We start from the raw sequence: 72,089 nt of genomic DNA, 5'->3' as shown, positions 1-72,089 counted from the left end.
GGTTTATAATGCTGGCTGGAGTCAGGAATGCTGCCTCTTACTGCCTGCAAGAACAGAGCTGGGAAGATCTCAAGGCTGGATGATTAGAAGGCCCACCTCCATTCACTGAGACAGCAGTCCGCTTCAGTTTGTGGTTTTTAATTACTTTAGTTCTCACCAGCCTCAACCACACCCACCCTTGATCCTACTTCGTGCCACATCCCTCATCTCCTTATATCCAGTACCTCTTCCATGCATCCTCATATCTCTGATACCCAGTCCATTTCCCCATTCATTCTCCATGTCCAGTATCCTCAAGGCACACAACTCATGAGCCTTTAAACACTGACAAGCCTTTAAAATACTCATGTTCAGCCAAACATTCGTAATGAGATCATTTGTCAACTGTATCAACGAAAGCAGGTTGAATAAATGGCCAAACATCTGTTTTGCCAGACGGGCTTATTGTGAATGTTGAGTAGAGTTCTAAGACTGACAGACAGACTTGAACCAATAGCAGGTTCTTCTCACAGTTTCAAATGAACTGCCAACTTAGTTTTATTGACAGTATTAAAGTCTTGTAAAAGTTTCACCTCTTCTGAATTTTTTTCAATTTCTCTGTTTATTGGCCAAGTTTTAGTGGTAGTCAGATTATTAAGGGCTTCATCTATGGGGCCTTTACTGGTAGTGTGATTGACAATTATATGGGATTGTTTTTCAAAGAAAATGTCTAACTGTTTTCTTTTACATTCATATGAATTTCAAAGACTTGTCAGTGTCGTTAAATGTCTCATTGGTTCTGTGTCTAATGGATATTTGAAGAATGCTTCAGAGGTTTAATTGCTATCCATACATTAATTCAATGTGTAAGTCAAGCCATTAAGTTCCCTACCGACATTCATATCTGAGTTTCCATGCTGTAGAATGCAATAGAGAAGCTTAGCCACTGAGGAAGGATTGTAATACATCTGAATCTTTGCAGTGTTGTTCAATTTTAATGGGGCTCTGAACTTGAGAGAGAAGAGGCTATGATCAATTGCTGCATTGAAAATGTACTTAAATCATCATAAACCATTTACATTATGACAGTTGAAGTTTACAACAGCGTTTATACTTACCTGTCAAATGGTTCCTCACGCCATTGCACGCTTTGTTCACCAACTGTGTTACCTGGCAAGGTTCCCCACAAACTTCAAGAACCCACCCATTTCCACAATAAGAGCAATGACTGGGAAAATTGAATTTACAGCAGGTTTAATAGGAGCCCAAAGTTAGGTCATCTTTCCTGACCTGTTAAAATGCCATTTGGTGACATTTGGAGGGGACAGTTAGCGTTGGCAAGTTCATTCCTTGGTCTTGATTCTCATCACAAATTTTACAGGACGCTGATTTGTATTGTTTAAAAATGTTATGTATATGAGGCTCGATTACCAATGCTAGACTAATAATGATTGGGGTTGTGCCAGAGACAGAATTGGAGGACTGTGGAGTTTTTCTGATGATTGTTGGACTAAATCTGATTGCATAGATAGAATGGGCAAAGTTATGTAAAGATTTGAAAACTCATGAGAATTTTCAAATCAAAGCATTTCAATATCTAAACTCTCTGAACAAATCCCCTGTCACAAACACTGGCCAAAATCTTAACTTTGAATTGCAGGTATCCAATGTGCAACGCATAAGTGACCAATGAAATTATTATACATTAAGATATTCTTTTGTTTTAACCTATAAACCTACATGAGGATTTGGTATGTTAGCATGCGATAACACTAAATATAGTAAGCAATTACTGCAAATGGAACAATGATTAGATTCTTACATGTGCAATTCTATGGGAACAAAATGTGGAAAAGAAAGTTACCAGATTTTGTGGCAAAAAGTTTGCATACTGTTATAGTTTTGAAAAGTGTAGAATGTTCATATAAAAACACAAAATTGTAACAGCTTGTATGTCATTTGTCAATCTTGCTGCAGAACTTGTGATAGAGAATAATTCAGGAATTTCTGTTTATAATGGCTCATGATTGACGGTATATTTTCAATCTCCTGTGAATACAGTGAAGGCAAGATTTTTAGAATATGTTCAAAGCAGTTTAATTATTTTATTTTGAGCTGTTGTCAAAAGATGTCACCCTCTTTACAATTTATCAATCTTACTTCTGATTTTCTTTAACTTGTGGTTGAAAGTATATCACAAGAGGAAAAGAAGGTTTCATATGTGGAATGACCATATAAACTCAAGGTTGCGGACAAGTGTACATTGCATGCATGCATGCATAAAGTGGATCATGTGGCTGGAATGTGCCAGGAGCAGAAATTAAATCACAATAAATAACTGTACAATAGGTTCAAGGCCCTCATATCAACTAATATCAAAGATTGTTCAACCAATGTGAGACTTCTTCCAATTTTGAGCCAAATCCACAAGTGTTGAAACAAATTATTTTAAATTGTTAGGTAACTCTGATGATAAATTTACATTGCAAAACAACTTCAGAAACACGCTTTTTTTTTCTGAAGAAGGATCCAGACCTGAAATGTCAGCTCTCCTGCTCCTCTGATGCTGCTTGGCCTGCTGTGTTCATCCAGCTCGACACCTTGTTATTTCAGAAACACGCTGATACTTGGGACTCAGCCAATTTTATATTAATGGGTGGATTCCAAATAGTAAGTCAATGGTACATGTGCAAACTTGCAAGTCATAGTTTCTGACTTCTTTTCTGAAAGTCGTGCCACTCCCTCAATGACTTTGTACAGACCAGCAGTGAGGAATTCAATTTTTCCTAGTCCAAGAGGCTAATCACTCAGCCCGCCAAAAGCCAAAAAAGTAGATTAATTTGCTGCTCCAGTGCAGTCTCAGGAGACTTCAAGAAAACTCATCTGATCAGCTGCATCTCAACAACTTGAGAGGCAGAAACACCACTTAATTTAACTTGCATTGCTGTTTTTAATTGCAACATTAAACCAGTAAAAGAGTGTAGGATGTGAATGACTCCTGTCAGTGCACTAAGTTAACCGGTTCTCTCTTTCATTCTCTCATATGTTTAGAACTGTAGCAGTTCTACTGAATGTATATTTTACCTAATTCCATATATATGTGTTTTCTCTTGTTAGATTATGTGGGTATTGCTTATTAATTGTTTCTGAACCAGCAGCACTGGAATACAGTTCCACCATACTTGTAGCAAAAAATAATTTAACTTTCTGAATATTCCTATGCTTCCGTGAACTTGTGGGGACAGGATTGGAGAAGTGGTAGCCTTGAAAAGAGATAACAAATCAGCTAGTTTGTCTGCAGATTCTGGGTTTGATTACTACTTTAAAAATATTGAGGTTGAATTCAACGTGTTTGCTATCAGTTAAAAAGAGAAGTAGCCATAAAGCTAACTAACAAACTTTCGCACCCTCTTTGCCACTCGATCCCCACCACTGAAACCCTCCCCAAAAAGAACAATCCTTTTAAGAAAACCTACCCACTGACTGAACCAAGAGATAACAAGGTGTAGAGCTGGATGAACACAGCAGGCCAAGCAGCATCATAGGAGCAGGAAGGCTGACGTTTCGGGCCTAGACCCTTCATCTGAAATGGGGGAGGGGAAGGGGGTTCTGAAATAAATAGGGAGAGAGAGGAAGGCGGATAGAAGATGGATAGATGAGAAGATAGATGGAGAGGAAACAGACAGGTCAAAGAGGCGGGGATGGAGCCAGTAAAGGTGAGTGTAGGTGGGGAGGTAGGGAGGAGATAGGTCAGTCCAGGAGGACGGACAGGTCAAGGGGGCGGGATGAGGTTAGTAGGTAGGAAATGGGGGTGCGGCTTGAGGTGGGAGGAGGGGATAGGTGGGAGGAAGAACAGGTTAGGGAGGCGGGGACGAGCTGGGCTGGTTTTGGGGTGCGGTAGGGGGAGGGGAGATTTTGAAGCTTGTGAAATCCACATTGATACCACTGGGCTGCAGGGTTCCCAAGCGGAATATGAGTTGCTGTTCCTGCAACCTTCGGGTGGCATCGTTGTGGCACTGCAGGAGGCCCAGGATGGACATGTCATCCGAGGAGTGGGAGGGGGAGTTGAAATGGTTCGCGACTGGGAGGTGCAGTTGTTTATTGCAAACCGAGCGTAGGTGTTCTGCAAAGCGATCCCCAAGCCTCCACTTGGTTTCCCTGATGTAGAGGAGGCCACATTGGGTACAGCGGATGCAGTATACCGCATTAGCAGGTGTGCAGGTGAACATCTGCTTGATGTGGAAAGTCTTCTTGGAGCCTGGGATGGGGTTGAGGGAGGAGGTGTGGGGGCAGGTGTAGCACTTCCTGCAGTTGCAGGGAAAAGTGCCGGGTGTGGTGGGGCTGGAGGGGAGTACTGACTGAACCAGTGTTTATGATTCAGGTTGGAAGATGTTTAGTGAATACTGAGAAACATCTTCCCTTTCACTGGGTGAAAAGACATGTTTTCTGCCCAGAAATCAGAATTTTGATTGAAATTAAATGACTTGAGGACTGACTTATTGCAAATGGTTCAAACCACTGCCTACATACCAGCCCTCAAGCAACAGTGAAAAGAGAATTTTTAAACAAGAAGCTGAAGGAGGGAGAAGTAAGAAGGGGGAGGCACAGGAAGGGGTGAAATGTGCCATGTTGTATTAACATTGTCCCTCACAGAAGTGCTCCAGAAGAGCAGCCGTTGAAGATTTACGCAATCAAACTCCACTGGACTGTACTGTCACAGCAAATAAAACATAGCACGCAATTACTATCACTTCTTGGGAATCAAGAAGTAAAAATGCAGAAATTGCTAGGGTTATAATGTCGCAGAAATTTGATTGCTGTTGTATTTATTTGGGCTGTGCAGCAGTGGAATTAGGTAAGATGTAAGTCCATAATGGAGAATACTACAAACATAGCAAGGAAGCAATTGGGTAATGAAAATAATTTAAAACTGGCATTGCATTTGAATTTCAAACCCCATGGTGTCGAGCAGCCATAAAACATATCCAGTAAGTGGCTACCACAGGTGGATACTTGATCATTATCCAGTGTGATCTAAAGCTACAAATGTATGCAAACAGTTAGAGAAACTTCACAAGCAACCTAAGGGACACATCGGCACTGCTGAGAGTGATCCTTCCCTTTCTCTGCAGTGTACTCCAATTTGCATGTCAATTATAGTGGTTGATCTAAAAAATAGTCGTCATGAATCTGCTAATCCACCTACTCTTTATAATAAAACAAAGAACTGCAGATGCTGAAGATCTGAACAAAAACAGAAATTGCTGGAGAAACTCAGCAGGTCAGGCAGCATCTGTGGAGAGAAAGCAGAGGTAACATTTTTGAGTTCAGTGACCCTTCTTCAATCTACCTACTTGTCATTTTTCTTAATAATGTAGGATTTCTGTCATATTTTAACCAGTAGCGTCGTGAGTGATTTAAGTACAAAAGTGACATAAAAGTAATTAGCAACTGCAGTGATATAACAGCTCTGTTGGTAGAAAATTCTACAAGAATGTTGAGAGCATTTAACTGTTGACTACAGAATGGTAGAGGAAGAAAGTGATGTTTTTATTTTACCAATATATCTACAACACTACAGTATTTAATTTGGGGAGCTAGCTCACACTGTATCTGTAGGAAAAGTGAATTTTGCATCACCTGAACTTACTGATCGAGATGTAACAAATATTTTAAATGATAGAGAAGCTCTAGTGTTTTCAAAGACTCATCTCTCATTCCTTCCACTCAATTCGAGTGATGAATAGTTATAAAGTTTTGTTTCGGTGCACTTCTCCACTGATTCATGAATTAAGTTTAAGTCTTGGAAGTTCAATTCCTTGTAAAAGAATTGTAGTTCTGAAATGCATGCTGCTTTCTGTATTTTCTTAAATTAGTTTTGTCTCAAAATTTATGAGTAATCCATTAGACTTCAGAACTTAGTTTCAATTACGAAATGTTTCTATTGCTTATTATTAGATAACATAAAATACATTTTTTAAAAATTACATTCACTGGTATAGTGCATGTCATTTTTCTCTTTTAGAGGATAGTGAGAGTGTAGCACACCAATGAATTACTCATGCATAATAGATTCATTATTGTCTAATGTATAGAGAGGTTTTGCTCTACAACAAAATTATTAATGGGGCATGTTGAGAGACAATAATGGGAAGCTGTGGTGCATGTGAGGAAACTTGTTTATGAATGAGACAACTTGCACTTCATTAGAATAGTGTACCACAAAAACAAATGGAATCGAAAAAATCTGCACCTAATTGTGACCTGCTCTTAAGCTTAATGACATAATATGCAGAGATTTGCCACATAACTCTGAAATAATCCCCACATCTACACTGCTTTCTTTCATTCAGATCTGCGACAGGACATGTTGGCTCTGCAGATTCTCCACTTGATGGACATGCTGTGGAAGGAGGCAGGCTTAGACCTCAGGTAGGCCTCCCACAGTTCACTTCCTTCGAATGCCTTTAAACCGGCTTAACTTTACAAACTAGACTGTGGCGGTGTGTGGATGAACGTTTCCAGTTATTCCATCTGAAAATTTGAAGCACATTTAAAGGAAAACACTGAGCGGAAAAAGGAGACAGATTAGGCCTTAAGGCACTATTAGCTCAGAGAGTGCATATGGGTTCATTATGTGAGAGCCTAGCCTTAACTTTGATGTGCTCACTAAGTTGGAGCATGCTTTTTCCTGAAGAAGATTTTAATGCAAGTATACTGTAATGCATATTTGAAGAATTTAATCCTTCCACACAACAAAGCAATCCTGAGTATTTTGTCAATCTGACTTGCTCTTTGGTGGTCAGATAGCCTAATGGTTGTTCTATTATTTTTTGATAGTTGGATGATTACCCATTGTATGAGACAGAGAGAGATTCAAGTTCACTTTTTTTTTGTAGCCAATATGCAATCAAAAGAATAGATTTTTTTTAAGACATGAAAAATTGTGCTTGTTTCATTCAAGAAACAAATTGTGATAAATGTCACAAATAGTATGTCTGGGCACAACATATCACTGCAAAGGGAAACATCAGTAAATCATTTTAAAATACAGTTAAAGGAAGGAAAAAGACATTTTATTGCCAAAAATTGCCTGTAGTTCTATCATTATTTTTACAAAAATTCAGCAGTCAGTTTGTTGATAAAAAAGACCAGGATGAGATGGACTGCACCCTGAGGACATGTCCTCAACTTGACTCCTGTCAAAATGCCTTTCTGACCAGGATGTTTTTTCCCTTTACATTGACCCTATTGACCTCTAAGGCTGAAAATCCTTTCATCACAGCTTGCTTTCAGAGGGGAAGTAGTTGGAGGTGTGCCCAGTGGAGCTGTAAGTAGGGTAGTTTGAAATGCCATGGAAAGATGCCAACTCGCCCTCTGAACTCCATGTGCACTTGGCGTGCGGTTGTCACACTGTGATAAGATGTGGAGTGATTCCCTGTTTCATCGTAGTGAACATTTTCATTTAATTGATCTGAAATGTTTTTTTTCTTTCCCCACCCCCTCATCCCTCTTCCCCTACAAAAATGTTCTTATTTCTAAATTAAGATGTGTTACAAGCTATTTATTCTTCTGATCAGTAACTTAAATCCCAGTAGAGAATCTCAAGAAAATGCATGACCTCTTCCTAAACTGGTAGGATGTGGAAGGCAAGAGACAAAGATAAAATCAATCTCCAGTTCTTTTTATTTCCCTTTTTCATCCGCAATGCAAGTTTTCCATTTGCATATTGTCCAATTTGAAGTAAATAATACAATCTTTCTACTAGGGTCTTAGAGGTATTGCTGCTAGATGTCCCGGGTAATGGGTTTGAATCCTGCCATAGCAGATGGTAGAATTTGAATTGAACAAATCTGTAATTAAGAGTCTAGTGATGACCATGAAACTATTGTCATAAAAACCCATCAGGTTCAGTCAGTTCCTGTAGGGAAGGAAACCTGCCATCCTTACATAGCCTGGCCTATATGTGACTCCACACCCACAGCAATGTGATGGACTCCTAACTACCCTGTGGGCAATAAGTGCTGGTCCAGCCAGCAACTCCCACATCCTGTGAATGAATAAACAACACCACTTTTCAGCAACATTTTAAAAGAATGGTGTGTAATATGAGACCTTTAACACAAATTATGGATGTGTTAATTAGTTTAAGTTTGACACCCTCTCTGATTCTAAAACATATTGCTGTTGGTCAGTCTTAGGTAGAGGCAGTAGTAATTGTTTCATTTCTTTGCCAAAGAACTAGCAGCTGAGGGTATATCAATTCTTAAGGTTTTAATTATTTGCCATATTTTGCTCTGAACTTTAGCAGCATTTTGTGGCTTCTCAATGTGCTAATATATCCAAGAAAATAAATTAGATAATCTTCTCCGAATCTGGAATTTGCAAACTTCCTTGGCACAATTACATTTTCTAAGACTCAGACTTGGCTGTTGTTTCGATTCTAGATGAGCATATGGACAGTATGCAGCGCCATCTGTTGTTGTTCTGAACTGATTGCAACTGTAGAAATGTGCCAGATTTCTGAATTTGGCAGGATTCCTGATAGGAAGAACTAGATTTCTTTTTCTCACTTGATGGATTTTCCATCAGAATTGTTGCCTCAGCAGTAAGCCATAAGTCAGGAAGCAAGCTAGGAGTAGAAAAGGACTCCGTAATACAAGGCGCGTGCTTTATACCATTAACACACACAGTACTGTTTCATCACATTGGTTGGCTTACAAAAATATCTCGGTTTCAACTGAATTGACATTTCCCAATGCACAGCTAAACCCAACTGCTGTATTTTTCCAGGGGGCATCTAACGATAATAATCAGTGAAAATATGTGGTTTCCAAGCTGTGCATCATCCTGACCTGGACACACATTATCACTGGGTCAGTAACCAGGAACACCATACCCAACAATCTCATAGGGGTACTTGCACCACATGGAGCAGTAGTTCAAGTAGACACATCACCATCACCTTACCACATTCTAAAGACAACTAACATGTTAGTCTGGCCTTACCAGCAAGGCCTGCATCCTTTCGCATATTTCATACAAATATACTGCATAAGCCAATCTGTCATGAATGAAGCTATTTAAGTGTTTTCCCTAATGAATGCCATGTTTTTCACTGGTAGTTGCAGACTAGGAAGGTCCCAGGTTTGTTCCAAGCAGGATTCAAGAAAGTTAGGGATAAACGGGAGTGGAAAAAAAAGAGGATAAATGTTCCTATAAATGTAGCAATTTTCTGTGTGGAAGCCTATAGGAACTGATCCTTTAAACAGTGGGGAAATAAAAGCAAGATTAGCCTACTTAAAATCTCAGATTATTAACAACAGCAGTTGCATTTTACATTGTATTGTTAATTTAGCAAATGATTATCAAACAAAATCTGACACCAACCATAAAGGAGATATTAAGAATAGGTGTCCAGAACCTTGGTCAAGAAGCTAAGTTTTGAGGATCATCTTAATGGAGAGGTTGAGGGAGGGGATTCCAGAGTTTGGGGCTGAGGCAATTGAAAGCGTGACCATGAAGGGAATTGAATTCAGAGATTTTCAGAGAGACAGCGCTCGAGGAGTTTGGAGATCTCTGAGGCATATAGGGCTCGAGGAGTTAGGAGATCGCTGAGGCATTTAGGGCTTGATAAGATTACTAAGATCGGGAGGCACAAACTCATGGACGATTGCCTCTCCACCTCCTGTTCTGTCTTCATAGCACTTCTTAAAAACTACATCTTTGGCAACACTTATGGTCCATCTGACCTAATTTCTCCTTAAGTGGCCAGGTGTCATGCTTTGGTTTATAGTGTCCCTGTGAAGCATTTTGGGATGTACCACTATGTCAGAGGCACTATATAAATATAAATTGTTATTGCTGCTTCACTGGGGATAAATGCAGCATAGAAAGCATGAGAATTAAGCAAGCAACTGCCCTATTTTTGTATGCAGCAGCAAAACTCCCTCCACCATTTCCACTGTCTGAATTTACCTGATTGGAAATAGTTAAACTACTGTAATACTTTAAAACTGAAGCAGTGCAAGTCAGGCATCACTCCAATATTTCGTGGCATGTTAACATTACTGTGCTGTGGAAACCACGTTATGGCTGCAATATATTCAAATTGCTTCCTCTTTAGTCTTGATGTAAAACTTTGTACTGTTTCTTTTACAGAATTGTGCCTTATGGCTGCCTTGCAACGGGAGATAAATCTGGTGTAATTCAGGTGGTGTCTGCTGCAGAAACTATAGCGAATATCCAGCTAACTAATAGTAATGTTGCTGCTACTGCTGCCTTCAACAAAGATGCTTTGCTAAACTGGCTCAAGGAAAAGAATTCTGCGTGAGTTTTTGTTTTCACTTGGTCTTCAGACATATTATAAGGAGCCATAAGAGAACCTTTTATGAAGTTGCATCTTTTTCTCTCTATTATGCTAAGTTATTTCCTGCTTTCCCTCTCTCGCCCCACTGGAATGTTTCATTCAGGTAATAGAACCAGGAATAGGCCATTTGGCCTCTTGAGCTACTCCACCATTCAGTAAGATAATGGCTAATCTATTGTGACCTTAACATTCATTCTCGATTGTCCCACATAACTTTTGACCCGCTTTGTCAATATAAAATCTGTTTAACTCAACGTTGAATATATACAGTGACCGCTTCTCTGGGGAAGAGAATTCTACAGATGAACTATTTTCTGGGAAATAAGATTACTCCTCTTCCCTGTACCAATTCTTTACAAGGATATGGTCTGACTGTTTCTGGCTGCCCCATGGAATTGATATTTCTGCCCCTCAATTGGAACTCCTGCCTCAGTGTTTGCAGTCTCTGTGCTAAGAGAACTCTCACTGTGGCATGCATCACCTTTGGGAGGGTAAGGAGTTAAGGATAGAGTGGGGTGTTGGTGGTTATGTGGCAAAGGCTGCTGATGAGAAAAGGTAGGTCTTCGCCCAGCGTGTGTGAAAGTGTCCCTAGTGCGGGGGAGAGTGAGCCCTCTTGGGGGAAGCCCAGCTTGGAGCGTCTGCAGGCCCACGGCTTGAAAGGACTGTAATGTTTGACTTTTCAATTTTATTTCCTTATTTTTCTAATTTTATACTCTGTAAACTGTAGTGCTCAACTTCTTAAACTTATTTCTTTGTTTTTCTACTTCGGTAACTAAAATTTTGTACCCAGGTAATTTGTATCTAAGATGGCGCTATGTGTAGTGACATTGTCCACTTTTCACTACACTCTTGTACCCTGTACACGAGTACACTTGACAATAAAACCTAAATCTAAGTCTATTTGCAAACACAGCAGTGCGTAGACCTGAACTGAGGTGGCAGAAGTTCAGGGAATCCTGCACAATGTTTTTCCTTTACAATATGTTGTTCCAAACTCTATCATTAAATAAATAATGGCAGGATTGTTCTGTTACTGTATTTTTTATTAGAAGCAAAACTGCATCTGGCTGTGTGGTAAATGCACGCAAAGCAACAAGGAAAAAAATGCTTGACATTGAGCCCTTCACAAAGGGATAGACAATATGAGCTCTTGTCCTGGGAAAGCTGTTGTAAAAAAAAAATACTTTTTGGATTATCTGAAGTTTGGGATGGCTTGGGTGCTTGGCCAGAGTTCTAAAGATTCCGTCTGTACATCTGAGAAAAATCACTGAATCATTGGAAGAATTTAGGATAGTGCGTGATGAGTCTGTTCATGCTTCATGTGGTGAATGGTGGCTTACAATTCAAATTTAAATAAAATAAAAGCCCGAAGAGATTGTTCAAGCAGGAGCACGCCCTCTCTAAAGGTGTGGGTTGTTTTTTTCTCCCCATTGCAGTGTCGTATCAAATCCACCATTGCCCAGACACATTTTCCCATGTGAACTTCCACTTTTCACCTCATTAACTATGTAGCCAAACTGTTGGGTGTGTTTCTCAGGGAATCCTATTGTGAGCAAGTTGAAAGTGCTGAGGGCCAGGCATTTCCTCTCAGACTGTGGGTACTCAACCTTAGAAAGGTCTTGGACAGAAGGCAAGCTGCCTCCATATTTCTAGGTGAGGGATTTGCAGGGGATGGTGGAGAACAGGGCTATCCCTTTCCCAGCGGAGACCACACCCACAAACTGGGCAAGCCTGGAGAGAAATTACTGCACTGGGTCAACTTGCCTCACATTCAAAGGCCAGCACTCGTCTTACTCTGCCACTGCACATGTATCTCACCAAGGGTGAAGGACAACACCCTTAGTGTTATATGCATCATGTTCACTCAAGGGCTTTCACCCACCGCATCCTTCTAAACTACTAACCCTTCCTGCCTTCTGTGCTTCCTACTGACTCAATGGGGAGACCTCACCACCTTTCCTACCCCTGTATTGCCACCAGCTGCTCTTGCACTTCCATCGCACTTTTTTTTTCTTGGCTTTCAGTCATTTGAGGAGCTCCCGCTCCCCCCACCCCACCACTGATCACCCGCCAGCACCTGAACAGCTTCAAACTGCTTGTACGTCACTTGCATTGACTCACTGTGGGCAAGCCTCTGGAGCACAATCAGATGAGCTCCTTGACTGCTGATAGCAACGTCCTCTGCCTGACTGTCAGTCCTCCTCATCCCATTATGCATTTGTTTCTCCTTTTTGATATTCACATTTACTTTGAAGCACATGCAACGTGTTCGGAGCTTAAGCTGCTGCCATGTACTGCAACTGTGACAATGATGTAGCATGGTGCCAACAGTGATCTGTCCACCTTCTGTCTGACTGAAAGATGTAGTCCTCGGTGCTCCCCATATAACAAGCTGATTGCTTTTCCTTCTGTGTGAAAAAGTGAGCAAAGCTGCACAAGCTGACAGTCTTGTAATCGGGTGCTCAAGACTTTGAGGGCCACGTTGCTTTATTCGCACAGAGGCTGGAACCCTGTAACTCAATATAAACATTAGTGAGCATTACGAAAGCAAGCTAAGAGCGTGAGTTAAAAGTGTCCTTGTTAATGCAAAAGCATCCTGTGTAGATACATTTGTGGCCATCCATGCGCACAATCCAACCTCTCAGAAGTATGCAAGTTGTAGGTGTCCCTGAGCTCTGGAGTACAGGGTGGAAGGCCTAAGTGATGTCTGAGTTAGTCTGAGAATAGACACGATATGATGAAGCTGGTGATTTACTGAAATGGACTTTTGTGGATGAAGTGTCAAGGAGAATGGTGGCTATTAGAGAACGCAGGGCCATTGTGATGAAGAAGCAAATGGAGGACGACCAGAACAGGTATTCCGCGAATTGTCACCATCAGGTACCCACATTGATCTGCTTGTCAGAATCTTCAAGATGAGGGGGCATCAGGGCAAACCAGTGTAAGGAGCAACCTGTGACTGCACTGGCACCAAAGCTAGCAGGGAGAGCTTCCTGCCTAGCCTAGAGTGCCAGACCCATGGCCTACTCCCAGAGGGTAACGTCAGGCACCTAAACTGGTGCCTGCTACCTGTAGAAAACTGGAGGCTGCCTGGAAAATACCAGTTGGTCTCCATAATTGGACTTAAATAACTCTTAATGAGATGTTGTCATCTACCTGCCACATTCAGGTGGATAACCAGGCAGCCCCTTCCCACTTCCCACTGCTATCCTGCCTCCAGAAAAATGATTCATAAACAGTTATGGAGCAAGTGATTCAGCAACTTTGACAGGAACAGATGATAAATTACAGATTTCTTGAATTCCATGGTGGGAATTGAATTTACAGTCTCCAAATTTGCAGTTCCATAACTCCATGTAATATCAGTAATTAGTTGGAAGCGCTGAAAACTTCAAAGGCTATGAGCCCTGACAACATTCTAGCAGTATTACTGAAGATTTGTCCTCCAGAACTTGCTGCTCCCCTAGACAAATTCATCCAGTACAGTTACAACACTGGCATCTACCCAACAATTTGGAAAATTGCCCTGGTATGTCCTGTACACAAATGCAAGACAAAACCATTACCACCCCATCAGTCTACTCTCGATCAGCTGTAATGTGATGGAAGGTGCTATCAAGCAGCACCTGCTCAGTGATACCCAGTTTGGGTTTCGCCAGGGGCACTCAGCTCCTGATCTCAGTACAGCATTAGATCAAAGGAAAAAGAAGCTGAATTCCAAAGGAGAGGTGAGAATGACGGCCCTTGCCATCACAGCTGCACCTGACTGACTGTGGCATCAATGAGCCTTAGCAAAACTGGAATCAATGGGTATCAGGAGGCAAACTCTCCATTGATTGGAGTCATACCTGGTACATAGGAAGATTTTTTAGATTTAGACTTTATTGTTACATACTCAGGTGCAAAAGTACAGGAGTACAGTGAAAAGTCTTCAATGTCACCACACATGGTGCCATCTTAGGTACAAGTACATAGGTACAAAAACTTAAGGTAGGAAAAAATAAAGATATAAAGTTAAACATTACCATCTTCCTTAGTGTTAGTCTTTCTTAAGTGCTTAGCCATGCTGGGACTGCACTGCCTACAAAGGTTCGATCTTCTCCACTTGGGCACACTTTCCCCGTGCTGGCTCGATTTCCCCTCTGCTCTCATGGTTGCTGCAGATGTCAGGGGAACCTCTCTCCCCGCTTTGGGATCAGTCATCCAGCTCCAGGACATCTCTACAGGAGTTCCTCAGGCTAGTGACCTAGGTCCAGCCATCTTCAGCTGCTTCATCAATGACCTTCCCTCCATCATAGGGGAAGAAGTGGGGAGGTTCGCTGATGATTGCGCAGTTTTCAGTATCATTCACGACTCCTCAGATACTGAAGCAGTCCATCTACAAAAGATCTGGACAGTACCTGGGCTGACATAGCAAGTAACATGCATGTCACACAAATGCCAGGCAATGACCATCTCCAATAAGAGACAATCTAACCACTACCTCTTCACATTCAGTGGTGTTACCACCATGAATCCCCCCACTATCAACATCTTTGGAGTAACCATTGATCACAAACTCAACTAGACTCACCACATAAACACAGTAGCTATAAGAGCAGGTCAGAGGCGAGGAATATGGTGGCACGTAACTCACCTTCTGACTCCCCAAAGTCTGTTCACCATCTACAAGTGATGGAAAGCTCCCCACTTGCCTGGATGAGTGCAGCTCCAACAACACTCAAGAAGCTTGACATCATCCAGGGCAAAGCAACCGGCTTGATTGGCACATCCACAAGTATTCACTCCCTCCATCATCGATGCTCAGTAGCAGCAGTGTGTACTATCTACAAGATGCACGGCAGAAATTCACCAAAGATCCTCAGACAGCACCTTCCAAATCCACAACGACTTCCATTTAGAAGGACAAAGGCAGCAGATACATGGGAACATCGCCACCTGGAAATTCCCCTCCAAGCCACTCACCATCCTGACTTGCAAATATAACACCGTTCGTTCGCTATCTCTTGGTCAAAATCTTGGAATTCCCTCCCTAATGGCATTGTGGGTCAACCTACAGCACATGGACTGCAACAGTTCAAGAAGGCAGCTCACCACCACCTTCTCAATGGTAACTGCAGACAGACAATAAATGCTACCCAGTCAATGACGTCCACGTCCCATGAATTAATTTTTTCAAAAATCACCCCCGTGAGCCAACAACATGTCTTCACTTGCACCAACCAACGCTGATCTCCTGTTAGTTCTTACATCCCATGTACTACCACTTGAGACTAATCCTTCAGTCACTGCACACCTGCCCTCTGATATTCTCTCCCAAAATCACTTTGCCTCACTTTTTAGTTTTAGAAAAACCACCTCACGAACATTGTCTTTAAAAATGTGTTTGACTGTAATCTCTTCACCTCGTTACAATTTTCAACCTCTCTTCTGTTTGGTATCTGACAATCTGTATGTACAGGTCACAGCATAAAGCAGAACCCCTTTACAAATCATTTACAATTTACTGTGTTCCTGTAATTTTATATATGGCAGATACAAAGACCTTATTTTAAGATCTCATTCTGAATCCAAGATACATAAACTGCTGTATGTTTGTTTTTATAAATGCAGATCCAATTGTTCTAATAAACCAATTGCTCCATTTAAAAACAAAAAAATCAATCTTCTGCTTGATCACAGAGATGCTCTTGAACGAGCAATTGAGGAATTTACCCTGTCATGTGCTGGATACTGTGTAGCAACCTATGTGCTGGGGATTGGCGATCGACATAGTGACAACATCATGGTCCGGGAATCTGGCCAGGTATGATCTGATAATTTAAGCAGTGGCTCCAGACTGGATTAGCAACACGTGATTTCCAACAAGTTTTGCAAGTGTTGTAGAATTCATTCCTGATTTCAGGTAACTTTTCAACACAAGTAAAGCCATAGCTAAGATGTAAATCTAGGGGCTGTCATTCTATTTGTCAAGTCAAAATTTTACAGCTGTCTTGTTAACTGAGAAACTGGAAGGAAGACAATCTTTGTTTCAACCTGATTGATCTTCCCTATTGCTGTTATTCTTCAGGTAGCATTCATACTTATTTGATGGTTGATGACCCTTAACATAAGCCGTGATCTTGCTATGAGGCAGGGCAAGAAAACTAGTCTCTAGTTTGCCTCGGCTGGAATGGGGAATGAACCCTGCAAAGGTACCATTGTTCTGAACCATGTGGTAACCATCTAGCCACTGGCCTCCACCTGCCTAATGATAGATTTGTTAATTTAAGCAAGGCTTTAAGAAAGAAAAAAAGTGTAGATATTTTAATGGAACTTAGGATGGATTCAAAAAAGTGCTACTTTTGTTAGTGTTTTGTGAAACCAATTTTGAAGTAAAATCTGAGAAGCAGGCAGATCTGTAAAACATACTGTGCATATGTTCAAAATCCCAGTAATCATAGCGCTTCACCTTGCGTTTCACGTTTGCTGTTGTGATGTTGAAGCTTTGAACATTAATAATTATCTCCCAGTATGTAGTTTCAAGTCTAATTTTGTAGTGATGCCTGTGACAGAGAGTGATAATATGTTTATAAGGCAATGTTACTGTGAAAAGAGTCCAAAATCACCCCTGGATGCAACAGTTTTATTATAAATGGATATCAGTAGCAGTGCTGACATGTTGGTTTCAACAGTAAACGAGCTCAGACTTGTTGAAGTGCTGGCCTTTATGGTCCTCTCAACATTGGATAAGGTTCAAAGTCAGTGAACTGCAGCCATGGGCACAACTTTTTTTTTACCATTTTATTCTTTTTTTTAAACCACTGTGTGTGTGGGTTGATTCCACAGTAACCATTTAAGTGACAGAACTGCTTCAAATCAGAACTGTATACAAATAGGGAAATGACAGTTTGATCAAGCAAATTGTGAATGCATTGAAGACTGAAGTATTTGCCAACTCTCTCTCTTTCCAGTAAAAAAAAACTTTCTTTCAACTTTTCAGTTCTCATCATTTTTGATGTTACTTCAGTTTCAAAGATTGCAGAGAACTTTTACAAGGGAATAATCCTATTGTTTTCTGTTTCAAGCTCTTCCATATTGATTTTGGACACATTCTTGGCAATTTCAAGTCTAAGTTTGGAATTAAGAGAGAGCGTGTGCCTTTTATTCTTACCTACGACTTCATTCACGTCATTCAACAAGGAAAAACAGGGAACACGGAAAAATTTAGCAGGTAATTGAATAGTCATGCCATAACTGTTCATAGCTGTCATAGTTCCATAACTATTTATCCCCTTTCTAATCAAGAATCTATCTATTTCTGTTTTAAAGACACTCAATGTGGCCTGCACATCATCCTATATAATAAGTTCCACAGATTCATCTCACTTTCACTAAAGAAATTCCTTCTCCTAGTTCTAAATGATCATCCCTTGACTCGGAAGCTGTGTCCTCAGGTCCTAGTCACTCCTAGTGGTAAAAACCTTCTCTCCACATTCTCTCTATCCAGGCCTCTCAGAATTCTGTAAGTTTCAATGAGATCCCCCTCATCCTCCTAAACTCCATTGAGTACAGACTCTGAGATCTCAACCACTCCTCATATGACAAGTCATTCATCACCTGTATCATTCTTATAAACTCTTCTGGACTCCCTCCAAAGCTAGCACATCCTCCCTTCGATGTGGGGCCCAAATGTCCTCTCAAAATTCCAAATGCGGTGTGATGAGAGCCTTATACAGTCTCAGCAGTACATCCCTGCTCTTTGTATTCTAGCCCTCTCAAAATGAATGCTAACATTGCATTTACCCACCTTCCTGCCAACTGAACCTGTATGTTACCCTTAAGAGAATCTTGAACTAGGACTCTCAAGTCCCTCTGCTTCAGATTTCCAAAGCCTAGCCCCATTAGAAAATAGTCCAAACCTCCTCTTCCTACCAAAGTGTATAACCTCTCACTTTTCCACATTATATTCCATCTGCTGATTCTCTGCCAATTCTCGGAGCCTGTTCAAGTCATTCTGCAGCCTCCCTGCTTCCTCAACAGTATCTATCTTTCTACCTATCTTTGTGTCATCTGAAAACTTAGCAACAGTGCCCTCAGTTCCTTTATCTGTAAAATAACAAGAATAGTTGTGGTCCCAACACTGACCTATGCAGAACTCCATTAGTCACCAGCTGCTATCCTGAGAAAGACCCTGTTATCCCCACTCTCTGCCTTCTGCCAGTCAGCTAATCCCCTACCCATTGCAATTCTTTGCTCCTGACGCCATGGGCTCTTATCATATTGAGCAGCCTCCCATGCAGCAGAAAGGCCTTCTGAAAATCAAAATAGATCGTAGTTACTGGCTTTCCTTTACCTAACTTGCTTGCTGCCTCCTCAAAGAATTCTAGCAGATTTATCAGGCATGACCTCCCTTTGACGAAGCAGTGCTGACTCTGTCCTCTTTCACCAATGCATTTCCAAGTACTGTGCAATCTATCCTTTATAATCGACTGTAAAATCTTATCAACAACAAAGGTCCGGCTAACCTGCCTATAATTTGCCATCTTCTGCCTCCCTCTCTTAAACAGGAGTGTTACATTTGAAACCAAAATGTTTGTCTTGAAGTTGTGCACGTTTCCCCTAAGCCAGAAGAAATCTCTGGACCCTTCTATCTGAAACTTAATCACAACTGTTTACTCTGTCTACTCATTAAAAACTCATCTAATGAAAGCAAAACTCTGTTAATCTCTCTTTCATATTACACTTGCAAATAAATCACCAAGGCTGTTGATATTCTTAAAGTTTATCATTAAATTCTTTCATAGACACAGACAAACCCGAATACCACGAGTACAAAATCCAAACTCTAGAATAAATGATGCATATAAAACGCACACCTTACATCAATCTTTTCATAAATTTTGTAAATGCTTTGCATTTTGTAGCAACGGATTCTTTAAGAACCAATATTTATAGTCAGCATTTTGAAATAAAATGCAAAATTCATTATAAATTGAAGTCTTCCTCCTTTCGAATTTCATTCTCCTTACAGGCTGTGTCAGCACGAGAAGGAGTCATGCCAAGCACCTCATTAGTGATTTAGGCAAGTTAATTCCCCTTTCTGCTAGGTGACAAAAGTTCGACCTGGCAGACCGGTGAATTAACCACCCAGAGTTTGATGAAACAAAATGTGTATCATAGCTGTCCTTTTATCTCCTTCTCACATCCAGAAGTTGTGCATTTTGTACTGTTATCTATTTTTGGAAGGTTCCGTCAATATTGTGAAGAAGCTTACCTAATTCTGCGCAAGAATGGAAACCTGTTCATTACTCTGTTTGCACTAATGTTGACAGCAGGACTACCTGAACTAAGCTCTATCAAAGACATCCAATACCTTAAGGTAAAACCATTTTATAACTGTCTGTATTCCGTTAGAATTATTTCAGAAATGCATTTTAAAGTGGTGCTAAAGCAAAACACTAAGGACCCTTGAAATTTGAAATATAAGCATGAATGCTGGATAGACTGAAAATGTCTGACATCATCTGTGGAGAAAGAAACAAAGAAATCTTTCATAAACTGAGGCCTTTTAAACTAGTTTGTTAAACATTAGGAACCAGTCTGTGCGTTTTAAAAGACAGACTTGAACACCTTTGCTCACAATGAATTCTGAATATTGCTTATTCAATAAAGTAACACAGGAAACAAAAAACTAAACACAAGCAATGAGGAAAGGAAATTGGATCACGTGATTGCTACTATCCAAACTCATTTCTCTGCGCTTCCAGTATTGGAGTAAGATGACGTCTTTCTCTTTGCTTTGACCAGCAGTAGTAAAATGATCCAGCACTTTATTTTTTTTCTGATCCTTCCCTCCTTCTGATCAACACTATCTAATCAATTGAAAAATTAAATTGCCAATGCTAAAGTACATGCCTATAACTCTCTATGACTCCATAAATGCAAGTAAGCACTTTAGAGATATACAGCATGGAAACAAACCCTTCATTCCAACCCATCCATGCTGACCAGATATCCTAAATTGATCTAGTTTTATTTGCCAGCATATCCCTCTAAACCCTTGCTATTCATACACCCGTCCAGATGCCTTCTAAGTGTTGTAATTGTACCAGTCTCCTCCACTTCCTCTGACAGCTCATTCCGTACACACACCATGCTATGTGTGAAAAAGTTGCTCCTTAGGTCCCTTTTAAGTCTTTCCCCTCTCACCTTAAACTTATGCTATCTCGTTTTGGACTCCCCTACCCTGGGGAAAAGATCTTGACTATTCACCCTATCCATGCCCCTCATGATTTAATAAACTTCTACAATGGCGCCCCTCAGCCTTTGATGCTCCAGGGAAAATAGCCCCAGCCTATTCAGCTCAAACCCTGCAAACTTGGCAACATCCTTGTAGATCTTTTGTGAACCCTTTCAAGTTTCACAACATCGTTCCTATAGGAGGGAGACCAGAATTGAACGCAGTATTCCAAAAATGGCCTAACCAAGATCGGGGCTTTATCGACATCTGAGATTGCTGTGTGTTTGTAATTGTTTTCTTTACCTTGCCAATATGAGGATATCTCCTCACTACAGGTATTTTAGGATGGTCAGCTGAGACTGAATACATGACATGGTACAGCATAGAAACAGACCCTTTGGTCCAACTCTGGTCAGCATGGACGAGTTGGACTGAAAAGGTCTGCTCCGTCCTGTACGTCTCTATGACTCTGTGAAGGGCTGCAATGCCGCCTGTCCCCTGCACCACTGGTGTCATCTCAATATTATTCCCACTGGTTGTGTAATATGAGAGATTTTAATAATGGGTGATTCAAATAACAGTTTCTTTTTGCTTTAATTGAATAATGCCAATGTTTGTGTTACTTAATGTCATCAAAGTTGGCTATGTACACCTAAATGTTGAGTACTTGTGTATAAAGTATTTGTTTGCAGTCAAGTTTTGTCTCAATTTCTTCACACTTTTTTTTCTGCATAAAGGGAATTAATGCGCAAATGGTATCTTTGAGGCAATATCACCCATAATTTTAGATTATTTTTCCAATTAGCCCTGATCAATTCATAAATGTGGACATGATCACTGTTTGTGATGTTCTATCATTTAAACAGTTCACACAAGTAACGTGAGCCATACAATGGGTTGAATTTTCTTGACTCTGTGGAAATGGGTTTTGAGGTGGTTGGGGTGGGGTAGGGCAAAAGAAAAATGGGAGGAATGAGTCAGAATGGCTATCCAGTGCATTCCTTCCTCTGGGAAAATTTCCAGATGCAGGCAGAGAACCGGTTTAGCTGCCTGCTCCATGAAAGGCAGCCAATTAGCACCTACTGAAGGGACATTTTTTGACAGGGCTGGTAGTTTTCCACCACTGAAATGCACCCCCCCCCCGCCAACTGCAGAGCATGACAGCTCATTGGTGACATACCAGAGGGCCATGGGAACCAGAGGCTCCATGCCGCATTGGGATGGAAGGCAACAGCTAAAAGTAATCAAAGAATTTCTCCTCCCAGTCCAATGGCCCTGCTGGATACAGGCCCATTTGGTTGTTGAGTTGTCTAGAGTCAATGGAGAACTCTTAATGTTGAGGCTTCCCCTCTGACTGGGCTTGCCGACCATTCAGATCTGTAGGCCTCCGACTGGGCCTGCGGCTTCACGAACCAAAAGGATAGCAAGCTAGGAAGTTTGCACCAGGCATGATGCCATGGGTGAGCTCAGGAACCCACATATGGGTTAAGTACAGGGACCCCCAAGGCTTTGTCAAAAGGCTTCAGTATTCAGAAGCATGGCATACTAGGGTAGGGGATAGGTTAGTAGAGATGCAGTGGCAGACATTTGGAGAGATATTTCAAAATACTCATAAGGATATTTCTACTTTAAATAAAACCACCATCCATGGGAAATTTAAAAAAAATTAGGAGAAGCATCAAATATATAAAAAACACATCATTGCAGGAAGATGACTGGTAGGTCAGTTGATTGGTCAGAAGAGAAAGAACAGCAGAGATTAACTGAAAGATAAATTGAGTTGAAAAAATTAGTGAGAGAGGAAGCTAGCTAGAAATGTAAAAATGTGATAGAATGAGTATTTAAAAAGGGAGACAGTGAGTAACATGAATGTTGGTCCTCCAGTGAGTGAGAATGTGGAGGAAATAGATGAAACAAACAAATATTTTGCTTTGTCTTTACTATAGAGAATGCAAAAAAGCATTTTGGTAATAGCCTCAGGCGGTTTTATGAAATTACAATCGGGAGAGAGTGGTATAAAGCAAACCAATGGGGCTGTGGGCTGACAAGTCTTTGTGACCAACTGGACTTCATCTAGGATCTTAAAAGAGGTTGCTATTGAGGAGTCAATGCTTTGATGTTAATTTTCCAAAATTCACTCATTTCGGGGAAACTTTCAAGCAATCTGGAAAATAGCAAATATAACTACTCCATTCAAGAAGGAAGGGAGGCAGGAATTTAATCTGGTTAGCTTGACATCTGTTGTGGAAAAGGTGTTCGAATCAATTGTTAAAAAGATTATAGATTTGTACTTTAAAAATCTCATGGTATTGTTAAAGGGAAATGTGTATAGCCAATTTATTGGAGTTCTTTGAAGGAGTAACAAGAGTTATACATAAAAAGGAGTTTGTGTAGATGTACTGTACTTGGATTCCAAGGAGGTGTTTGATAAGGCTCCATGTAAGAAAGTTATTGCAGGTGATAAAAGCTCATGATATCAGGGATGATGTACTAGCTTGGATAGAAGCTGGGCTGGCTGGCAGAAAACTGAACACCGGTTTTTATCTGATTGATAAGATGTGACGAGCAGAGCTCTTTCAAGGGTTTGGGCTGGGGTTTCATCTTTATACAATTTCCATCAATGTCGTAGATGAGGGGTGCAAAGCCAGGCAGCTAAATTCACAGATGGCACCAAGGTAGGTAGGAAAGGATGTTGTGAAGATGACTTAAGGAGGTTGCAAAGAGATATAGATAGGTTGAGTGAGTGGGCAAAAGCCTGGTCTAGTAGATGGAGTATAACGTTGGAAAATGTGGAGTTGTTCACTTTGGTAGGAAGAATGTAAAAGCAGAGTATCATTTAAATGGAGAACGAATGCAGAATTCAGAGGTGCAGAGTAATTTGGGTGTTCTGTTATGAGTCACAAGACATTAGTATGCTGGTGTATCATGCAATCAAAAGGTAAGGATGTTATTCTTCAGTAAGACAGGGCATTGATGAAGATGTCTCAAATACTATGCGCAGTTTTGGTCTACTTTGAGAGTGATTTAGAGGAAGTTTACTAAATTGATTCTTGGAATGAGGGGAATGTCTTGTGAAGGTAGATTGGTCGGGGCAGGCTTGTTTCCATTTGGGTTTCCTCGAGCAGTGAGTGACTTGATTGTAGTGCTTGAGACCCTGAATTGGCTTGACAAGGTGGATTTAGAAAGGATGTTTCCTCTTGTGTATGAGCCCAGAACATTTTTTTCAAAAACAAAAAGAGACATTCCTTTTAGGACAGATATTTTTGTTTTTTTCTCTCCCTGAGTTGTGTGGTGGCTTTGGAACTCTCTACCTCAGATGGTGGTGGAGGCCATGTCATTGAATATTATAAAGACAAAGTAGGATAGATTCTTGGTGGGCAGGGTAATCAAGAGTTATTGGGGTAGATGAGAATGTGGAATTTGAAACACAAAAAGATCAGGTATGATCTTATTGAATGGTGGAGCAGGGGCATAATGGTCTACTTCTGGTCCTATTTTGTGTGTTTGTTCGTACCCCAATAGTGTGGAAGGTGACGAATGGCCTGGATACTCAATCCTCTTGCTACTTTTGGTGCCAAGCCTCAAACACTCATTCCAAGTTGCTGTGACCTCCAACATGTAACAATGAATATGCAAAGCTGAAGAAACAGAATGACCTTAACTTTAATTACAGTCAAATAGTGCACTGACACACTGGTGGTGGTATGAATCTCCAGAACTCTAACACAGCTTCAATCTCAACTGTGAAAAAAGGAGAGAATCAAAATGGGCAGAAAAGCACCTAGTCCAGTATATGCCTGAAGTACACTTGAGAAAGTGGTGCAGATTGAGACATAGATGCCATGAATTTCTCCACTTTACATGGCACCCAACTTTGGTTTCTGTGTATTTTACACTTTTAATTTTATGATTTCCAGCATCATATGTCATTGTAAGATTGCAGCCCTGTTTTTACAAATTTCCTCCTTTTGGCTCCAGGACTCTCTTGCTTTAGGTAAAAATGATGACGAAGCATTGAAGCAGTTTCGACAAAAGTTTGATGAGGCCCTTCGTGAAAGCTGGACAACAAAAGTGAACTGGATGGCTCACATTGTGGCCAAAGACAAATGGTCCTAGCAAATTTTTAGCAATGCACTGAAAGAAATGCCGGAAGTTAAATGAGGAAACAGCTTGCCTCTGGACCAAATTGCAGGAGAATTCTACAGTTGTTGCACTTCATGCCTTCCAACCTCTAGTGCAACTATAACATTATGAAATATGTATATATTTGCTGGATCTTGCTGACTTTGCACGCTGCAGGCGACTGGTTGCTTCATCTTGAGATTTTTAATGGCATGGTACTAGTGGAATAGATGTACACTTTTCCAGAAGTTGAGGCTGACTGATACCAAATATTGAACACTATCAACATAGATTCTGTGTGATTGCTATTGGGTGTTCCTATTCATATTGTTTATGTTGGATTCATTTTAAGTGGAAGATTTTATTTTAGATCAGTTAGTCTGGACTGAAAGGTCATGATAGGATCCAATTAACAGGAATTGGTGATAGTTAGTTATTTTTTATGAAATAAGCATTTACATAATTCTGGATTTTAGCTGACACGAGTCTATCCCATAGTAAAACACCGATCTTAGTATCAATCTCCTTGGACGCTATTTGATCAGTGCCATATTGCTGCAGATGTTGTTTTAAATCCAAGGAGAATGATTCTGTTTTCACCGAAAATCATGAACAATAGGTCAATGTTATAAAGTTGGTCTAAAAGGAAAATAAACTGGTATTTTATACTCAAGACACATCTATTCTACCCATGACACTACTCATCATTTTATGGATGATTTGCAAACAACTGGTGAATAAGCCTAGAATTGCTATTTTTGTTCTCCAACTATTGTTGAGATCTTAGCACTGAATAAGGAAAATGCTTAGCAGTGGTGTATTTGTGAATTTGCATTTTAACATGTCAAGTCAACTTTAGATTTTGAGTGATTTCAATCAAGCTTTGTGGTGTGTTTCAGATGATGTTGTAGAGATGGTTAGAAAGATAGCTTCAGTTTTGCACCATCGGTTTAAGAGCCTATCTGGAATTAATTCAAAGGGCTTTAGGTGCATTTTTCAGGCTGTGTTATCCCAGGAATGATAAAGCTGTGCTGGCTTGACTTCCAGTCACTTTAATGATGATTACTAAGATAAATTGAAATCAGTTTTTAAGTTCCATTCTCGAATGTAGCTTTATTTTAATCATTTGTGGGATGTACTCATTGCTGGCTGGGCCAGCAGTTATTGCCCATTCTGAGTTGCCCTGGGAGAACCTCTGCTGGTCCATTTTTTCCAGGTAGACAAACAACGCCAATAGTGAGGGAGTTCCAGGATTTTGACCCAGCAACACCAATGGAATGGTGATTATTCCACGTCAGGATGATGAGTGGCTTTTTGGTGGTGGTGGTGCTGTCATGCATTTTGTCCTGGAGAATAGAATTCACATGTTTGGAAGGAGCTGTCAAAAGGCAGCTTGGAGAGTTAATGCAAGTGCATTACATGGATTGTACACATTGCTGCCATTATATGTCAGTGGTGAAGAGAGTGAGAATGTGCTCTGTCGTGTGTGAACTTATTAATGGTGTCTGCTCAACATGAGGCAACAGAGAGGATACTTGTAAGGAAAAGAATTGCTCTGATCACACGTTATCTTAATGTAAGCATGATCCTTAGATCAGACTTCTGATATTGCATAACATCTGGATTGTCTAGGTAGTCTGATGTGCTTATCTGATATAGATTCATTTTGTCACAGTGTTATCAAGTTTGCTAATTAATATTTTGAGGCATACCCAAATTGGTCCGACACCACCGTTTAAATGAACAGAGAATATATTGGTATTTACAAAATGTAAATTGTTTAGTAAACCATATGGAACAGATTTTTTAAACTTGATCTTTGAATTCTAAATGCCAGGCTGTCCTGCGGTGATTCTGATGTGAAATTGTACTGGGAAACTAATATTTCTACTGTGGTGGAGGCCTTCTGTAGTTCCACTCAGACACACCAAAAGCACACTGCAGCAAACCACAAAGGAGATCACTTGGTTCAATCTGAATGTGATTTTTTCTGACCCTCAGCAGCTATTGTTTATTAAGGGTCCTGCCACTTTTTTTTTGACTCAGCTATTTTAATGCTACTTTAATTTGCCTTTATCTACAGTGCTGCTCAATGGAGGGGTAAGATATATAACAAGTAAACAGTGAGCACTGCAGTTTTGATGCCTAGATGGAATGGTACTGCATTTTCTCTTCCCTGGTGCTACTGCAGGCAACCACTTGTAATTCGTGCAATACAAAGATTTTTGTCACAAAATAGTCATGGTTGCAGGCATTAAAACATTAGTGAGGGAACTATCTTCAATTCTTCTGCCTTTTCAGGTGAAGGGCTATCATGGTTTTAACAATATCGGTATTACAAGTTAATGTAACCTTTGCTTTCACTTTTTAAGCTGAAAATTTATTAAAGGTAATTTGGAATAAGGTAGCTTCCTTACAAGCATTGTGTATGTGGTGTTATCACCATTTAACTGTGTTGAATATTATATGGTAAATAAATGTTAAAAGCACAGTGTGTCGATTTTGGAATTTTATTGGAGTTCTTCACTGAACAGAAACCTCCAGTTAAGAAATCGACCATTTGTCATTATGCTTAATATGAAAAAAAACTAGTAAGATGGACAATTTTCTTTAACCTAACAAAGTGAATTGAAGTGATTTTGATTTGCACAGTTTTAACCTAAATGCATAGATATTAATACTTTAGTGCACTTTAGCAGATAGTTAATGTCTTTGGCCTCGAGCCAAGAGGATGGTGACAGTACCGATCTCAGCAAAGATACCTCTTTTGCGTGCTTAAGATTGACATGGGCATATGCCAACTTTAGTCCTGAAATTTTTACAGCTTGCCTTTGTTAACTGTTCAGGTTGGATGTTTGTCAGATATTCTGAGTAATACTGGAATTTCTTGAAGTTCTCAACTTAAAACAACTGATTATTTATTTGGGAAAATTAACTTCAACCGTAAGGAAGCCAAATTATAAGGATTGGTTTACTTTTTTATATGTATATTATGAAATACATGCCTGTTTCCAATCAGTTAATCCACCCAAGATAGTATATATAGACAAACATTATACTGGCCTGGGAAAAGCTGCAGTAAATTTTCAAATGTAAAGGAATACAGCTGATTTAAAAAGCATTCTGAAAAGTCAATAGGGTAAATTGCTTCTCCATTATCCCTCTATCTTCACAACCTTTAGCCAAAATTAGCCATGTTCCATTAATGGAGATCTATCTTTGCGTGCTAGACCTACTTTTTGCAAAGCCTTAATAAGTGTAAAGGGTTATTTATTTGGTTTAAATGCATTTTCAATGCAGATTTTATGGTCTTCCCATCTGTTTATCGATCGTCATCCATCCTCCCTCTTAAAAGTGTGGGACAGTCTAAGCTGCAGACTACTCCATGGCTGCTGTCAATGCTGCTTAATAGGAGTATCAGACTTACACATGGCATAGCAGACTGCATGTCTGAGTATTTTTCCATGCTCATGGCGGGGGTGGGGGTGGTGCTGTGGTCCACATTGTAATTAATGGAGAATTATCAAAGCTTGTAATCCGCAAGAGCTATGGTTGAATGCCAGATGAGGTTGGATTTGGGATTTGAGCCAGTAACCTCACTATTGATATTCCAATGCTCTATTATCAATGCTACTGTTCTGCCTTTTGTATATTGTTTATAAGAATCAATAATGCTTGTCGCTACTACTGAGTTGTGTAGATTTGTACAGGATTTAAAAACAAATTTTCTCCATAAGGGCTTGGGCAACACTCCTATAATATTCAACAAATATTATGCAGACTGTGGATTTATTTAATTGTGTCCTTGTAATAAATAAGTAAACTGTATGATAAATAAGTGGCATGCAGGGAACTGTGCCTTTTAAAGATTTGCCATAGATTTTGAATGTACTGATGTTAAATGTTTCAGAATTTTATCCTGTTTATATTAAATCATGTGTCATTTCAGAAGAAAATCTGCAAGGTCTAGGATTAAATGGTTGTTAAATGTATATTTTGTTTTTAAATAAATTTTTTAATGAAACTTTGTCGAAACATTTTTCTTTCTCCTGTCTGACATCACCTGAAAATTATAAACTGGAGGAATTTTTATCATTTTGAAGAGATGTTGATTTCAAGACAGAGCCAGAGCTAGTGTGGCCAGGTGCCTGCATTTAATTCATAGCAAAGGTATTAATTTCTATTGAAAATCATTCGAAGTGGTGGGGAAGATAACCAGGCAGTGGGTTCTGCAGAGGGAAGGTGACAGGTGTGGGATCAAGTTTGCCTTCCAGCTGCTCTAGCCCTCATCATCCCACCTACTCCTTGACACCCATGCCAAACTATCCCAACTGTCACTCCTTCCCATTGCCACCTACCTGCAATGGCCGCACAACCTCAATGTGAGCCTATGTCAGCACCACCTTTCATGTCCCACCACTCGTCCTGTTAGTGGAGGTGGTGACATAATGTTGTCACTGGACGAGTACTCCAGAAACCTAGACAAATGATCTGGGGTCATGGGTTCAAATCTCACTGAAATGTAGATTTTAAAATTAAGGCTAGTAATGGTAGTTTCAAGTTGTCATTTAAAATCCCCCAAAGGAAAGGAATCAGCCATCCTTACCTGGTCTGACTACATGCAACTTCAGGTCCCCAGCAATACCCTCGAAAATGGTTGAACAAGCCACTTATTTAAGGGCAGTTAAAGTGCCATTCATACCTCATGAAATAATAAAGAATAAAATCGCTCCATGGCTGCTGGTAGCTTGCAAGTCAACTTCATGTGAAGCAAGCCACCACCACCACCTTCCCTTGCAGCTTCCATACCAACCCATCGAGTATCTACCATGGAAGAACAACATCAGCAACTATGCTGAAGTAACAAAAGTCTAAATATCTGTTACAACCTTTATTCTAATTAAAAATGCAACAATTTATGGAAGTCCGTTCAAAAAAGAGACTTGTACTCATGCCCACATCAGACAGCTAATCTTTTAATAACCTGTTCGAGCTGTCAAGCTGCAAACTTAAGATCCCCAACAGAGGTAAGAGTTTATGAAAACCAGACAAGCATGAATAAAAGTGACATGATTATTTCACATGATTATTTCACATGCTAAATTCAATGCAGGTTTGGTAATTGCGACAGTAGATTTGTTTAAATTCTCACGGACATGGACAGTGTACCAGGCAATGATAATATCCAACAAGCGGGAATCAAACTCTTTACATTCAATAGTATTACCAGAACTGAATCCCCCATTATCAACATTCTGGGTCTGACCATTGACCAGAAACTTAATTGGACCAGCCACATAAATATAGTGGCTGCAAACACAGATCAGAGGCTAGGAATCCTGCAGAGGGTAACTCACCTGACTCCCCAAAGCCTGTCCACCACCGACACGGAACAAGTCAGGAGTGTGATGGAATACATCCCACTTGCTTGGATAAGTGCAACTTCCAACAACACCCTAAGTTAAGCACCAGAGGACAGCAGCCCACTCGATTAGCACCACAACCAGTCACACCTATGATCATTGATAGTCAGTGACCGCAGTGTGTACCATCTCCAAGATGCATTGCAGAAATTCACCAAGTCACCTGTGTCAGCACCTTCCAAACTCACAAGTATGACCAACTAGAAGGACAAGGACAGCAGACATATGGGAACACCACCAGCTGTAAGTCACTCTCAATCCTGACCTGGAAAAATATTATCACTGTTTGTTCAGTATTGCTGGGTCAACATCCCAGAATGCCCTCGTGAACAACATTCAGTAGATCTACTTTAACTGAACTGCAGCGGTTAAAGATGGTAACTCACCGTCATCTTCAAGGGTAAATCGTGATGAGCAATAAATGCTGGCCTAGCCTGCAAAGTCCTCATCCCATGCATGATTTTTTAAGAAAAGAAAATGCCTATTATTAAGGCAATCCCAGATCCGAAAGTGATTCAAGTACTGACTAGCGTGAAAGATAAGCATATAACTTGTTCATCTGGTTTTTAAGGGCACAAACATTTTTAATAGCTTATTAGCTGTTCAAACAACACAAGTCCTGAAAGTGAAATAAATTCATTAGTTATTGACCAAAAATTGCTTACATTTTTACTAAATAGAGGGGATTCTTTAAAAAAAATTAGGAAGTTAAAACATAGTTGAAAAAAATTAAGATTTAATGCAGCCTAAGAATATGAAGCAATTCAGTGAGTCATACCTTCTCTAATTTTTTCTTACCCCATAACAACGGAGGTCCCAACTGAGAAAATTATGCAAGTTGAAATTGTAATTGAAAATTCAGAAATTGTGTTTCAAATCGTGCTTTTAATTTTTTAAATTTTTGTTGCACTATTCTGGCAAACTAAATCTCCACTTTGTATCATCTGAAATGAGCAAAATGGATGGCAGATGAACAATTAGACTCAAATTTTATTTATGCTAATTTCTTTTAAATACCACAAGCAAAATTAAGTAAAATAGAAAGAACTTGCATTATGTAGCACCTGTCACAATTTCAGTATATACCAAAGTGTTTTACAGCCAATGAAGTACCTTTAAAAGTATTGTCAAATTGCAATGTAGGAGATCAGCATCACCTGCAAGCTCCCCTCCAAGCTGCTCATCAACCCAACTTGGAATAAAATTGCCATTCCTTAAGTGTTGCTGGGTCAAAATCCTGAAACTCCCGAATGGCATTGTGGATCTACCAGTAGCACATGGATTGCAGCAGTTTGAGGTGGCAGATCACCGTCACCTTCTCAAGGGCAACTAGGGATGGGCAAGAAATGCTGTCTTAGCCAGCAAGGCCTTGAATGGATTTAAAGAATCACAGTTAATTTGAACACGCCAAGCTGATACAAACAGAAGTGCAATATCAAAGTAATTTTCCTTTCAGTGGCTGTTGTTTGAGGGACAAATATTGACCTGGATGTGAGACAGAACTCTCCGTCTCTTTGAACAAAGAGGGCCATTGGATATTTTAAATTCAGCTGAGGGGTAGGCTTTGTGTAACAGCTCAACCATTGATGGCACTTCTGAAGTGTCAGTCTAGTTTAAGTTTTCATTTTTGGAGTGAGACTTGAACTCAACCTTCCAATTCAGATGCAGGACTGTCAGCATTCAGCCATATTTTCCACCTGAATATGAATGAGCTTAAGTTAATGTAATCTTTCAATGTAGCAAACAGCTTGATTCAGATCTTTCAAAGTACATTTCATGCATGTGACCAACACAAGTTGTTAACTGTAAATGCTACAATATATAAACCAAAGTCACGTGAAAGTACTTTCAAGCAACATTTATCGTCCAGTTCCATCTGATCAGCAATCGAATAGTTTCGAAGAGTATGTTTGATTACCCGGTTTATCATCCTTGGGTGCTTCAGTAAAGTAAGGACTGGTCCTCTTCCAACTTAAAACTTTTTAGTGGAAACCTGTCAAATTCAGGAAATGTCAATATTGACAACTTTGTTTCATAAAAATCTGCAGGCTCCGTGTAAAATTCCATTTTCATAAGACATTCTCTCCAATAAATGCATACACAGAAAAAAGACTGTATAAAAGGCTCAGCGAAAGTTCAATATTGTCAAACATTTGTACATGCAAACACCGAGAATGCAATAACTATCCATCATATGAATACACGGGGCTGATTTTTGTCAGCCTTGAGGCTGCCCCTGCTTTGACAGGTGGTGGAATCTGGATTGACATTTTGCCAGCTAATGTTAATTAACAGACCATTATCATCCAACTGAGGACTGAGCCCCAGAGAGGCTGCAGTGTGACTGTACCAGTGTGGCAGCTAAGCTTGCAAGGAAGGTGCATACATAGACCATAGAACAGTACAGCACAGTACAGGCCCTTCGGCCCACGATGTTGTGCCGAACTTTTACCCTAATCCTAAGGTCTATCAAACCTCCACCCCTACCTTATACTATCATCCATATGCCTATCTAATAGCTGCTCAAATGCCCCTAATGAGGCCGACTCCACTACCCTCTCCGGCAATGCATTCCACGTCCCGACCACTCCGAGTAAAGAACCTACCTCTGACATCTCCCCTATAGCTAACTCCACCCTCGGAAAAAGTCTCTGGCTGTCCACTCTCTATACCTCTGATCATTTTGTATACCCCTATCAAGTCACCTCTCACCCTTTGTCATTCTAAAGAGAAAAGCCCTAGCTCTCTCAACTTTTCCTCATAAAACCTTCCCTCCATTTCAGGCAACATCCTGGTAAATCTCCTCTGCACCTTTTCCAACGCTTCCACATCTTTCCTGTAATGAGGCGACCAGAACTGGACACAATACTCCAGATTTGGCCGAACCAGGCTTTTGTATAGCTGGAGCATAGCTTCACGGCTCTTGAACTCAATCCCTCTATTAATGAAAGCTAACACACCATACGCCTTCTTAACAACTCTATCCACATGGATGGCAGCTTTCAGGGAACTGTGGACATGAACCCCAAGATCACTCTGCTCCTCCACACTGCCAAGAATCTTTCCATTAACCCTGTATTCTGCTTTCAAGTTTGTCCTTCCAAAATGAATCACCTCACACCTTTCAGGGTTAAACTCCATTTGCCACTTCTCAGCCCAGCTCTGCATCCTATCAATGTCCCTTTGCAACCTAGAACAGCCCTCCGCACTATCCACAACTCGACCCACCTTCGTATCGTCCGCGAACTTACTAATCCATCCTTCCACTCCTTCATCCAAATCATTTACAAAATCACAAATAGAAGAGGACCCAGAACAGATCCTTGTGGTATACCTTCGAGGGCACCTCCTCTGTGAGCCACATAGCACCCATCTTGGGTGTTGTGGCAGGGGCGGGGGTGTGGGTGCTCACCTAGGAACCTGCTGGGAAGCTGACAATGATTTATCAAGCAGTTTCTATGTGACATGAAGCCTTCATAACACAGGCAAAGTATACTTTTCTAATGGCTTCTCAAGCCACATTGACAACCTACCTATATGCTGTGGAAGTACAACACTGTTGGTACTTTCTTTGCACCCAGCAAATATTATTGTCACATTTGTTTCATGACAGCCACCTATTACACACTTCTAGATAGGCTATTTATACAGTGTTAGGATTCCCATAGGAAAATTGCAGATCTAAGTAACCACTTTCAGTTTAATGAAATCAGAACCAATGCAAATTAAACAAGAATTAACCGGCAAATACTTAAAATAAAATTTTAAATTTCATATTGATAGTCCATTCAGCAACACATCTTACATAATCACAAACATTTTCACCACTCCCTCCAGAAATATGGCATTATATACATGAAGGGTACGTGACAACATCTGACAACAGCTTTCACCTCCAGGTTTCATGGATACAATTATCATCATTAAAGGCATAGTTCTACCAACCCTCTCCCTCTTTGGTTATGACAGTCTTGATGGTACAAGTTTTCAAAGTTCCTTTTCAATCAACCAACCAATAACATACTGGTTCATGGTTTGGTCACTTCTGGGAAAAGCTTTTTAGCATTTCTGAACTCTTCACCCAGCTTTTCAGGTTTCTGGCCTTAAAGCTAGCTCAGGTAATATCTCCAAGAGTTCTTGTCTTATTTTCTGACAAGCAGGAAAAACGTCCACTGAGACTTCTAGGTCTCTGTTTGACAACACTCCCCAGGGCCCTACTATTAACAGTGCAAGTCCTGCCCTGGTTTGTCTTACCAAAAAGCAACACCTCATATTTATTCAAATTAAACTCCATCTGCCATTCCTTGGCCCACTGATCAAGTTGGACCCATTGGACCCTTAGATAAGCTCCTTCACTGTCCACTAAAGTACCAATTTTAAATAGGTGTAACAAAACTTCCTTGCTCCTATATTCTACGCCCTGACTAACGAAGGCAAGCATCCCATATGCCTTCTTTACCGCCCTGTCGACCTGTGCTGACACCTTCAGGTATCCATGGACTTGTGCACCAAGGTCCCTTTGTTCCTTAGTACTTCCTAGGGAGCTACTATTTATTGTATATCACTACCTCGCACATATCAGGATTAAATTCCATCTGCCATTGTTCTACCTAATTTACCAGCTGATCAATATTAGACTGTCGCCTGAGCCCATCCTCCTCACCATCAATACCACCACCAATTTTCGTTTAACCTGCAAACTTACAAATTGTACCTTCTATGTTCACATTCAAATTGTTAATGCACATAACAAACAGCAAGTGTCCCAGCACCAATCCCTCTGGTACACCACTCGTCATAGGGTTCCAAATACCAAAACAGCCCTCCATCTTCACCCTTTATCTTCTATTTTTAAGCCAATCTTGGATTCAATTTACCAATTTGCCTTGGATCCTATCGGCTCTTACCTTTTGGACTAACCTTCTACATGGGACCTTGCCAAAGGTGTTACTGAAGTCCATTTAAACCAAACAACTATATTTAGTCACCTTTTCAAAAAGCTCAACTAAATTGGTCAGACTGCTGACCATCCCTAATCCATCCCTGTCTTTCCAAGTACAGATTAATCCTGTCCTTCAGAACTTTTTCCCAATAATTTCCCCACCAGTAACGTCAGACAAACTAGTCTGTGATCACCCGGCCTATTTCTGTTGCCCTTCTTGAACAAAGGAGCCACATTAGCCATCCTCCAGTCACTTGGCACTTTGCCTGTGGCCACCTAAGTATTAATTATATCCCCCAGGGCCCCAGCAATCCCATAGCAGCCTGGTATACACCTCAGCAGGTCCAGGGGATTTACGCATTTGTATGCCCACCAAAACATGTAATACCTCCCCCTTATTAATCTTAATTTGTTCTAGAACCTCATCATCCCAAGTGAAATCCTAAGCTACAATATCTTTCCCCTCTTTGAATACAGATGAGAAATATTAATTTAAGACCTCATAAACATCCACTGACTCCACACACAAAGTGTCCCTTTGATTTCTAACAGGTTACACCCATTCCCTTGTAGTCCTCTTTCTCTTTATACATTTACAAAATGCATTGGGGTTCTTCTTAATCATATCGGCAAAGATATTTTGTGGCTCCTCTTTGCCCCTTCTAATTTTTTTAAAGTACCGCCTATACTCTCTATACTGTCCTGGTCACCTTTGCTCTTCAATTCCATAGCATGTGGCTGTCTTTGTGCTTGCAGCTCTCTTTTGTATATTCCAGCCACACAGTTTTCTTAACTTTTTATCCTTTTAACACTAATTCCATGTTCATATGGTTCAGTATTTCATATTACCCAGGAAAATGATACTTGATCCATTTAGAATTGATGCAAAAGCTTAACATTTTTCTTCCCAAAAAACGATTACCAATTCCATAGACCTTTCAAAGAAATTACGCTTGTTTTTTTTCCTCCCTTAGTGCATTGCTTCCAGGTCAAAGATCATCACAATAGATAGACATAGAAATGCAGTCACACAAAAGGTGCCCAATGACCAAATCTCTCACCCCAAGTAACTATGTGAATGTGTAGAAAAGAAAATTAACACACAGCTGCAGGCAGAAGTGAAGAGAATAAGAAAAAAAATCAATGACAGAGAAAAACAGAAGTGAAAATGAAAGTTTTGACAATCAAAAACCTCATTACTTTCCTCATAACAGGACAAAAGCTGCCTGTGTGAAAAAAAAGTGTGGGGGCCAGCAGGGGGCCAGGGAGCTCAAGGGGATCTCTGTAGTCTGGGATCCAGCAATGATGGGCTTTGTTTGGGTGTTGTATCAGCAGCAACCAGCACCCCCTGGCATTGTAGTTCAAAGTAGCTGCCAGCCTTTGATTAGCCAGCAGCTCTTGGCAGGTATAAATTCTATTTCTGGGGCCCTCAGTGCCAGTGAGGGAAGGCCTGCCAGTCTCTAGTTATGTGTCTGAGTAGCACTTGTTCAGTGGGCTTTCTTGAAAAGAGCAAAAGATCTCGATGACCTTCCAGCAAGATCTCAGCCACCTCCATTCAACCTAACCCTCCCTCTACTGACGCCTTGTCCCGCTTCCAACACACCCCCTCCTCCTGGTCACCACCCCAAGGCCTCCTACCCTCCCTCGACCTCTTCATCTCCAACTGCCGTCGAGACATCAATCGCCTCAACCTCTCCACCCCTCTCACCCACTCCAACCTCTCCCCCGCAGAACGTGCAGCCCTCCGCTCCAATCCCAACCTCACCATAAAACCCGCGGACAAGGGAGGCGCAGTTGTAGTATGGCGCACTGACCTCTACATCGCCGAGGCCAGACGCCACTCTCCGACACCTCCTCCTACCGCCCCCTTGATCATGACCCCACCCCTGAGCACCAAACCATCATCTCCCAAACCATCCACAACCTCATCACCTCAGGTGACCTCCCACCCACGGCCTCAAACCTCATCGTTCCCCAAACTCGCACTGCCCGCTTCTATCTCCTTCCCAAAATCCACAAACCGGAATGCCCTGGTCGACCCATTGTCTCCGCCTGCTCCTGCCCCACCGAACTGATCTCCAACTATCTAGACTCCATTTTCTCCCCCTTGGTCCAGGAACTCCCTACCTATGTCCGTGACACCACCCACGCCCTCCACCTCCTCCAGAACTTCTAATTCCCCGGTCCCCAACACCTCATCTTTACCATGGACGTTCAGTCCCTCTACACCTGCATTCCCCATGCAGATGGCCTTAAAGCCCTCCACTTCTTCCTGTCCCGCAGGCCCGACCAGTCCCCCTCCACTGATACCCTCATCCGCTTAGCCGAACTCGTCCTCACACTCAACAACTTCTCTTTCAATTCCTCCCACTTCCTACAGACAAAGGGGGTAGCCATGGGTACCCGCATGGGCCCAAGCTACGCCTGCCTCTTTGTAGGTTACGTGGAACAATCCCTCTTCTGTACCTACACCGGCCCTAAACCCCACCCCTTCCTCCGTTACATTGATGACTGTATCGGCGCCGCCTCGTGCTCCCACGAGGAGCTCGAACAGTTCATCCACTTCACTAACACCTTCCAACCCAACCTTAAGTTTACCTGGACCATCTCTAACACCTCTCTCCCCTTCCTGGACCTCTCTGTCTCCATATCGGGCAACCACCTCGAAACCGATATTCATTTCAAGTCCACTGACTCCCACAGCTACCTAGAATACTCCTCCTCCCACCCACCTTCCTGCAAAAATGCTATCCCCTATTCCCAATTCCTTCGCCTCCGCCATTCCACTCCCGTACATCTCAGTTGTCCTCGTTTTTCAAGGACCGTAACTTCCCCCCCTCAGTAGTCGAGAACGCCCTCAACCGTGTCTCCCACATCTCCCGCACCTCATCCCTCACACCCCATCCACGCAATAAGAACCAAAAAAGAATCCCCCTCGTCCTCACGTACCACCCCACCAACCTCCGGATCCAACGCATCATCCTCCGACACTTCCGCCATCTGCAATCCGACCCCACCACCAAAGACATCTTTCCCTCCCCACCCTTATCTGCTTTCTGGAGGGACCACTCGCTCCGTGAATCCCTTGTCCGCTCCACACTCCCCTCCAGCTCCACCACACCCGGCACTTTTCCCTGCAACCGCAGGAAGTGCTACACCTGCCCCCATACCTCCTCCCTCACCCCCATCCCAGGCCCCAAGAAGACTTTCCACATCAAGCAGATGTTCACCTGCACATCTGCTAATGTGGTATACTGCATCCGCTGTACCCAGTGTGGCTTCCTCTACATCAGGGAAACCAAGCGGAGGCTCGGGGACCGCTTTGCAGAACACCTACGCTCGATTCGCAATAAACAACTGCACCTCCCAGTCACGAACCATTTCAACTCCCCCTCCCATTCCTCAGACGACATGCCCATCCTGGGCCTCCTGCAGTGCCACAACGATGCCACCCGAAGGTTGCAGGAACAGCAACTCATATTCCGCTTGGGAACCCTGCAGCCCAATGGTATCAATGTGGATTTCACAAGTTTCAAAATCTCCCCACCCCCTACCGCATCCCAAAAACAGTCCAGCTCGTCCCTGCCTCCCTAACCTGTTCTTCCTCCTACCTATCCCCTCCTCCCACCTCAAGCCGCACCTCCATCTCCTACCGACCAACCTCATCCCGCCCCCTTGACCTGTCCGTCCTCCCTGGACTGACCTATCCCCTCCCTAACTCCCCACCTACACTCACCTTTACTGGCCCCATCCCCGCCTCTTCGACCTGTTTGTTTCCTCTCCACCTATCCTCTCCTCTATCCATCTTCTATCCGCCTCCCACTCTCTTCCTATTTATTTCAGAACCCCCTTCCCCTCCCCCTTTTCTGATGAAGGGTCTAGGCCCGAAACATCAGCCTCTCTGCTCCTATGATGCTGCTTGGCCTGCTGTGTTCATCCAGCCCTGCACCTTGTTGTCTCCATTCAAAACTGCTTTGCTTTCTCTATACTCTGTCTTGCAGTTACACCAGAGAGGATGAGATATAAATAGACTTAAATATTTTTAAAACCCTCTTTTTAAAACAATATTTCCCACTTCTTTGAGTCTGCTCTGAATTATATAGCCATGTGTATTCAATAGCGTATGTAGCCAAGACTGAGTACATCAGTCAAATAAAATGTTATTATACCGGGGCCAAAAACATAAAGATCATCAGGGCCTGTTGCATAGAAAAAGCTTGTATTTCCTTGAGCATAGAAAATTAAGGGGCGATCTATCTCCGGCATTTAGAATGATCAAACAATTTGACAGAGTAGACAGAAAGGAACTATTTCCCCTAGTGGGAGAAACCAGAACAAGGGAGCATAGTTTTAAAATTACAGCGAAGCCATTCAGTGATGATGTCAGGAAACATAGCTGCGCACAAATCAAGGTCAAAATTGGAACGGTCTCCCTCAAAATGCTGTTCAGCTGATGTCAATTGAAACTTTCAACGTGTAGGTTGTTTTATTTTTAAGGAAGAGTATAACAATTATGGAACTAAGTTGGATAAATGGATTTATTTTTCACTGGAGTGTACGTGGTTGAGGGGTGACTTTATAGAGGTTTATAAAGTCATGAGGGGCATAGATAAGGTGAATAGCAAGAGTCTTTACCCTAGGGTAGGGGAGCTCTAAACTAGAGGGCATTTTTTTTTAAGGTGAGAGGAGAAAGATTTAAAAAGGGACCTGAGGAGTAACTTTGTCATAAAAAGGGTGGTTCATATGTGGAATGAACAGCCAGAGGAAGTGGTAGATGTAGGTACATTTAAAAGACATTCGGATAGGTACATGAATAAGAAAGATTTAGAAGGATATGGGCTGAATGCAAGCAAATGGGACTAGTTTGGGAACTTGGTTGACATGGGTGAGTTAGATCAAAGTGTCCATTTCCGTGCTGTATGACAAACATTTATGATCTGATTGGATGGTAGAATGGGCTCAAAGATTTGAATAGCTTATCCCTTTCCCTCCATTTCTCATGGAGGCAGCACATATATGGTGGAATGCCGCAGCAGCGTTGCTCTCTGCTACCTTGCTTTCTGGTTAATTACCACTCTGAGCTATACCGAGTGGAAAACAATTGAATAAAAGCTGTAATATCTATAGCTCAACAGCTTTAAAGCACTTTGAGATAACCACAAGTTGCATCTCACTGAGACAATGCTAAATTATTTAGGAAATATTTCAATGGTTTAGCTGTTAGTTTACTATTTATAAAATTATATTTCCATTTGAGAAACCTCTTGAAAACTATGATAATTAAATGAACTTTCCCAGACTTATCACAAGTTAAGGTACCAGAAACACCAAGTTGGAATATTATGCATCATCACACCCACATGATATCAGGCACATGGCCCATGTTTTATTGATGTGCAAGGCACTGCTGCCAATGTCTTGGGGTCATACAGAATTTACCCTACCAGTTAGATTCAGAGTAATAGTTCAAAGCACAGTCAAGTTGAAATTGTGTATTTTTTTGTGGTCCAATCATTTACGCGTTGAACATGAACTTTGAGCATAAATCATTTGCTATTTATTTCCCCAAATGATATGCAGCATGTCTCGCTGCCAGCTGAACCTAAAGGTGAATTTCTCCCTACTAAGCAATTATTGTTTCAGGCTGAATGTTCAGAATGGATTTATAAAAATTAATGACAAAAAAATTCAGGAAAAGAAATATTCGCCAGAGTGATGGGAGACTGGCCCTGACTACCTTTAAGGGTGGTACAAGCAGAAACCCTTATAATGTTTAAGGAGTATTTAGATCTGCACTCATGATACCAAGGTATACAAGGCTAGGGGCCAGGTACTGGAAAATGGGATTAGAATAGTTGGGTGATTGCTTTTGATTGGCACAGACTTGATGGGCCAAAAGGCTTTTATTGGTGCTATAGATCTCTATATCCCAATGTTGGCAAGTTTTGCATTTACTACCTATCCCTAATTATCTTCGAGAAGGTGATGTTGACCTGTCTTTTGGAACTGTTGCAATCCATCTGGAGAAAGGGAGGAAAGGAGAGAACCGGGAGTCTAATCCAATGATGATGAAAGTACTTTGTTATGTTTCCAGGTGAGCACAGCATGTGACTCAGAGAGAGTCACTTTGAATGGCGTGTAACTCACGTACCTGCTGCCCCTTTGTTCTTTACATCATCAGAAGATGAGCCATGCACTGCAGAATTCTCACCCTTTCACCACAATAAGTTTTTATCCACTTTTGCAAATTTCAGAAGGAGAGGTTGGGAAATAATGACTTCAAAGGAGGCCCAGGGAAATGGCATGGTTTCTTAATAGAGTGTCAAGCATCCTCATACCTTGGACATATTCTCTTTTGACTTGGATTCCTCTTTCCACCAGACCTCCGTGCCAGGTTTAACACATGAAGACAAAGGCAGGAGGAGATTTTCTTGTTACTGCAGACTCTCTGTCTTAGAGACTGAACAGGGTTGGGGGGGATGGCTGCGCAACAAAGAAGGAGGAGGGAAGGACAAGGTGGCGGGGGAGGGGAAGGAGGGACAAGGTGGGGGGAAGGAGAATGTTTGTGGGGTGTGGCGGGGGGGGGGGGGGGGAGGTGGGAAGAGAGGAATAGAAAGAAAGATTGATAGAAAGAATAGAATGAATCCAGGGAGGCAGAAAGACAAGTGCAAGTGTGATTAGCAAGAAATAAGTGTTCTGTGTTCACCAGGCAGAATGCTGGTGGTGACCAGTTAAGGAAAGAGAACTGCTAGGAATTTAAAGCTCCATAAGATATTTTTCTGCATGACTGGGAGAAGTGAATCATTGGAATGAGGCATGCTTCTGGAGATCAGTTCACAACTTCTCAGAAGCCGGGGGAAGGGACCTTTGATGCTGAAAGGCAGAGAAGGGGACCTTTTGGAAACTGTGAGAGTAACCTTGGGCAGTATCTTTTAAAAACTATAAATTTTGCAACAGTATGATGTAAAGTTTAAAATGTGGGTATTAGAATATTAATCGTGTTGAGAAATTAATAGGGATTACATTCTATTGTTTTGCATATTGCTTATTAAGTAACGAATCATCAACGTTGCTTTTAAAATAAAGTTTTAACACTTGAAGACTTGTGTGATTCCTTTGAGTTGGTGAGTGCGAATTCAAATGTTGTTTTAAGTGTTCTTAGCCTGTTAGGGTATTAGTACAGTGCTGACTGATTCAGTGTCAGGTGTGATCAGTTGCATACTAAACATACAAGATACCATTAAAGAGGTCACTCCTACCCCTCAAATACCACTCCAAATTGGGGAATGCCTCTGATATGCCCAAAATAATTCCCTTATCCAGCTAATACGGATCGTACAAATAGAGTAACAGATGTAACTGAAATGATTGTGATGTTGAGAAATTAAATATCATAGTGCAGAAAAGGACCAAAACTGTTGGGAAGAAAAATTACATTCCAATAAAAATACAGGTAGTGGAACACTGTAGATGAAAGAAGAATACTCCAATCTGAAACGTAAAATTTAGGATGTCATCTGTCATGGAGCAGGCTATCACCAATATTTTCTGTTGTCTAATGGGTGAGAATGTTGTTGGAGAGAAACCTTTGAGAGTATTGTCATGACATCTGGTAAAGTAAAAACTGAACATACTAAAAGCTTCACAATAGTCGCTAGTGCAGTCTTGTAAATTTAGCACAGTACAACATGTTGTAAGTCACTGTAAATGTAATGTGGATGCCTGTGCTTGCCCTCAGGGAAGTGCCCCTGCTGTCAGTAGAGCACCATGAAAACTAAATCTACATTTCAACATCTACAGTGATAAATGCCACCCAATTAGAAGGTGAGACAATGAAAAAGGAGTTGTTCTCTTTCCTCTCCCGCAGTGGCCATTTTTCAAATGTGAAAATTCTGTTTAATTAGAGAGGTGATGATAGGTAAGTCTAATCTTGCCATCCTTTGGGGTCTTTGTACATGGACTAGTAGAGATCGGGGGGGCATGTAGAAGGTGGGAGGCATCCCTGACAGTTTTCCCTGTCCAATATAAGCTCACCGGTAGCATCCCAACAGTTGCACTTCACTAATCCGAGACAATCCCCATCCATAAACGTAGGGCATTAATCCACCAAAGGAAAGGTTTTAACTGTTTTACATAATAGCTATCTTTCCACAAATGCTGGAATAAAACACATTGTCAGCACTAAAACTACTCAATAAAACCATACTTACCTTGTAAGGATAGCTCCAATCACTTTGTCCAAAGGCAGTCATTGCACGGACCCTGAAGATGGTCTCAGAATTGGCTTTCAACTCAGTCTCAAAAGAAGAGGCATCTATTCCGGAAAACGTTACACCTCCTTGCGGCGGAGGTCCCTTATTATAACCCAACTCTTGCAATTGCACGTCAAAAGAATCCACAAGGTCATATTCTGGAACCATCCAAAAAACCTGGAAGAATTAATACACACAGTGTTTGCATAGTTTGTAATATGCCCTTGGCACAGGTTTCTGGGGTTTACCATTACACTTAGAAAGAAATCCCTTAATTTGAAAGGTAAATTAAACTGCAATCATTATCTTTGAAGTTGATCCTTTAATAAATTGCACAGTTGGATTTAAAATGTAACCCATTAATTACAAATGTCCTTTATTAAATTTTACAATATTCAGAAGTTTGAATCCTCAATGTATACATCATCCACCTTCTAGCAATTGAATGGCTACAGCCAATGTTGTTATTTAACCACATTCTTCTGGGAAACGTTAATTGGATAATGTTGAGAACATAGTTGACATATCTCTAAGCAAAGCTCCATGCTGAAATGATAACATTACAGTTGGTAGGTAAATTATTCAATTGTACATACTCAGACAGAGTGGAACACTTTTGATATGTTTTAACAAGGGTCAGCATGAAGCATCTCAGGTTGATAAAACCATACAGTACTGGTGCTTGAAGAATTCCTTTGCTTTTAAGCAACGCACTAGGGTTCATTTATAGAAAAAAATTATTTGAAAAGCAGCAAATTTATGATAAACCTATATTGAGCCTTGGATTAGATCAAACTTGGGTACAGTAAACTGTTCTGGTCTCCATATCAAGGTACTGGAGAAGGTGCAAGAAAAAGTTATGAGAATGATTCCAGATCTGAGAGGTGGTTTGGCCTATCATGATGGATTGAACAGGCTGGGGCTCATTGCTCTAGAAGGGAAAAAACTAAGGGGGTGATCCGAGTTTTCACAATGATGAAGAGTTTGACAAGTTGTTGAAAGGGAGCAGGTGGAAAGATGCTTTGAGTCAATTATCTTTGCACCAGCAGATTAAATTGCAATACAAACTCAGGACTTGCTTCAGTCATGAGCAATCTCATGCTCTCTTGAAAGACGACTCTCAGCATGAAGGCAATTTGTTAAAAGAAAAGAACAAAATGGATAATGTGCAAATACAAGATAAGGGAGAACAATGAACTTGGGCACAAAAATGGAAATTGCTGGCAAAGCTCAGCAGGTCTGACAGCATCCGGAGAGAATTCAGAGTTAATGTTTCGAGCCGAGTGACTCTTCCCTAGAACATCCGATTGACAGCATCCACAGTTCTTTCAGTTTTTATTTAGGAACTTGGGCAGACAGTTTAGAAAGTCTATGATATATATTTTGTAATAGTATAATGCCCAAAGAGTATGGTGTAACACCTGAAATGTATCTAAATCTGAAAAGAGTATGGCTACACTTGATTGCGGCCTGATTTTGTATGCCATGCTGAATTTAATACAGAGACCTAAGAAAAAATGCTTAGTTCAACCCCAGTAATTAATAAGCAATTGAACAGGAGCAAGATAGCATCAAACTAAACTTGTGGTTCTTGGAAGACTGGAAACGCGTGGCACTAGACTGAAGTGAATCTTGAAACATGAAGAATTCAATCTGAAAAACACCAGGAGGGGAGCTAGACCCCTCCCATTGTTGACAACCCACAGACCCAATAGCCCATTAAGACACAAAATAAAAAGCACGCGTGAACATTAAGTAAATCGGATAGGGAAAATAAGGCAAGTAAAAATTTACGTAGCATTATAAAATATTAGTGGCTTAAGCACGGATTTGACTAAACATACAGTCCTCAGCACCATTAGTCACTTGGATGGCGGGAGATTTTGTTGGGGGTAAAATGGCAGTATGCAGGAGACAGCTAATCCCCACGTAGGAGCTAGATTTAAAAAAAAAGCAAAAGGAAGGCATTAAGAATAGCTGTGTAATGAAGAAATTAAGAAGGTCTGTATAATTCTGAAGAAATACTTGATGCAATATGTAAAGTGTATCCGAATTTAAAGAGGGCATGACTATGTTTAATTGTACTTGATGTAACTTCACAGTAAGGTTAGCAATTGTCAAATAAGAAACTTTTGGTGTTGATAACTCACGTAGAAGTCACCTTCTAATTAATGAATAATTCAGCATGGTTTACAGAGATATTTCTATTTCCAGAGGAAACTAGTCTAGAGCCATAAATATAAAATATACAGGAATGAATCCAATGGGAAATTCAGGAGATAATTCTTTATTCAGAGAACGGATTCGAATGTGAAGTTTCATTTGTAGGGTAGATGATTTTTGTAGTTCTGGCCAACATTCTTCCTTCACCAAAAACACAAATTACTTGATCATTAATCATTGCTATTTGTGGATTATTTCTGCACAAAAATGGCTGTTAAATTCATACATAAAACTGGCTGCAGTACGCTGAATGTCACATATTTGGGAACTTGTGAAGTGTGATTTCTGTTTTTTCTGCCTTTAATTTATTTCTTTAATAAAGGATCTTCTCCCTTTATATTAATCTATCTTTTTAGTACTTTGCTAATCTATAACCCTCCAAAGCACTCCTGTGTGATGTGTTATCACCTCGTCACCCAAGGCGACTGGCTTCCTCAGTTTGGAACTTTGGACAATATCTCAAAGCTAACATAAAATCTCGTGGAAGACACATGAGAAATCAAAGAATTGATTAGTACCCAATTCAACATTCCATTCCATATCTTGCTAAGCTCTTTATGGGTGCTGAGTGAAGGGCACTACAGACATTAGAATTAGTTTGAGAAAAGTAAAATTGCTCTGAAAACCCTGCCAACATTGAATGGCTTTATCAATTCCTTTATGCTTTCATGTCACAGGTGTTAATATTGAGATGTTAATTTTCTTTTTCATATATCCTGTGGACCTAACATTGGGAAATAATGGATAGAGTTTTAATTTGTCTGTGGGGTGGGTATATGCGCAGAAAGCATGTTAAAACAACTGAAACAGCTGCCATACTGGGAAGTGGGAAAGAATGCACTGTGTTCCACCTTTAATTTAGCTCATTCTTCAGCATCTGGGAGACCCATGTGGAAATCGTAGGCCTGCCAACTGAAGTTGAAAAATTTAATACAGAATCCTGACTTTCCACTGTACACCCAAATTACATGGTATTTGTGGGACCTGCTGTGTAAAATAACATGACAGGACAATGGAAATTGACAGGATTGACCAATTGTTAAATTTAGAGCGAGACAGACTTTAAAAACATATTCGATGCTTGCTTCCTTGCCTTCGTGAAAGGTTTGTTGCACACAAGACATGTTCTGAGAACATGGACAACTTTAGAGGTGACCTCCAATAATTAGCAGGTTATTTCTGATACCTTGGACAATTTTTGCCTTCGATCTCCATTTGCCCGCAGCATGGGAGCAGCTTATGCCACTTTGGTTTAGAAGCATTTAGCTTGCAATCTACCTTGAGCCTCAGGAGAAGAACAAGATTGACAACAGTATAAATACTAACAATTGCAGCAACATTCTCCATAAATACTTGCTGCTGAACACAGCAAAGGATGAACAAAGAGTTCCAGCTCATGGAAAGCAATACCCCAACACAGCACCCCAGGTAATCCAAAAGTATCCATCAACTAAGAGGGTTTCCACTGTATTAACGATCAGCTGGTTGGCAGCCACTGAAAGATCATCATGTATTTCTATGCAATTTTCGCAGGGAACTCAGATGCATTCATCCTGTTCCTTTACATTTCTTTTTCTACTATTTCCACGTAGTGTTACCCTTTTGCTTCAGCAGAGCTAGAGGCAGGCTGCTCTGACAGTTGAGAGAGAGAGAGGAAGCCCACAGGGATCTACCAAAATCTGCTCACACTGTACCTGTGCACAACCAGACTCAGCCATCAGAACAGAAGGTAGCATGTGATGTTCTGGAATTGAGAGGGAGGTGGGCAAAGGGCAGGAGTGTGAGTGGACTGAATAGAATCCCCACTTCTATGTTGCTTTTTTGATACATTTTGTAGGATATGTGCATTGCTGGCTGGGTCAGCATTTGTTGCACATCACTAATTCTTTAAGGCGGTGGTGGTGAACCACCATCTTGAAGCGTTGCTGTCTATACGGCACAGATACATTCCATTGTGAAGCTGGAAAAGGGAGCTATAGGCCTTTGATCGCACAATTGCAAAGGAACAACAACAGAGTCCCATGTTAAGATGGTGCGTGGTTTGGAGGGGCACTTGCAGGTGGCAGTGTTCTCTCGTCCTTTTAGGTGAGAGAGAGATTGCGGTTTTGGAAGGCTCTGTCAAAGGAACCATACTGAGCTCTTTGTCCCTTTTCCCTGTCTTTGACCATCTATATTTTATTGCTGATCACAAGCTGGAGAAAATGTTGCTCCAAATCAGTGAGGCATGCTGAATGGTCAAACTGGGGCCTTCCTCAACCTTTTTAAAAAAAAACCCAAAGTGTTGGCCATGCATTTAGTTGGCTGCTGTATCTGATGCTTCATGTGACTCTTCCTTTTATCATAAACTTGGACAAGGCTGGAATTATCATGACATTTATGGCAGAGCTAACTCCTTCAATTTCTCTCCAATCATGCAGACTAAGCTTGGAAATGGTGACCCAATATTTTCTGCTGCTGCTGTAGAATAATCCTCTTCATTGTTGCCCCTAAGGTTCAACATCAGAGTCCAACTAAACAGAATCATAGAGTCATAGAGATGTACGGTGTGGAAACAGACCCTTCAGTTCAACTCGTCCATGCTGACCAGATATGCTAAGTTAATCTAGAACTTGCCAGAATCTGGCCCAGATCCTCCAAACCCTTCCTATTCAGATACTCATCCAGGTGCCTTTTAAATGTTGTAATTATACCAGTCTTCACCACTTCCTCTGGCAGCTCATCCCACATACATACCAACCTTCTGCATGAAAAAGATGCCCTTTAGGTCATTTTTGAACCTATTCCCTCTAGTTTTGAACTCCCCCATCACAGGGAAAAAGACCTTGGCTGTTCACGCTATACATGCCCATCATGATTTTATAAACCTCTATAAAGGTCATCCCTCAGCTTCTGATGCTCCAAGGAGAATAGACCCACCCTATTCAGTCTCTCCCTATAGCTCAAACCCTCCAACCTCGGCAACATCCTTGCAAACGTTTTCTGCACCTTTTACTAACATCCTTTCTATAGCAGTGAGAATAGAATTGAACACAGTATTCCAAAAGTGGTCTAACCAATGTCCTGTACAGCACATCATAACCTCCCAACTCGTACACTCAACGCACTGACCAAAAAAGACAAGCGTACCAAACACCTTTTTCACTACCTGTCTCCCTGCGACTTCACCAATGAACTACTGGATGATCCTGCATCTTTGGAAAACCACTTTCCACAGTAGTACCCGTCTACACTATCTATGCATGCTCACTTGTGATAATGCAATTCACCATGACCATCCTTGCGAGATTGTCATTCCTCAAAAAAAGATGTTGGGTTATAGCTGTTGATTCTTCAAGTATTATAGAAACTGTACAAAGTTATCTCCCAAAATCAGGTTCTGATAAGGCTGGATGGGATGTACGCCGAGAGTCTACAGGTATTTCCTTTAGTTAGAGAGTATTAAATTAGAAGGCATTGTCTCAGGATAAGCAGATAGTCCTTTCAGACTGAGACAGGAAATATTTCTTCATTGGTGAATCATTAAAATTCTTTATCACAGAAAGTTGTGAATGCACAGTCCCTAATTATACCCAGTGTTGTATGATATATCTTGAACTCAAAGAGAATCAAGGAATGTGAGAATGGCTGAGAAAATAGCATTGAGTTTGAGAATCAGTAATGATTTAGTTGAGTGAATGGTGAAGGTTCAATGGGTCAAATGGCTTACTCTTGTTCCTATTTTTTTAAAACATTCTTAGTTCTTGATCCATAATCTAGGGAATTCTTATACTTGTTGAAAGGTTAGAAGAATGAGATATGACCTGTAGAAACATACAAGATTCAAAGGGATCTCAACAGGTTAAGTACTGAGAAGACGTTTCCTCTTAATTCCCAACCCAATTCCCAATGTTTTTGATTTTTACGAGCCTTGTAAGTGTGCTGGCTAGTTTGGGTCACAAGTTTGAATCCAGCACTTCTGACCCAGATGGCCTCATTATGGAGATCAGCTTAGCCTGATCCTCTGCATTTTTCATGGTGTTGGGGCAGGTTTTCAAAGCGTCATGTTTCACTACATTTAAGTTATAAAAGCTCCTCCTCATTCTCCCATCCCAAGTTATTCCCCCACACTCATCCCAGGGACCTTCAATTCCCAAACTAAGCTATAGCAATTTCATATTTATTCACCCTCAATACACTAAATAATAACAATGTGGTGATTGAATTTGTAAAGTCAATAATCCATAATCAATAATTTTTATACTTATTACCTGCCAATAAAATGTGAATTATCCAAACCCTTTAAAGTATCAATAGCAGGAGCTACAAGCATGTAAACTTCTTTTAACTTTGCGTCAGTAAATATTGTGCAACTTGACAGCGTTAATCAAAAAGGCAGATTTGTTAATCAAACATTCTTTTCTCTTGGGCTCAGAGGTTCACAATTCTATCTGGACTCTCTGCCAACATTGCATACTGAATCTTAGCTTGAGGACATCTAAGTTACCAATACAACACCATTTAGCAAACCACTGTACAACTGCATCAGGATTTCCTTACTTTATTATTTCAGTAAATGTGCAATGAAAATGATCATACAATTCACTTTCTTGAAATCTTGCTATACCTTCATGTTAATACTATTTGATTCATGTAGATGTACAGCAAAATCCCTCTGAATCCTAACATTTTATAGTTTCTCACTATTTAATGAATAGTCTGCTTTTGCCATTCTTCCTACGAAAGTGGATAATTCCTTATTACTCCACAAAATATTTCGTCTTCCACCTTCATGTCCAATCACTTAATGCCTTTCTGAAATTGAGCCACGCAGTCTTATTCTCTGTTTTCTGGCTGTTTGCCAATCCTCAAAATAAGCTGACATATCAGCACTCCATCCCAATCCCATGAGCCCTACTGAAAATTCAAATAGACTACATCCACTACTTCCTCCTTGTTTAACCCCGCTAGTTAAATCTTCAAAAGCTAATAAATTTGTCAAACATGATTTCTGTTTCATCAAAAGATCTTTAGTCCATCTGTAGCATTTGAAATTGCATTTGCACCTTACCTTGGCTGTATTTCCTCGCACAATATGATGGTAAATAGTTGGCGGCACAAGTACATCAGGATTTGTCTCTCCTTGGCTTGTTTTTGACGTTTTGCTGTCTGCATCACGTTCACTTTCAAAGCTTGCAACACTTTCTTTCTGTTCTTGCTTAGTTTCAGTACTGTTTTCCTGGGACTCCTCTGACTGGGCCAGGATTCTTTCTGTCTCCTTAATCTCAGCTTGTCTATCCATAGGGACATTTATTTCTTTCTTCTTATCAATGGGGGATGCTTTGTGGTCTTTCAGCAATTCAAACTTTTTTGTAACTGGTGAAAAAATCTTATTCATTTGAGCTAAGATGTTTTCAAAATCTAATTTATATGGCTCAGTGGGGCTGGTCATTAGCTTGTGCCCAGATATATTAATATCTGCCACTTTCATCCTCAGCTGTTCTATCAAATGGCTAACAGTTTGCAGAAGGACAAACTGATTCATTTCCTTTACTGCTTCCTTGGCATACTGGATTAAACCTTCCGTACCTAACACATCTTTAGCTGTTGCTTCCATGTAACGGTTTATGTTCGCTATCCTAAGATTCAACTCATTTTCATATATTTCTTTAACCTGGGTCTCTTTCTGTTTGAGTTGATCATGTAAGAGTGTAAATCCATTAGACACCTCCTTCTGAAACTCAGCTCTATTCTCTTGAAGCTTGGATTTGAAAATGCTCAGCCTCAGCATATCATTTTCACTTTCATCTTTAACTGAAAGACAAAATAAATACATTTACACAGCAGGTTAGAAAAAAAGTGCTTGAATTCAGTATAACAAGGATTGTGTGTGAATGCAAATCTATTAATAAATTCCCATTTATTAACATACATTTTTAATCCAAGTAGTGCTCAAACCTAGACAGTAGACATACCTCTGGCAGTTCCAGCATGGACTACAATATTGTTTAAGGTCCAGAAAATTTAGCTCAGCTAAGACAGAAGCAGCTCTCAACTCTCTAACCTCAATAAAATTTTGACAATTGCTGGAAGACAGTTCCTGGATCCGATTATCAATGTGGTCACAGACATACTCGGAATCTAAGCTGCTGAAATAACTCCACCCCCTCCTCTTCATAAGGTAGAGAAGGATCTGTCTCACAGGATATGCGTTGTACAAGTATCATCATGTTCTCGAAGAGCAGAGGCAAACCAGGTGATTGCAGCAACTACGGGGGGCATCTTAGTCCTCAGCATCACAATGAAGATGTTTGCCGAAGTGATTCTTGTGTGACTGCATTCAAAAGACTACCAGAAACCAGGCACTTGCTCAGCACCAGGCAGGAGAGGACCCTGTGGCGTCACCAATTAGGGACTTTGTCAAGTTGCACAAGGAGGAACAGGAGTGACAGAGTTATGTGGGAAGCAATGGCCCTCATAGCCTAGAGACTGCATGGTTGCAGCTATCTTTGGGGACTCCTCAACCATTCAATTGCATGGCTGCCTCAATGGACAGTTTAGTAGTGAACATGGAGAACCAGATGCAGCACCCTCAGAGCCTGCTGGACATGCACACAGACCTGGACTTCATTACCCTGGCTATTACGCCTTACGATGGAAGGTATGGGGAGGATAGGAAGTCTTGAGATCATTCCAGGTGATCTTTCCTCAAGGCAGCAGGGTGGTGCCAGGAGGTTAGAGGAAGAACAACACATAGGCCCCTCAAAAGTCTCCTTTCTGGACACTGCAGAAATGATTAGACCCTCCATCTCCACTATGTCTCCAAAATGCCCCCCCACCACCAATGGGTCCTCCCTGGCAAGAAGACCCTCAGCATGTCTAGTCCACCTGGACAAATGCCTGAGGTTGTCCAACTAAACCTGCAGGGCCAAACTGCTGAGAAGGCTCCTCCTACCGCACGGTGTGCAATGAAGCGAAGTGTCGGAGCTTTCTGCAGCATCTGGAAGGAAGATGACAAGGCGTATACAAGGCAAGGGGTTCTGCTGGCAACACTGCCCCTCTTGGTCAAACATCACTTGTCTTTCTCTGGCCTGTGAGTTTGAGTTCGATTTATTGCTGTCACATGTACCGAGATGCAGTGAAGCGTTGTTTTCTGTACTATACAGGCAGATTGTACCATACAAAGTGCATCAGCGTAACAGAACAGAATGTTACAGCTGCAGAGAAGGTACAGAGAGAGAGAGAGAGAGAGAGAGAGATCAAAATTAACATTGGAGAGGTCCATTCAAAATTAGTCCTAAATTATGTGGTCTGTAATGTCTTGGGCAGAGGGGTGCACAGCACTCAAATGAGACAATGTATTGGGGATGCAAAGAATTGGGACCTATTGTGTCCTTTACACTGCAGGGGTCTGTGTGTGATGTTATCACCCTTTGAAGTTCCTCACATTGTTCAGTCTTGAGGTACCTAGGAGTCCTCATCCACAGATGACAAAAAGCTAGCATCCAAGTTCAGCGAGTAATAAAAGGAAGGCAAATGAAATGTTTGGCTTTATTTCTAAGGGAATGGAGTATAAAAATGGGGAGCTTTTGCTAAATCTAGTACTAGTCAAACAACAACTGGAACATTGAGAAACAGTTTTTAGGTTTTTTTACCTAAGGAAAGATATATTCCCACTGAAGGCAATCATGGGAAGATTTACTAGGCTGATGCAAGGATTGTCTTATGAGGAGTGGTTGAGAAGAATGGACCTGGACTTACTGGAATATAGAATGAAAATTGGACTGATTGTAACACAGCATATTCTCAGAACTCATTTCCCCTTCTAGAAGAGTCTAGGCCAGAGGTCATAATCTCAGAACAAAGCGTCGCACATTTAAGATAAAGATGAAGAGGAATTTCTTCTTTCAGAGGGTTATGAATCATGAAATTCTTTACCACAGAGTTGTAAATATATTCCAAGTTGTGATAGACAGATTTTTAATCAGTCAGGGAATTAATGGTTACAGGGAAAAGGCAGTCAAGAAGTGAAGTTGAGGATTATCAGTTCAGCCATGATCTCATTGAATGGTAGAATTGTAGCAGGAATAGGCTATTCAGCCTCTCTTGCGGTATTCCGGCTTAGAAGATCCAAAGTTAGAGGCAAAATAAAAACTGCAGATGCTGGAATCCAAGATAGACAAACAGAAGACTGGAAGAACGCAGGAGGCCAGGCAGCATCTGGAGGAAAAGGAGAAGTCAATGTTTCGGCTATTATCCTTCTTCAGGAAGAAGAAATGTAATACCTGAAACGTTGGCTTCTCCTTTCCTCCAGATGCTGCCTGGCCTGCTGTGTTCTTCCAGCCTCCTGTATGTCTACCTAGAAGATCCAAAGCCTCTATAACAAGCTACCTAGATAATGCAAATATACATTAAAAGTGGTTGGGTAAGGAGAGGCTAGTGTGTGCAAGTAGGTGGGAGGGGTAAGGATGACCAATAAGTTGGTGATGGCGTGAATGGCAAGGGTGCAGGGTGGGTTGGGGGAGTTTTGGATGCTTTGGCTCAGTGTGGTATCAGATTGGCTTGTGTCAGGGTGATCATAATCACATGGTGTTGGGTCATGGGGGCCTCAGGGTAGGCCAAGAGGTATTTTGTTCACTTGGTTGGGTCAGGGTGTGGGGGGGGGCGGGGGGAGATGGTGGCGAGAGCTCAGTGTTGTCAGTTTGGGAGAGTGTCAAGTCAGCGGGTATCAAATTGGGGGTGTTCAGTTCAAGTCATGTTTGGGGGAGTGTCAGGGCTGTTGATTTGAGGGAGGTGGTCAGGCCAGGATGAGCTAGGAAAAGAGACTCATGGGTTCGTGGGGATAGCAGTGGGGAATAGTCTGTGGTGAGTTAGGGGTGTCAGTTTTAGAGATAGTCAAGAGTTGGAGGAGGTTTTTAAATTTCTCCTAAAACTTTCAGGTAAATAAGACAGAACTCTCCAAGTTCGTCACGTCTAATTCAAATTTGTAGTATTTTTCAGGAAGGATTCCAGACAGAGGGCAATTGCCTGCTGAAAGTTCAGACTTTTTGGACGATTCCTGGGTGTGGTGGGTTCATTATGACTCGTGTGGTCCTATTGCACATCTTTAAGGATACATTGCTGCAATAACTGTCTTCTAATCAGAGGATTTGGGCCAACATCAACCACCACCAATGGGAAATGTTTCTCTGAACCAAATACATTTTCAGAAATGACACCTACCTTTGCCATATTTTGCAATAATGTGAAATAGATGAATTGATTGGTCCTTGAATGCCTCTTGCAAGGTACTCGTTGGATGATCTTTGTGTTTTTCTTTACTACATTCATCACATATTGGAATCTTGTCAGACAAACAAAACATTGACAGGTTTGAATCAGGATGGTAGAAACACTTCATTAGCGGCTCCCCACCTGAAGGATCGCGCAAATTATGGTCCGTGTAAGTTTGGTCATGTTGTTTTAAACAATCCCTGCAGAAATTTAAATCACAGGTTTCACATTTCTTGATTGCAATCTGTTTATTTTTCGATTCACAAAGTTGGCAATAAGGTTGTCTTCCGGTTGATTTACTCTTTGATGATTTCTTGCGCCGGTTTTGCAACCTATTTAGCACCTCATTGAGCAGGAAGTTCTCAGGGAATTTGACTCTTTCAGTGCTGGCAAAATAATGATTCTCGAGACAGACTGGGCATGTGACAATAGCATGTTTCTTTAGACCACTGTTGGATATTGTCTTTTGTCTTGGAATGCAGTGTTCACATATGTTGTGATTGCACGGCAGTAACTGCGCTTTAAAGTACAGCTTCCTACAGACTGGGCAAGTTAGTTCGTCATATATTGGTGGTTTTAATTGTTTCTTTTTGCGTTTAAAATACAGACCTTGTGAATTACTTGGGCTGGAAAGAAAAACAAAGAGACATTTCATTTGAAATATTCATTAAATTGATTATTGCATCCGAGATTAAAGACTTCAGTGATTCTTTTTCCTTTGGGGCTGAAATCCATACACCCATAAACTATAAAATAATCGATCTTTATTCTTTATAAAACATAGGAAAGTGATGTTCTATTGTTGCGAAGTATGTTAACCACAGCAATGATTCACATGACTCTCATAATGAAGGAAATCAGGTTCAATCCAAATGCCTTCTAAAAATAAAAGGCGACTAAACTGGTACAATAGGTTTATCCAGCTGTCTGGCACTAATGAGCCAAACTAATTGAAAATTTCCACTTTCTGGAAGCTGCAAGGGTCTTATTTATATTACATAAGTCAAATAAGCTTTTTGTCATTCCCAGCTCAGCTTCCAATCGGATGAATCCATGTCACATTCTTGTCCAAAAGCAAATAAAATTCGTTAATCACACTAAGGAGAACGTTCAGAGGAAGTCAGATCGGTTGTGAAAAAATTCTTCTCAGTGCAATGGAGGAATACTTTTCTGAAGTTGAAATAAAGACTTCACCATGCTAGGGCAGAACATCCAAAACATTTTGTCTTTTTCTTCCCCCCTCTGAGTATATTAAAGAAAGGAGGAGGAATTTGTATAACATCTTCATGACCTTGGGGTGATCCACAGAATTTTGCAGCAAGTAAATCATTTTTTTCCCCAAAAGCAATATCGGCTTTGTATGTGAAACATGGTAGTTTTTAACAGCAGTAATAAATGATTAGGTAATCTGATGTTTGATGGCCTTGGTTAAAGGATGAATAACATAAGATAAACTCATTTTTATAACCAGATTAACACAGTGAGACCTTTTACATCCAGCGGAGGGGCAGGACAGGGACTCAGTTTACTATCTCATTTGTAAAACAACTCCAAAGGATTAGTTGATCATGTAGTTACTGTACTTTAGTGATTGTATACAGGTAAAGGATGGGGCTTGAGACCACATTTGCCCGACTTAAGTGTGAAAGTGCTACCACTGAGCAATTGAAAAAAAATTTGTTTCTTGTTTAATTTTCTCTGTGCAAAAAACGTAAAAAATTAAGACATCTTACAGATGAGATATTAAGCCAAGGTCCAATGTGTTCCCTCAGCTAGACAGAAAAGATCACGCTTCTTTGAAGAAGAACAGGAGAGTGCCCCATTTAAACTTGTGAACTAGTTAATTGTGTTTAATTAACACATTGATAGCTTCATAGTTGCATAGCACACATCAAACCTAAGGCATTCATAGAATAGTTATCAGGGTGTGAGGGATAAAGATAGGCCACAGAACCTGAGCGTCATGAACATCCACCACCCCCCCCCCGCCCGCTGAAACATACACACACACTAATATTGCATTAGAAAAAAAACATAAGGAAGTTACCAAAAACATTGTTGAAGGCATTAGACATTGTTTATTTGGATTTTAGTAAAGCCTTTGACAAGGCTCTGCACGGTACAGAATTAGTAGTTAGATCACATGGGATTCAGGGTGAGCTTGCCAATTGGATACAGAATTGGCTTAACAGCAGGAGACAGTGTGATAGTGGAGAATTGCTTATTGGACTGAAGGTTCATCACCAGCAGTGTGCCACATGGATTGGATCTGGGTCCTCTTTTGTTTGTCATTTATAAAAATGATTTGGAGGAGAATACAAAATGCAGCGTTAGTAAGGTTTGCAGACAACACCAAAATTGGTGGCATAGTAGACAGTGAAGAAGGTTTTCTAAGATTACATCGAGATCTTGATCAAATGGGTCAATTGGCTGAAATATAGCAGATGGAGTTCAATCTGGATAAATGCGAGGTATTGTATTTTAATAAAACAAACAGGGGCAGGGCTTATACAATTATTGGTAGGGCCTTGGGTAGTGTTGTAGAACAGAGGGACCTAGGGGTCCACGTACAGGTAGACAGGATGGTTTAAAAGGTGTTTAGCATGCTTACCTTCATTGCTCAATCCTTTGAGTATAGGAGTTGGGAAGTCACGTTGAGGTTGTACAGGACATTGGTGAGGCCTATTCTGGAGTACTGTGTCCAGTTCTGGTAGCCCAGTTATAAGGAGGATATTATTAAGCTAGAGAGGGTTCAGAAGAGATTCATCAGGATGTTGTTGGGTATGAAAAGTTTGAGTTATGAAGAAAGACTGGATAGGCTGGAACATTCCTCCACTGGTTTATAGAAGTTTATGATATCATAAGGGGCATAGATAGGTTTAATGGTATGCATCTTGTCCCTAGGATAGGAGATTTCAAGATTAGGGGTCATATTTTTAAGGTGAGAGGAGAGATATTAAGAAAGACATGAGGGACTTTTTTTTTGTACAGAGGGTGGTTCATGTGTGGAAGAAACATCCTGAGGAAGTGGTGGATGTGGGCACAGTTACAACGTTTAAAAAACACTTAAATTAAGTGCAAGAATAAGAAGGGTGTGGTGGGATATAGCCCAGGAGCAGGCAAGTGGAACTAGTTTAGTTTGTGATTATGTTTGGTATGGACTGGTTAGATCGAAGGGTCTATTTCCGTGCAGTATGACTGTGTAGCTTAAACTGCAAAAGAAAATTAAGGTTCACCAGGAATTTGAATGCATTCCTATGGCACACGATTACATGTATTTTTTTTCTAAACATGGCCTCCATGGGCTGGAATGGGATTAGGAACTTGCACAATGAGAATCAACAGCAAAGACGTGCATCCAACCGTCATGTGTTGTATAGCGTATGACTCCACCCATTCTACTTGACATCACACAGTCTGTGGGTGAAAACAAGGTATTCTGCTCAAGCTTTTGGAGGGATCAGATGTACCTGAACTAGCTCCTTAATATCCTAGTCAAACATAGTTATACTTATTGCTACTAAGTAGTAAATCATAGAGCAGAGTCTCTTCTATAGGTACTTCATGATATTGTATCCTCTGCAATTATCACTGGATAAAGCAAAGAGAAAGGCAAAGGCAGTGAACTATCTCAAACAATCCGGATGCAGTATCACATACTAGTTGCAATAGCAAATATCTCAAGGTACCAAGCATGGTCAACTAGAAATATGTCATATGTTTGCACACAGAAGCAGCATGTTATCATCCGTAATGATGATAAAGAAAGAAAAGCATACATTTATATTGCAACTTTCACAACTTCAAGATGTTCCAAAAGACTTTACACCCAAGAAAATATTTTAAATATGGTTGCAATGTAGAAGCACTGGCTACCAATTAATCCATAACAAGGATCCACCAAACTGTAATGTTATCATAACCTGATAACTCTGCTGTTAGCAATTTTGTTTTAGGGATAGTATGGGCATCACTGCTGGAAGATCAAAAACATTTCAGTAAAGTGAGAGGTAAAAAAGTGATCAATGGCTTACAACAATCTCAGAATCAGACTTACTTCTAACTGGGAAAACTATTATTGGGTAAACTGCCAATGTTCATTTTAGGGAAGACATTTCATAACAATTCAAAACTCACCAATTTCACGGGCTGCTGGATTCAATGAAAAAAGGGTCCTTTCACATCTGCCACATTTGAAGTGAGAATTAGATAAGAGTCTCATGGTGAACAGAGTCTATGAGCACTGAGACCATATTGCCCTTTTGGAAATGCCAATGGGCTCTTCCCCTCAGATCAAACCATTCAAGTCCTAGAATCATTGCACAAGTGAAGGCAGGAGGGGGTTTTGTGAGGAGAGGCCAGCATCCCTTAATCTGGTACTGCATGCCCTTGAATGAAGAACCCTTCCCAGGAGCCTGCAACTAACCCTGCGTGGGTTTACATGTCATTTTCCCCATATGACAAGTCTCTCAATCTGCTGCTGGATTAACACCAGTGGTTTCACGTTGAAATTGTTCATTGTGCATTAATTGCTCTTGATGGGCAATGGGACAGGAAGGCCGTCCACAAGCCTTATCTCCACAGACTTGATTAGGATGGATATAAGGAGGTACTGAGGTCTTGTCACTCTCCTGCTTGATTAAAATGTGCCTCAGCTGTTAAACCTGCCACTGGGAATGATGCAGGTTATCCTCTATAGTATCAGAGTTAGTGAGCTCACATTGTGTTAACATCTCGATCTATCTTAGACAATTTGAAGTATTCTACTTTCAAGTGAAAAATGACATATCCTTTTGTGTATTTCTACAATTCTGAAAAATAAGTTGTATTTTCACAACTACTGTTTGTATAATACAATTGAAAAAGTACATAGAAGGATATCAACAGCACAATTTGTACCAGTAATTTTGGCCATTAAAAATTTTTAAAAAGTGTGGTAAACCGCATTTTTATTGCCAAAAACCCTGGATTTTTCTTGTTTGAATTCCTTGTCTTCGTATTGTTTTCTACAGAAATCATAAGCTAGGTGCCTTGAAACAAACAGTGTACTGTGCAATTACTTACTGAATGTGAAAATTTTGAATTGGGGCAAATCACACAAAGTAATATTCAAATCTGTATGTACTGGAATTAAACTTGTGGTTTATAAAAATAAATTCTATTTTTCTAATTGAAAAGATTCATTGATTAACATAAGCTGCTACTTACTAACAAATTTCTTTGTCATCATATGCAGACTTCCAACAAAAATAGTTGGTAGCACTGTCCCAACGAAGCATTGACCCTTCCACTGATTTTGATGGCATACTTCTCTCACCTGCTGCTAGTTTATTAGCACCTGGTGTTTCTCTGACTAATATCGACGACTCACTATTTTCAACAGCCCTACCATCCAGAAGTGACCATTTGCTAAATTCTCCTTCAACTTTTGTTTCCTTTACTTCCTTTTCATCTTTCATCATTTCTCTCCTATTACTTCCCATAATTCCTTTAATATAGTCCTCATTGTCAAACCCTACTGAACTTCTGGATGCTATTACAGGATCTGTCAAGACACGATTAACTCCTCTGCTGCTCTCAGCTGTTGCATGCTTGTCTGCCCCCTGATTCTTGTGCCATGGATTCATCTCCAGTGGATATGGGGCTAACTGTAGAAGAAGCAAGTAAGCACTACACTAAATGTCAGTTAGTTATGAACTCCAACTCTCCTTCATTAACACCAGTAATTCTTAAACCACTAGCTGCCAAAATGGAATTTACAGTACTGCGCAATAATGGCAGATAGCTTGTCAGCAATCTAATTGGTATCACCAGTAATTTCTCAAAATGCCTGGAGTCCACAACAACCTAAACCTTGCTTATGTGGCCCTCCAGTCCCTTGCCCAATTCATTACACACTGACCACTAGGGGTGCAAACATCACAGAATGTGTGACATCACAAACTAGCTGCAAAACTAAAACATGTATCACTAAGTTTATGACATCACAAACATGGCATCAAGGAAATAAAATTAAAATAACCTGGATGCTAGAAATATGAAACAACCTCAGAAAATGGTGGAGAAACTCAATAGTTTTGGCAGCGTCTGTGGAGAGAAAAAGACTTGTATTGGGTTGGAAATTACTCTTCAGAATTCATGGAAGACAGACTAAAGGGCTAAAACATTGCTCAGGCCAATCACTGAGATTGAAAAATCACAAATATAAATGGGGCAGGCCAGCATCCTGCTTAATTCATCCGCTGAAACATCAAATTGTTACTAAAGTAACTTCAAGGTCTTACATTACTCCAATCAGCACTTTTAAAACATTCTACAATTTTACAAAAAAGTGCCACAGCTGCCTGGCCATCATTGTGGACAGATGCAATGAGGGATGGACTTGTAGCTGGTTGAAACATGGTTACTCATTCCTGTCAGGGAAACACTGGTTGTGTTTCAGCTGCTGTGAGGGATCCACCTACTGATTGGGGAATTCAGCAGCGAGCTGTTTCATCACCAACCCAGCCTTCCCTAGAATGATTCAGGGGCAGGATGGTGCTAATGGTCTGGCCTGTGGCATGAAATTACACAACCCACTTGTAGCTCCCCCAGTTCATTCCAATTAGCCAAAGAATCAGCCTTGAAGTTCCTTCTTACATCAGTGGTGGACAAATTATTGGAAAAGGCCCTGAGAGATAGGATTTATGATCACTTGGAAAGGCACAGTTTGATTCGTGATAGTCAGCATGGATTTGTGAGGGGTAGATCATGCCTCACAAACCTTATTGAATTCTTTGAAGAGGTGACCAAACACGTGGATGAAGGTAGAGCAGTGGATGTGGTATACATGGATTTAAGTAAGGCGTTTGATAAGGTTTCCGATGGTAGGCTCATGCAGAAAGTAAGGAGGCATGGGATAGGGGGAAATGTGGCAGATTGGATTCAGAATTGGCTGACCCTTAGAAGACAAAGGGTGGTAGTGGAAGGAAAATATTCAACATGGTGCTCAGTTACGAGTGGTGTACCACAAGGATCTGTCCTGGGTCCTCTTCTATTTGTGATTTTTGTAAATGATTTGGATGAAGGAGTGGAAGGGTGGATTAGCAAGTTTGCGGGCGATACGAAGGTGGGTCGTGTTGTGGACAGTGCGGAGGGCTGTTCTAGGTTACAAAGGGACATTGATAAGATGCAGAGCTGGGCTGAGAAGTGGCAGATGGAGTTTAACCCTGAAAAGTGTGACGTGATTCATTTTGGAAGGACAAACTTGAAAGCAGAATACAGGGTTAACAGAAAGATTCTTGGAGGAGCAGAAGGATCTTGGGGTTCATGTTCACAGTTCGCTGAAAGCTGCCACCCAGGTGGATAGAGTTGTTAAGAAGGTGTATGGTGTGTTAGCTTTCATTAATAGAGGGATTGAGTTCAACAGCCGTGAAGTTATACTCCAGCTATACAAAGGCTTGGCTCGGCCACATCTGGAGTATTGTGTCCAGTTCTGGTCGCCCCATTACAGGAAAGATGTGGAGGCATTGAAAAAGGTGCAGAGAAGATTTGCCAGGATGTTGCCTGGAATGGAGGGAAGGTCTTATGAGGAAAGGATGAGAGGTGACTTGATAGAGGTGTACAAAATGATCAGAGGTATAGATAGAGTGGACAGCCAGAGACCTTTTCTGAGGGTGGAGGTAGCTATAACGAGGGGGCATAGTTTTAAAGTGAGTGGAGGTAGATATAGGGGAGAGATCAGAGGTAGGTTCTTTACTCAGAGTGGTAGGGGCGTGGAATGCATTGCCAGAGAGGGTAGTTGAGTCGGTCTCATTAGGGGCATTTAAGTGGCTATTAGATAGGCATATGGATGATAGTATAAGGTAGGAGTGGAGGTTAGATAGACCTTAGGATTAAGGTAAAAGTTCGGCACAACATCGTGGGTCGAAGGGCCTGTACTGTGCTGTACTGTTCTATGTTCTATGTTCTCGATGTGTGCAGTACTTAAAGGTTTTAGTTACATCCTGGTGACCAGAAAAGAACGTAATTCTTAGAACATAGCACTATACAAGTTTGGATAGGGGTTTAATTTTGCTATTTTGGTTTGGTAATTCAGTGTTTTATTTGCTTTGTTTGTTAATGCTTTCAGATCATTGGATATATAAGTCTTGAGATTCCACACAGTCAGTGTTATGCAGAGGTGTAAGTACCGTAATTTGCAGGATCATCTTATTCAAATCCTGTGCAAAATTTAAGTTTTGAGTTGCAGGTAGTTATGTTCTTCTCGTCAAGTGCTAATCACGTGACAAGGATTGGTGAAACAATAACGTATGCTCTTTATTTGAAGTTAAGAATAAATGCAAATAATGCTCATTAGGAGGCTAAGTATGTGTGTCTAACTCTCACACCTCCTCTGGACTGAATACAAGTCATGGGACTAATGTCTGACATCTTATTGAAATTGCAGTGGGTGACAGCAATACAGATATATCACCTTAAAGGTATATATGTCATCAATTATAATGCTACCTTTTAATAATCTGTTTAAAGTATCTTTTTAATACTTTAATAAGTATTCATAACTGCCTCTGCCATTGAAGATAACTATTAAGAGTGTGAAATATCATTCTTTGATATCTCAATTACTGTTGAGACTAGAAAAAAATAAAATTGAATTATTTTCTTTATTCTTTTTTGTCTCTCTCTTATCTTAATGTTTCTTGCCCTTTAGTTTAGTGACTTCTATACCCAATTTGACACTGGATTATATATTCAAATTTGCTTTTTTTTTTGTTAGTCCCTGTGCTGCTCATGAATGATTCTTTAATCCAGATTAACAAGAAAATATACAGTTCACACAGGTCCCAAATATTCTGTAGATGATATTTTATTAATGGCTGTTTGACAATTTCCAATGCAAAAACCCATTGCTAGTTGATTTTGCTGCATTTGCCCATTACAGAATCTGTTTCTGTGCTAGGTTTACTTGGAAAATATGATCGACTAATAAACCTATAAATTATTTGTCGCTCCAGGTGAGGCAGTGAGGAGCACAAAAATCCAAATGCCACTTTCCAGTACTCTAATACCTCTTCTGCATCTCAAGCAGATTTTGGCAAGCTGTTCTGCGATCTCCCTTTCTCTTCAAACCTGGGTCACAATCTATCCAGGCAGGAGATTTAACACTAAGTATAGCCAACCTTCCCTGTACATTCATTATCACCACCAGCTTTGCTTGCATCAACATTTTGTCAGCATCGTCTATTGTAAACACAATAGTAAAGTACTCATTAATTATCCTAGCTATGCTCTGAAACTACTAAAACTCAACCCCTGTTGCTTCCTATTTACTATTTGCAATAGAAGATTTTCGGGTTATCTTTTATGTTAACTGCTTTCTGTTCCCATATTCTCTCTTTGTTAGCATTATTTTCCACTTCCCATCTCAACGTATTGAATTCGGCTTGGTTCCTGCTCCAAGAATTTGTCCGATGTGCATCACACCCTGTCTTTTTAATTATTTCATTATAATCTCCATTTCCCTTATCAGCCAAGGAGTCCTGGGAAAAGGAGGTGCGTAATAAAGACCAGGTAACTGCCAAATTTAAACCATACCAGAAGTGCAGTGGTGGATGTGGATGAAGAATTCAGTTGTGATGATCCCATAGATAACAGCATGTTAACACCAAATATCCCTATCAACACATGTAGACATGCGACTTGGACAAAGTAAGTTCATTAAGTAATACCTTAACTAAGAGTTAAGACCTTTAGAAGAGAAGGAAATGAAGAGGAAAAATCAGTGCAAGTGGGAAAAGGATATTCAAAAAATATATCTTCCTGATAATTATTTATTGTCTTTTTCATGTTTGGCCACTTGATGGCGAATGTAGCAAAGCATACAAATTTTGTCAATGGAAGTGATTTTCTATTAATGTTACTGCAGATTTGTCAAACTCAATGGTTAGTTCGGGTTGCTGAATCACCATTGACCAGAAACTTTACTGCACAGCCACTTTTATGCTGCTAATACCAAAGCAGGTCTGCGTCTGGAGGTTCTATGGTGAGTGACTAGCCTCCTGATCCACAAAGCCTGTCCACTATGCACAAGGTGTAAGTCAGGAAGGTGAAGGAGTACACTGCTGCTCCTGCATATCGGTGGTGGAGGGAGTGGATGCTTGTGGATGTAGTGCCAATCAAGCGGGCACCTTTTTCATAGAGTCTGAGAGCAATACAGCATGGAAACAGACCCTTCAGTTCAACTTGTCCATGTCGACCAGATTTCTGAAGTTAACCTAGTTCCGTTTGCCAGCATTTGGCCCATACTCCTCTAAATGCTTCCTATTCATATACCAGGTAAGAAGTCACCTGACACTGGGTTAAAGTCCAACAGGTTTATTTGAAATTACAAACGTTTGGAGTGTTGCTTCCTCTTCAGGTGAACTGACTTCACCTGATGAAGAAGCAGCGCTCCGAAAGTTTGTGATTTCAAATAAACTTGTTTGACTAAAACCCGGTGTCAGGTGACTTCTGACCTTGTTCATCCCAGTCTAACACCGGTACCTCCACATCATATTCATATACCCATCCAGATGACGTTTAAGTGTTGCAATTGTACCAGTCTCCATCATTTCCTCTGGAAGCTCATTCCGTACACACCCACCACCCTCTGTGTGAAAAGGTTGCCCCTTAGGTCCCTTTTAAATCTTTCCCCTCTCACCTTAAACCTCTGCCCTCTAGTTTTAGATTCCCCTAGCCCGAGAAAAAGACCTTGGCTATTCACCCTATCCATGCCTCTCATGATTTTCTAAACCTCTATAAGGTCACCCCTCAGCCTCTGACGCTCCAGGAAAAATAGCCTCTCCCTATAGCTCAAACCCTCCAACCCTGGCAACATGCTTATAAATCTTTTCTGAACCCTTTCAAGTTTCACAACATCCTTCCTACAGCAGGAAGACCAGAATTAAATGCAGTATTCCAAAAGTGGCCTCGCCAATGTGCTGTAGAGCCACAACATGACCTCCCTACTCCTATACTCAATGCACTGTCCAATAAAGGCAAACATACCAAACACCACCTTCAGCATCCTGTCCAGTTGTGACTCCAATTTGAAGGAACTATGAACCTGCACTCCAAGATCTCTTTGTTCAGCAACACTCCCCAAGACATTACCATTAAGTTTATAAGTCCTGCCTTGATTTGCCTTTCCAAAATGCAGCACCTCACTTTTGTGTAAATTAAACTCCATTTGCCACTCCTCAGCCTATTGGCCCATCTGATCAATGTCCCATTGTAGTCTGAGATAACCTTCTTGTCTGTCCACTACACCACCATTTTAGTGTCATTTGCAAACTTACTAACCATACCTCCTGCGTTCACATCCAAATCATTTATATAAATGCCGAAAAGCAGTAGTCTCAGTACTGATCCTTGTGGCACACTGCTGGCCACAGGCCTCCAGTCTGAAAACCACTCTCTGTCTCCTACCTTCGAGCCAGTTCTGTATCCAAGCACCTCCTGTTTCACCTTGGGAGCCGACAGCCCAATGGCCTAAAAGTGGATTTTACCAGTTTCAAAATCTCCCCACCCCTGGCCTCCTCCCATCAGCAACCATCCCTCAACTCCCCACCTCCTTGACCTGAGACAACCTATCCATCTTCTCTCCCACCTATCCACTCCTCCCACCTCACTGACCAATTCCCACCACTCTCTACCTGCACTCACCTATCACCATCCCACATACCTTCTCCAGCCCCACCCCTCCTCTCTCTATTTATTTCTGACCTTCCTACCCCTCCGCATTTCTGAAGAAGGGTCCCGACCTGAAATGTCAACTTTCCTGTTTCTCTGATGCTGCCTGGCCTGCTGTATTCCTCCAGCTCCACACTGCATTATCTCTGACTCCAGCATCTGCAGTTATTATTTTTGTATCCAAATGGCTAATTTTCCCTGAATTCCATGTGACCTAACCTTGCTAACCAGTCCACCATGCGGAACCTTGTCAAATGCCTTATTGAAGTCCATATAGATCACATCCACCACTCTGCAATAATTGATCCTCTTCGTTACTTCTTCAAAAAAAAACTCAATCAAATTAGTGAGACACAATTTCCCAGGCAGAAAGCCATGTTGACTATCCCCACTCAGTCCTTGCCGTTCCAAATACATGTAAATCCTGTCCCTCAGGATTCCCTCCAACAACTTGCCCATTACTGATGTCAGACTCACTCGTCTATAGTTCCCTGGTTTTTCCTTACCTGCTTTCTTAAATAGTGGCACCACATTAGCCAACCCATAGCTATCGATGATACAAATATCTCAGTAAGGGGCCCAGCAATCACATCCCTCGCTTCCCAGAGTTCTAAGATACTCCTGATCAGGTCCCAGGGATTTATCTACCTTTGTGCATTTCAACACATCCAACGCCACCTCCTTTGCAATATGGACATTTTTCAAGATGTTATCTATTTCCCCAAGCTCTCTAGCTTCCATATCCTTCTTCACAGTAAACATTGATACAAAATACTAATTTAGTGTCTCCCCCATCTCCTACGGTTCCACACATAGGTGGACTTGCTGATCTTTAAGGGGCCCTATTCTCTCTCTAGTTACTCTGTTGTCTTTAATGTAATCATAGAATCCCTTTGGATTCTCCTTAAGCCAATTTGTGCCAAAGTTATCTCATGTCCCCTTTTTGTCCTCCTGACTTCCCTCTTCAGTAATACTTCTACTGCCTTTTTAGTCTTTTAGGGAATCACTTGATCCATGCTTCCTTCTTTTTCTTGACCAAAACCTCAATTTCTCTAGTCATCCAGCATGCCTACACCTATCAGTCTTGCCCTTCACCCTAACAGGAAGGCACTGTCTCCGGACTCTCATATTCTCATTTTTGAAGGCTTCACATTTTCCAGCCTTCCCTTTACCCGTGAATATCTACCCTGAATCAACTTTTGAAAGTTCTTGCCTAAAACTGTCAAAATTGGCCTTCCTCCAATTTAGAACTGTAACTTGACATGTCTGTGAGACAGCTCTCCCAATTTTGGCAATAGGCCCCAGATGTTAGTAAGGAGATCTTTGTAGGGTTGACAGGGCTGTTTTCTGCCTTTTTGATTTTTGGTGCCTAGGTTGATGCCGGGTAATCCATCTGTCTTTGAGACTTTGTAGCGATTGGTACAACTGAATGGCTTGCTAGGCCATTTCAGAGAGCAGTTGAGAGTCAACCACTTTGCTGAGTCTGGAGTCACATGTAGGCCAGACCAGCAAAGGGTGGCAGATTTCCTTCCCTGAAGAACATTAGTGAACCAGGTGGGTTTTTTCTGACAATCAACAATAGTGGTCCATAGATTCTTAATTCCAGGTTTTTTTTTATAAAATTGAATCCAAATTCCACCATCTGCCATGGCAGAATTCAAACCTGGGTCCCCAGAACAATAGCTGAGTATCTGGATTAATAATGTAGTGATAATACCACTGGGCCAATGCATCATACATGGCTATGCAGTTAAAGCCGCAGAGTATAAGAAGGAACTGCGGTGATCATAGTTCATGAAATATTAAAGTTGTTGCAAGCCACAAGGAGAGCCAAAAGGGTTTTCTAGCTCAAGCACTTAAAGTGAAAACCAGAAATGTAATATTTATTCAGTAATCAATCTATTATTTACTGAATCATCACTGTGATTCCATCTAAGAGTACTGAAATTACAATAACATTTTAGTCTCCTCAGGATTTAGGGCTGTCAAGATGCTAATGAAGGTTTAGAGCTGCCTTACCAGATGAAATTTATCTTATCATTCCTACTTAGCAAGATAAGGTCAGAAAACATGTGATTTCCACCACCACGCACCCCCCTCCCCCAACCCCAGGAGCAACTGAAGTGGACCTGCTGTTTCAATGCTGTGGCTAGCAAAGAATTCTGAGGTGTGTAACTCACCAGCTGTCTCCTATATCATCCAGGGGGCGTAAGTCAGGAGTATGATACAATACTCCCCACTTGGCTGGATGAGTGCAGTTCCAACAACACTCAAAATGCGTGACACTATCCAAAATAAAGCAGCCCACTTGATTGGCATACATCCACATACATTCACTACCTTTATCACTGATGCACAGTGGTAGCAGCATATCCCATCTGCAAGATTCACTGCAGCAAGGCTCTTTGATAGCATGTTCCAAACTTATGACCTGTACTACTTTGGATGACAAAGGCAACAGACCCATGGGAACACCACCACCAGCAAATTACCCTCCATCCTGACTTAGAAATATATTGTTGTTCCTTCATTTTTGATGGATCAAAATCCTGAAACTCTCTTCCTAACCGTGCTGTGGGTGTACCTACCTCCCCCTGGATTGCAGCAGTTCAAGAATGCAGCTTACCACCACTTTCTCAAAGGGAAATTAGTGATGGACAATAAATGCTGGCTTAGCCAGTTATGGCCTTTCCAATCTTTAAAATGATAATATACGTAAGTTGCATCACATTCACCTGGATGGTTCAGTTTCTGTTGTTGTGCCTTCCTTAAGCAGACAGTGTGTTCCAGCCCAATAACTGATATATGATAAGTGAACTTTAGAACAAAATGCTAGATGACAACCAGCCCACATTAATCCAGATCCCTAATAACACATCCAGTCTTGAGTAGAGAACAGGAAACAAGAAGTAAATTGGAAGGATTCTTTCGAATACTTCAAAATATGCTGATTATTGTGGAACACTGGAATTAATTTCTGCTTTTGGTTTCTAACTGATGTTTTACAATGGTGAAAGGAACTTTATCTCCATGTACAGAATTTCCATTAGCATAAATGTAGACAGAATTTGAAGGAACTGCTCAGCATCTGTGGAGACAGTATCAGAGTTAATGTACTGAATTTTACTTGCATACTCCTGATTCTGATTATGATTGTAGATCAAAATCCCAGAAGTGGCACAGTGTGAATCTTGAGGAGATTTTTCGGGCAGTCAATTAAGGGCTTTCCTCTTGTCCAATTAAAGATGGTAGGTGGGCTCCTTAAGGGGTCCCAGGACTTTGCATGCCTAACGGTCTTATTGGGAGGGGCAGGCACCACCGCTGTAGGTGGGAGTGACAGGGGGGCACCTGAAAAGGGAAGATCCCTCAGAAGATTTATAAATGGCCATAAGGTAAAGTGTAAAGTCACCATAGTCCTACCAGACTATAGGGCTGCTCTCTCATTACAGAGAGATGACAGGTGGTGGTTTAACCTGAGGGTCACCACACTCAGGCAATGAGAGAGGTTGAAGAAGGAGAGTCTATCACGGTGACCTCAGGCAGTGCAGGAATTGAACCCATGCTGTTGGTATAAGTGTGCAGTACAAACTGGCCATCCAGCCAAATGAGCTAACTGATGTCGCCAGCAGGCCATCATGGTGGAGTGGGAAGCCAGTGAAAAAATGTGATGCCTCTCACAGCCCAACAGATCCATGTTAATCTGTTGATGTGCCTTTGGGCACCACTATAACTTGCTGCAGGAGGCTGTCACTATTCTACCCACAGATTCCAATCTCCAGGCAGCACATCCACTGACTGGAAAATGCAGATGGTACATAAGGAGTGTCCTTAATTGTTCTCAATGACGGTTCATCACTGGCAGACACAACCACCAAACTGCAGAAGGCACTGCTCTAAAAAGAGGCCAGAAATGGGAACACTCTGCATGCTTGCTGGTAGCAAGAAATTTCCAACATACCCAGCTTTAAATCTACCTCCTCCTCGCGACAAAAATGAAACCAATTTTTCAGGTTGATGAATTTCCATCACAAGTCATTGCAGCTATTATGGTGATTGAAGTCATCATCGTGAGTCAGAAAGCTAAGTGTCAGCTTATTATGCATTAAGGCTGAAGTTAATTTCTCAAACAATTATTGATATAAGAACATAACAAATATGACATACAGCAAAGCTAAACAGCACTGACAAAAGGTAATGACTACAGTTGTGAAAGAGCTTGTAAGAAGGATCCAATAGTAAGTTGTTATGGATGTTTGTACAAACACAACCAAAAGAGGCTTAGATCTCATTAGTCTAAACGCTAAAAATGAGAACATTTTCTATATTGTGAAGCAATGAGAAAAGAGACATAATGGCATAATAAAAATATTCTACTCAGAGAAAGGACATTTCATCCAAGCTGTGAACATCATGACTGTGCACAGCTTCTCCTAAATGTTTACTGCAACTTCAGTGAAAGATCCACAAACTCTTATAAGAAACTACTTCTTTGTTTGTTTCTGTGAATTATCTGTCTATGTGGCTAGCTCTGCACACATCAGTAATCATTGTTTCTCTAAGAAACACTAACTGATGTTGAATCCTATTGGATGTCTCCAGGTTTATGATACCTCTTGCTGTTTAAACTGTGAAAACTGTCATTATTAAGTTCAGGGAAGCCTTAAAGTATTCCAGTCATATATGCATTTTTGACCAGGGGAAGGTCAATAAACTGGTGACTGAATAAACTGCTCAAGTAAGTTAGCTACAATCAGCTAACTGAATATGACCTAGCAATTAAACCAGGAATTGTACAGATTTCTATTGTTTGACTATTTGGAGACTGGGACATCTGGGCCCAAGAGCTTTCACGCATCTCTTGGTTTTAAGTACACAACCTGGACAGAGACTTCAGATCCTGTTCAGATAGACAGAAATGATCGATGTCTTAATGTGCAGAAGAACAGAAAGTTATTCATTTGTTCTGGTCAATAGTTATCCCCAGGCAATGATGTCAGATAGTTATTTGTCTTGTTTGTTGACTTGGGATCTGGTCAGTGGGCTTATTGATAAAAGTGACCCCTTAAAAGTATTGGTTGTGAATCACTTTGGGACATCTTCAGATATGCATGGCACCATGTAACAGCAGATTTTATTTCATTTGTAAAATGATTGTGATGCTACAGTAATTGCACAATAACGTAAAGCATATAATTCCCAAAGTCACAGCATAAATTTATAGCCTTGTTCAAAACGTAAAGTTCTAATTTAACACGCGTGTTTTGTAGTAATGTGTACTACCACACAGCCCCACACGGGGGTAGTGCTGGATTCAAAATTTGATTTCGCAGAATGACTTGCATATCTGTTCTAGCAAGCACTCTGGAAAGGTGATGGACGAGAGGGAGGAAACTATATTCCAAAGATGGGTCAAAGCTACATTATTATTACGGATTGCTCAAAACTTTGTATTTGAAAAGATCAGGGAGGAGGATACCTCAATTCAGGACAGAAGTCCAAAGGCAAAAGCAAATAATGTTCAGTATAATTATTGCAAATTTGTTTAACTCTCAGCTTCACATCTGTGAAGAATGTGCAGATAACTTCTGTTTAAACA

At 40.9% G+C, this 72,089-nt stretch overlaps 2 protein-coding genes across 2 annotated transcripts in view; one reads left to right on the top strand and one right to left on the bottom strand.

Annotated features, from left to right (window-relative positions):
* The window catches only part of pik3cb (phosphatidylinositol-4,5-bisphosphate 3-kinase, catalytic subunit beta), a 71,145-nt gene extending 43,962 nt beyond the window's left edge, over positions 1 to 27,183 (top strand). The window contains exons 9-14 of the mRNA XM_020515679.2: positions 6,333 to 6,411; positions 10,141 to 10,308; positions 16,031 to 16,154; positions 17,416 to 17,561; positions 19,577 to 19,709; positions 24,549 to 27,183. Of these exons, the coding sequence (XP_020371268.2) occupies positions 6,333 to 6,411; positions 10,141 to 10,308; positions 16,031 to 16,154; positions 17,416 to 17,561; positions 19,577 to 19,709; positions 24,549 to 24,686 (788 nt within the window). The 3' untranslated portion in view covers positions 24,687 to 27,183. The remainder of the gene's footprint in view (positions 1 to 6,332; positions 6,412 to 10,140; positions 10,309 to 16,030; positions 16,155 to 17,415; positions 17,562 to 19,576; positions 19,710 to 24,548) is intronic.
* Positions 27,184 to 31,087: 3,904 nt separating this feature from the next.
* On the bottom strand, positions 31,088 to 60,085 carry LOC125484706 (tripartite motif-containing protein 42-like). Its single transcript, XM_048604509.1, has 5 exons — positions 59,990 to 60,085; positions 54,731 to 55,407; positions 50,580 to 51,322; positions 43,268 to 43,486; positions 31,088 to 32,108 (listed from the first exon to the last, which is right to left on the bottom strand). Exons 1-5 carry the CDS (start codon positions 60,058 to 60,060, stop codon positions 32,088 to 32,090), a joined length of 1,731 nt encoding a protein of 576 aa, XP_048460466.1. The 5' UTR covers positions 60,061 to 60,085; the 3' UTR covers positions 31,088 to 32,087.
* Between the last annotated feature and the right edge of the window lie 12,004 nt (positions 60,086 to 72,089).

Source organism: Rhincodon typus, chromosome 13, assembly GCF_021869965.1.
Source record: "Rhincodon typus isolate 14 chromosome 13, sRhiTyp1.1, whole genome shotgun sequence".
NCBI lineage: Eukaryota > Metazoa > Chordata > Chondrichthyes > Orectolobiformes > Rhincodontidae > Rhincodon > Rhincodon typus.
This window is presented reverse-complemented; position numbering and strand designations above follow the sequence as displayed.

Coding starts and splice junctions, on each gene's coding strand:
- LOC125484706 (XM_048604509.1), bottom strand. CDS start 60,060: ATGCTTCGTTGGGACAGTGCTACCAACTATTTTTGTTGGAAGTCTGCA. Junction 51,323..54,730: donor TATTGCAAAATATGGCAAAG/GTAGGTGTCATT, acceptor TTTGTCTTTCAG/TTAAAGATGAAAGTGAAAAT. Junction 32,109..43,267: donor ATTGGAGCTATCCTTACAAG/GTAAGTATGGTT, acceptor TGAATTTGACAG/GTTTCCACTAAAAAGTTTTA.